At 34.0% G+C, this 72089-nt stretch overlaps 6 protein-coding genes and 1 pseudogene across 11 annotated transcripts; 2 read left to right on the forward strand and 5 right to left on the reverse strand.

Moving 5' to 3' along the window:
• Positions 1 to 4003: 4003 nt before the first annotated feature.
• LOC130961516 (pentatricopeptide repeat-containing protein At2g17525, mitochondrial-like) lies at positions 4004 to 6192 on the reverse strand (annotated as a pseudogene).
• A 505-nt stretch (positions 6193 to 6697) lies between these two features.
• LOC130961514 (disease resistance protein TAO1-like) lies at positions 6698 to 17984 on the reverse strand. 5 transcript variants are annotated; one of them, XR_009079590.1, is made up of 11 exons: positions 17312 to 17984; positions 15639 to 16680; positions 14787 to 15244; positions 13377 to 14481; positions 12854 to 13132; positions 11709 to 12506; positions 10761 to 11222; positions 10233 to 10324; positions 7332 to 7612; positions 7105 to 7234; positions 6698 to 6809 (listed from the first exon to the last, which is right to left on the reverse strand). XR_009079590.1 is itself a non-coding variant. In XM_057887447.1 (9 exons), exons 1-8 carry the CDS (start codon positions 17764 to 17766, stop codon positions 10280 to 10282), a joined length of 4644 nt encoding a protein of 1547 aa, XP_057743430.1. In that variant the 5' UTR covers positions 17767 to 17984; the 3' UTR covers positions 7889 to 9929; positions 10233 to 10279. The 5 variants fall into 5 exon arrangements, 2 of the variants coding, with proteins under 2 accessions (XP_057743429.1, XP_057743430.1); XR_009079589.1 differs by lacking the exon at positions 6698 to 6809 and having other exon boundaries at positions 6986 to 7234; XR_009079588.1 differs by lacking the exons at positions 6698 to 6809; positions 7105 to 7234; positions 7332 to 7612 and adding an exon at positions 7889 to 9929 and having other exon boundaries at positions 10213 to 10324.
• Positions 17985 to 27918: 9934 nt separating this feature from the next.
• LOC130961517 (disease resistance protein Roq1-like) lies at positions 27919 to 29433 on the reverse strand. The gene has a single exon (XM_057887448.1). It carries the CDS (start codon positions 28976 to 28978, stop codon positions 28106 to 28108), a length of 873 nt encoding a protein of 290 aa, XP_057743431.1. The 5' UTR covers positions 28979 to 29433; the 3' UTR covers positions 27919 to 28105.
• On the reverse strand, positions 28982 to 31743 carry LOC130963258 (disease resistance protein Roq1-like). Its single transcript, XM_057889391.1, has 3 exons — positions 31648 to 31743; positions 30241 to 31259; positions 28982 to 29150 (listed from the first exon to the last, which is right to left on the reverse strand). Exons 1-3 carry the CDS (start codon positions 31741 to 31743, stop codon positions 28982 to 28984), a joined length of 1284 nt encoding a protein of 427 aa, XP_057745374.1.
• A 139-nt stretch (positions 31744 to 31882) lies between these two features.
• On the forward strand, positions 31883 to 33714 carry LOC130961449 (scopoletin glucosyltransferase-like). Its single transcript, XM_057887349.1, has one exon. The coding sequence runs from the start codon at positions 32156 to 32158 to the stop codon at positions 33605 to 33607; it is 1452 nt and encodes a 483-aa protein (XP_057743332.1). The 5' UTR covers positions 31883 to 32155; the 3' UTR covers positions 33608 to 33714.
• A 2255-nt stretch (positions 33715 to 35969) lies between these two features.
• LOC130962287 (disease resistance protein Roq1-like) lies at positions 35970 to 44279 on the reverse strand. 2 transcript variants are annotated; one of them, XM_057888486.1, is made up of 8 exons: positions 43665 to 44279; positions 41966 to 43028; positions 41210 to 41667; positions 39803 to 40904; positions 39280 to 39558; positions 38107 to 38931; positions 37043 to 37546; positions 35970 to 36888 (listed from the first exon to the last, which is right to left on the reverse strand). In XM_057888486.1, exons 1-8 carry the CDS (start codon positions 44084 to 44086, stop codon positions 36829 to 36831), a joined length of 4713 nt encoding a protein of 1570 aa, XP_057744469.1. In that variant the 5' UTR covers positions 44087 to 44279; the 3' UTR covers positions 35970 to 36828. The 2 variants fall into 2 exon arrangements, with proteins under 2 accessions (XP_057744469.1, XP_057744467.1); XM_057888484.1 differs by having other exon boundaries at positions 43647 to 44279.
• A 20091-nt stretch (positions 44280 to 64370) lies between these two features.
• LOC130963259 (uncharacterized) lies at positions 64371 to 65291 on the forward strand. The gene is made up of 2 exons (XM_057889392.1): positions 64371 to 64604; positions 64740 to 65291. Exons 1-2 carry the CDS (start codon positions 64371 to 64373, stop codon positions 65289 to 65291), a joined length of 786 nt encoding a protein of 261 aa, XP_057745375.1.
• Positions 65292 to 72089: the final 6798 nt, after the last annotated feature.

The raw sequence follows: 72089 nt of genomic DNA on the forward strand, positions 1-72089 counted from the left end.
TTTATTTATAAATTTTATTTTTTTGCTGATTTGGAAATAGTAGTTGATTTGGCAAGAATTGAGTGGTTGATTCTAAAGTTATGCCAAGTAAGCAATATTGCTGACATGGCATTAATAGGAGGAAAGAAAAGTTCAAAAGTAATGTGGTGCATGCTTATGTATCTACTTTTATATATTAAGAATAGAAGCATAATATTTGAGTATTAACTTTTCAAGATTGGGCATATTTGAAAAGTCAGGAGTTTGTGTCAAGTGTTGAGAATGACTAAGATTGAGTATTTTTAGCTGCTTCATCATCTGCAAGAATTTAAAGGTGAAAAAATTAAAGAACCTGAAAAATATAGATGTAAACATGTGATATTTCATTTAAATTATTCTTACAAATTTGTAAACAGGTGTGCTTTTCTTTTCTTTTTAGATAAAATAAGAATTCCATAAAGGTGAGAAAAAACAGACAAAAAAAATGGTGGTGGATTAGATTTCTCCTATAGAAAAGCAAAAACACAAAACAAAGACCTTTATAAAAAAAGAAAGCAAAGCTGTCCAATCTCTCAACATGTCCAAAATGATCATGAGTTTTACTCCAAATAAATGCTAAGCATTGTTTTTTTCTCTTGTTTTTGAAGTTTTTTGATTGATGTTTTTTCAACTACAAAATGTAAATGAAACTCAAATAGCTTTGGAACGTTGAAAGCAAGTCCCTCAATAGCTTTTGCTCCCTATAGATTATAGGAACCAAAAAGTAAAATTATATTAACGGTAGCTTAAAGAGCATTAAATAATTTATAAAACTCAAATAACAGAAACTACAAACAGGTGGACTGATCAAGATTCAGGACCTTGTTTGTAAATATATTTGAAAAGGGTGAAACAGATATTTTCACCATATATCACTGTTACATGAATTTAAAAAACATACTTGAAATTCTTACCATGTCTTTTGATAATACATTAAGCACTTCCTCTGGATTCCACAACCTACTCCGTTTCTTAGGTTTTGTTGGCAAACTCTTGCGAATAATTTCTCTTCCCATGTCTCGCAGCAAACCATGCATGCCAAGTTTCCTCTTAGTGTTCACAGTAATAAGGCATCTTTTCATAAGAACATTTATTTCAATTTCAGCAAAATGCCCACAACCATTTAGTATATTAATTACATCATTTGTGTCCATTCCAATAAAGAAAAATGCTACATCAAGAAATATTTCTCTATACCTATCATCACTTAGACCATCAAAACTTATCGTAATTAAGCTTCTTCTGTACATCGTTGTTTGGAATAGTTGAGTTTCTTCAAAACACTCCTCCATTCATATACTTTCCTAATAAACAAATGGGACCCAATCACCTCAAGAGCCAGTGGCAATCTCTCACAATATGAAACAACTTCCTTAGCAAATAAAGCAAACTCTTCTTTCAGACATGGTTCTTTGAATGCATGCCAGCTAAAAATTTCAATGGATTCTTTGTCATTCAACAAACAGTTCCTTCATGTCTAGCATATGAGTAACATGTTCAACAATGTTCTTGATATCGTCGCTTTCATTCCTGCACGGTAGGCACTAGAGATTATACACACAGTAAATAAGATTTACAATTTTCTCAAATTGTTATAGTTTCTAGTTACTTTGTAGGTATAATGTTGCTTAAAGTAAATAAATACATGCAAATTAGATAAAATTAAGTTGAATTATATACAAGTAAGAATCTCGTATGCTTTTACATAGGAATGAATTAAAGAAAATGAATTTTAGTATGCATTTGCTAAATTTAGATTTTAAACGTTGCACAAAAAATTTACATCTTTAAGCAACTTTTGAAGATAGGAGGGGAATAGAAAAATGCTCAAAATACCAAGTGATCCGTTAGCTATAACCAAGATCAATCACATCTTTATACAAATATTTATATGTAAATTTAATGACTAATTATGTATATATAGCATTTTGGTAAAGATAATCTTAGACACTATATAAATAATTATAGATTTACGATGTATATTTTTGTGATTAAATTTTTATTATTTCAAAAAATATTTTTCTATTCATATTCATAATTATGTATTTTAATTTATTTTATAATATTTATTAATCGCTACTGTTATTTATTTGAGTCCGCGGGTCTCATTCTCATTATATAGAAAGCATCAAACATAATTTAAACGCAGAATAGTAAAATGCTATAAAGATCAGAGATCTGCAGTGTCTCCTTTATAGTCCTTATTATGCAGAATTTAATCTTCATTGGGTGGAAAAGTTTAGACTATTAATCAGAGATGGCTTGAGCAAGATTTATTTTATTCTCCCATTAAAGCGCTACTTAATAGCATCCTAAAATAGTAGCAGTTAATTTGGTGCAAAATAGTAGCAACACTCCAAGATAAACTTAAAGGTAGTAACTGATAGCATACATAGAGTATAGGAGTCAAATAGAAAACATATATTAATCAGGTCCATGAAGTGCAATTTTGCTTTAAAAGCTCTATCAAATTCAGCCTGCAAGATAACATGGACATAAATAAATTTTATATTTCAAAATAATGTTTATAGATACTTAGACTATTAGCACTTACTTTTTCATCTCCACCATGAACAGTGAAATTTGCATCTGCTACCATATTATCACCAGAAACAATACCTTCACCTTGTTGCTCTCTGGTTTGGTCAACTTGTTAAGCATATATGAGATAAACTGGTCTTCTTCATTGTGAATCCTAACCCAGCAACAACAATCTGCACTTTGTCACCAGCTTCAAGGTTTGATATTACTTTCTGCCATTCCTCATCTCTAAGTGAAGCCAGTATATCTCCATCGTAGACATAAGAGATGGTCTTCGTGTGATTTATGATAAACAGATTTTCGACAATAGGGCCTTGTGATGGTACATTGTTTGGGGAAGAAGAATAGACTATTCATAACAACATTGTCTTTAACTTCCACCCATTCACTTGAGGGACATGGAAAGTTACAAAAGAATCTTCACCAACTAATGTTAACCAATCAGGATTCCTATTGCCAGGAAGAAAACAATCTCGAGTTACTCTAGCACTAAATTTCTGCATAGAAGAGTGCTGCCAGCAACTTTTGTGATTTGTAGCCATCAAGTAGCCATTAATGATGATTCTAATGGTGTGAGATTTCATCCAATGACTCACTTTTTTTTGCTGGTTACATGCTGGCCAGAATTTAATAAAGTTGTTGGCCCCTAGACTTTTCCTTTTGGATAATGGAAACATTCTTTAGTTTTGGAATTTTAAGTGTTATGCCTAAATCTCATACAGTTTAGTTTTAATCAGGTGAACAAGTTGATAGAATAAATAGAGAGACAAACCTACAAATATTCTCTCTAAGTACCTCTGTGACTGAACAATTCATTCCCTTTTGGATTAAAATTGAATTCAAGAAATTTTCTGATTCAATGATGTCACCTTCACTAAAACAACCATGTATTGATGAGGTACTCCCTCTTGAGATATTTGATGCACCTGATGTTACTACAATTTCATTGCATTTTGTGACATTAAAAGTATTATGGATCTAGATAAAAATGCATCTCGATAACATCAAAACCAATAAACAAAAAATGCTATTGATTGCATAAAAAATGATGCAATAATTTTAAACCACTAGAGGAAAGATCTTTTTTTGAATTATCTTTTTTTAAAAGATCTTATGAAAAAGTAAAAGTAATTTTATGTTTGGATATCTCATACAAAAAGATCTTTTTATTTATCAATTATATTTGGGTATAACAATATAAAAGTACTTTTTTGTTTATTTATTACATGAAAAACATCTTTTTTTTAAAAGAAAAAAGATCTTTTAAAAAAAGATGTAAATTATAGCTTCTCAAAAAAGATCTTTTTTTAATTTTTCTAGTGCTTTTACTTTTACTACTAAAAATTTGCCAAACACGCTAAAAAATAAAAAAAGATCTTTTTTTTTTCATTAAAAAAAGATATTTTTTATCAGAATAATGGCGTCCAAACAAGCACAAATAGTACTATAGTAGGTCATGTACGTTGATCATATTCTTATTCTTGAAATAATTTTCTTGGCTTAGATTCAATAGCAGTGAATTCCAAATAAAATAGTTAGGAATGATGCCTTTTTCTACCATTTCTAGGAAGAGTTGCAAGGCTTTCTGAAGATCACCCTTCTTACATGTAACATTAATCAAAGGACCATAAGTTTCTGCATTGGTTTCACACTCTCTTGCAGTGATATCTTCCATGAACTTCAATGCACTTTCAACTTTTTCTTGTCTGCAAAAACCTGCAATGATTGCATTAAATGTAGATGGAACTGGAAAGCAGTTATTGGCAGTCATTTCATTCATAAGCTCAACCGCTTCTCGGATGCAACCGTCTTCAGATAATCTGCGAACTAGGCAATCATAAACTAGAATACTTGGAACTCCACCTTCATCAATCATCTGATCATAGACCCTCTTTGCATCCTCAATACTCCCCTGCTTACAATGTTTGAAAATCGTCATGCTTCTGTCAACAGCTCTTGGAAACATCTTTCCTAACTTTGTTAGAAATTCAACTGCTTCATCAAAACGGTTCTGCTTGAATAGACCATATATTATGCTATTATAAGGACTAATGTGCCCTCTAGAGCCTTCTTTGCTTTCCTCCATCAGCTCCAAAATTGAAAAACCTTCATTGATTCTTCCTTTTGAACACAACCCTCTAATTATCGTGTCGAATGTAGCAAAGTTCCATTTGATCCCATCTATTTTCATGTCATTAAAAAGATCCAAGGCCAAATCTAACATCCCAGAATAACAAAAACCAGATATGAGTATGTTATAAGTGTCTACATTTGGAAGACACCCTCTACTCTCCATTTGCTTCAGGAAATGAATCCCAAGTTTTGCTTTCCCTACTCCACAAAACCCCTTTATCAAGGTGTTATAAGCCACAACATCAAGTGAAGCCCCCATGCACTCAACTCTGTCCAAAACCTCAGCAGCCTCCGTTAAACGGCCGGCCTTGCAAAGACCTTCCACAACCTTAGTCACGGAGACAATATCAGGAACAAAATCCATGGCAAAGCTCTTCTCCAGCATCACTAAAGCCTGAACTAAATTCTCCTCTTTGCAATACCCGGATATTAAAATGTTAAACGTGACATCATTCGGTTCCACCATCTCATACATCAAGCTTCTAGCCCTCCCAACTTTTCCATTTCTACAAAGTGCATGAAGCAAGGTGTTGTAAATCAGTGTTTGGTGTGACCCCTCTACTAGACTTTATCATTTGCAAGAGCTTAAAGCCCTCACCAATCCTATTGGTCAAGCAGAGCCCTTTCATCAAGATCCCAAAAGTATAATCATCCCCGACTACCCCGACTCCATCATACTCTTCCTATAAAACTCCCTAGCTATGTCAATGTCCTCCTTCACAAGGACATCAAGAATGGAGTTGTATATCTTCAAGGAAGGGCTGCTATGAAACTTGTACACCAAGTCCAGGACCTTGATGACTGCACGAGTCATGCTGGCACGGCCGAACCCCCGGACAATTGTGACGAAGATTTCATTGCCAGGAGGGGTGCCGATTGAGTCAGACATTTCGTCGAGCAGTTGCTTAACATTGTCGAAACGGCGGAAAGTACATAGCTTATGGATCAAGGCACGGTATGTGGATTGAGAGTGGGTGAAGTTGGGTAGTGAGGAGGCCCATCTGAAAGTTTCAATGGCCTTGGAAGCGGATTTCTGTTCAAGAATTAGGTGGCAGACATGGTCCTGTGATGGGGTAGCAGGAGCAGAAGCAGAAGAAGTTGATGAAAGTGAACGAATTTGGAAGGTGAGAAAACGCATGAGAGTGAAAGATTTGGATAATATAGAATTTTGCAATGCGTTGTAGAGCTTTGGGGGCGGCATTATTTGAAAGGGCCAACAAAATTTACAAAAGGTTTTACCTTTCAAGTAAATGAATCTGTTTCTGGAAATGGGTTATGTAAAGATAGTAACTTTGATTTGATTATAATGGTTTTAACTTGGTCCATGAAAATCCCATTTACGCAATGGCCTAAAGTGTTAGATCCAAGATTGTACGATGTTGTAATGAACTAATTACCATAGTTGTCAGAATCAAATCGATGATTGAATCGGTTAAATTATTGGTTGATCGAATCGGTCATATTATTGGTTTATTGGTTTAACCACTAATCACTGGTTGAACCAATAAAATCAATCCTACATAAATAAAAAATATAAAATAATCAATCAACAACTATTAAACCTAAATTAATATAAAATACATGACAACAATCAATTATCAATTTCTAAAAATACCTAATAGAAAAATTTCAATTAGCATTAAACTTACATTAAAACAATTAAATAAGAATAACAATCAAATATTAAACCTAGGGGTACGCGGATCGAATATGGCCGAAAATTCGATCCGATCTGCACAATTCCCATCGGATCGCATCGGATATGATATCCGCATTTTTTTAGTGTCGGATCGAATATCGGATATATCCGCATAATTGAACCTTTTCTTTTTAATCATATTTCTATGTAAAAAATTCAATAAAAATATTTCTTTCACACCTTTTAAACTTATTTATTCCTAAATAACAAAAATAAAATAATACAATATATAAATAATAATTACTAACTAAAACATACAAATAAGTAAATATAATACCAAACATATATATATTTATTTATTTTAATTATTAATGTGCGGATCTGCAGATCGGATCGTATCCACAATTTTCGGATCGAATGCGGATATTTACCGCGAATCTGCAGATACTATCCGATACATAAACCCCCCTAATTAAACCTACATTAAAACAATATCAATCAAGTATTAAACCTACATTAAAACAGCAATAATCAAGCATTAAAATAGCAACAATCAACGACAACAATCAAGTATTCTATACAAAATTCAATTAGCATCAAATTTCTATTTTAAACTTGCATTAACACAACAGCAACAATTTATACACAAATTCCAATTGCTTTCAAATTTGTTATCAAGTGTCATTCTATACAAATACAAATTCCAACTAACATCTCTTTATCTATTCTACACTCTACACTACATTGAAAAAAAAAATAAAATAAAAACTCACCTCTGCAGAAGTCCAGAAACATAACCAAAGCTTAGTGTTCCAATAAAATGTAGTATTTCGATCACAGAACAAAAGCCAGAAGAGGCACAAGGCAGAGATGGTCAAAATCAGCAAAAGATAACCATTGCAGCTGCATTAAAACAAAATCAGCAGTAAAATCATCCAAATGGCCAAATCATTAAAAATTAATGATTGAATAACTAAAAAAAAATTGAAAAAAAACTCACCTTGATAACACAGAGAAGAGGGAGACAGACAACCGAGCCACGGCCGGCGGCACAGCATAAGCACAACGGGACGCGTGCGGCAAGATAACACAGAGGAAGACGCGTGTGGCGCGGTGGCGCAGAGGAAGATGCGAGCAGCGCGGTGACGGGGCGGCGAGAGGAAAGAAATCAAGCTGAGGTGAAGCGACGACGCAGCAATGAGGAGGCTAAGGCGACGAGGTAGCAAGTCAGCGATGAGGAGGCTGAGGCGACGAGGAGGCAGAGGAGCGGCTCTGCGAAGACTGAGTGAAGTACAACTAATTTAATTAAATATAAAATAAAATTATTAAAAATTTAATATATAATTTAAATATTTAAATTTAATTATTTTTAAGATGATAAAATTTAAAATTTTATAATTTTACTTAATAAATTACTCATTAATTTATTATTAAAAATTCACAAATAATTTTAATCATCAATATTTATAATTAAAAAAAATCGAAATGCTCATGCTCATGCTCGTAAATGACAAAAACATAATGTTTTACCACTAACAGTTATTTTAGTTTCATAAAAATTATAAAAAAATAATAACAGAATAAAAAAAATCAACAACAAAAATTAACAACTCTAGATTAAAAAAATCAGTATAAGCAACTCAGAATTTAAAAAATTCCAGCATAAACAATGGAGTGAAGCATACCATGGCACAATAACATCAACAACCAGAATTAACAAATCAGAAAAATCAGCATAAACAATTCAGAATCAGAATCATAGCATAAACAATTCAGAATCAGAAAAATTCCAACATAAATAATGTAGTGAAGCACTATACCATAGCATTATCAACAACTGAGAATTAGAAAAATCAGCAACCAGCAACTCAAAAATTAGAATAAATAAAATTAACAAAATAACCAAAAATAATTTTTGTGAAGTTTCTAGATGTTATATGCTCTATACGTTCCAGACAGGATCCAACCATTCTTAATTATCTTAATTTTTGTTAAAAATGTATAATTATTTATTTTAAAATTTGTAAAATATTTGTAACTTTATTCAACTTATATTTGAGTTTGTTGGTCTTGTTATCAGATTATTTTGGTCATGTCTCATTTTGGATTGTGACACAATTGGGAAGGTGATGATTTTGTTGACCTGGCTATTTATGCAAATGGAGGCATCGACAATGCTAAAAGCGACCAATTTGATGAAGCCAAACATAGCAGCAATGAGAACATGGACATCAGGATAACAAGGTCAACAAGGAGACAATGGGGCAAACCATTTTGGAACAAAAAAAGTAGAAGTTTGATGAATTTATCTCTCATTCCAATAAAGAGCTAATTAGGAGATATAAATCGTCTATATTTATGGTTTTAGAAACCCATAGTTTGTTCCAAAAAGTGTGGAATTTGGTTTCTGCAACTAAGCTCGCTGTCCACTTCATTGGTTCTTTTTTTCAAGCAATTATTGTTGAATTTGATTCCGTTCCATTGAAGTGGTTATGTCCAACCGGTAATGGAAATCCAATCCCTCAAGTAAGAGAGCATTTATGGCAACATTGAAGTGGTTCCAAGCAGTATCGGTTTCTCATCATGGTTTTTACTTCTTGAAGATGGATCCAGGTCTACTGAATCTGAAGACTTAGGGAGAGAAGCCAATCTTTTCTTCCAACAATTATTCTCATCAATTGAACCGATTGATTTACAAGTCTTGGCAGAGCAGCAACTCCCTCCAATTGGTTGTAGAAATCTTCTTAAAAATGTTTCTAAAGATAAGGTGAGAACAACTATTATGAAAATGGGATCTTTCAAGGCACCAGAAAGAGCCAGATGGGTTCCAATTCCATCATGAGATTAATCAGAGGAACTGGGAGATGCAGCTAAGTGTTAACTATTTAACTGGCTGGATGGCAAATGATGCATTAAAACAGCAGAGGGGCTATATAAGATGGTTAGAGCCTGAGCATCAGGTGCAACATATTTGGTATCACAAGACTTAAGATAGATTATATATCTATCAATTTCTTTTTTTAATTTGTTGTACACCTAAAAAAAGAAATACCAACAGAAAGAGCTGATTAATGTAATTTTAATTTTAAGCAGGTGACATTGTCAACTATAGGTTAAATTATTAGTACTTCAAAGGTTCAAATGTTTTCCATCATATTACCTTTAGTGAGAACTAATTTGGCTCAAGATTCACAATTTGTCAACTAAAATGATTCATTCATATATTATAAGTTTACAGGGACTAATTAGAGCTTTTTCAACCAAGAAGAAAATGTTTTTTTTTTATCTTTTTTTATGTTTTATTTATTTATTTATTTTTTGCTATGGTTTTTGAACTATATACATTATTTATAGAGCCTCGGATCATAATCTAAATATGAATAGTAAAATGCTATACATAGATATGCACAATCTCCTTTATACTCATTTCGTATGTAGAACTCAATCTTCTTAGGTGGAAAAGTTTAGATTATAAATCAGACATGGCTTGAATAAGATCTTTTGATTCCATCATTAAAATGTATTCTACTACTTAATAGCATTCTAAAAGTCATGTGCACCTCTTGTTGCATCCTCTCTGGAGCCAATACTTACATCCCTGTCATCAATTTCACATTACATAAACAGTTTGTGTAAAGTTGGGTACCAGAAAAAGTGAATGACTTACATGAATTATTAACTTGGTGCCTGATAAATTAAAACCATTTAATGATATAGATTTAATAGAAATCAATAAGCATAAAATTTTACTAAAACCTTTAAGAGTATCGTGCATTGAACCATTGTTCGGGGAAAAGTATGTGCAGAAGTTTTTTGAAAAATGATATCTGAGGTTAGAAGGAAAACTTATAATTAGATCTAGGCAACAAATTAAATCTTACCTTTCTTAGCCTACACTTACCCACAGTTTCAACTCAAATTGACAAGTCACACAATACTCTTTGGTGATCATACTCTCTGGAGTTTTCGTTTTCCAAGTGACTTCAAATTTTTCTGAAAAAATATATGAACATTAGTTTTATACACAGATCAGCAGAGAAAATGAACAAAAAGTAAGCATACAAATGGAGAGAAATTAAAAGAGGAAAGAACTAATGTGTGATTGAATATGAAGTTTCAATAATTGCATACTTGCTTTATAGTATAGATGAGTAATAGCACACTATATAAGGTGGCAAAAGGAAGAAATGTGCTTTTACATTTCTAAACAAGAAAGACTTTCTAAATGTTGATAATTTCACAGCACTTAATTTGAAGTTCAAAATAGTAGAACCACTCCTGATAAACTTAAAGATAGTAACATAAAGTATAGGAGTCAAATATAAAACAGATATTAAAAGCTCTATCAAATTCAGCCTGCAACATAATATGGACATAAATTTCATATTTTAAAATAACGTTTCTAGATACCTTGAGAATTAGCACTTACTTTTTCATCTCCACCATGAACAGTGACATTTCCATCTGCTACCATATCATCACCACAAACAATATCAATTGGTTCACCATATATGAGATAAACTACTATCTTCTTCACTATGATTCCTAACCTAGCTACAACAACAATCTGTACTTTGTCTCCAGCTTCAAGGTTTGAAATCACTTTATGCCATTCCTCTTCTCTAAGTGAAGCCAATGTATCTCCATTGTAGAGATAATGAGTGGTCTTTGTGAGATTTATGATAAACAGATTTTTAATAATATGGCCTTCAGATGCTTTGATGCTTGGAGATGAAGAGTAGGAGACACACAACATCATTGTTTTTAACTTGCATCCATTCACATGAGGGACATCGAAAATTACAGAAGAACCTTCTCCACTGAATGTTAACCAATCAGGATTCTTATTGCCAGGAAGCAGACATTCTCCAGGTACTCTGGCATTAAAATTCTGCATAATCAAAACATACTTTAGTATTCGAAGTTTAAGTATTAGTTGTAATTTTCATGAGTTAACTTTGAATAAGTGAATAATATATATTTGTATGAGCAAAACATCAAAATAGTATCCTAAGGATTTTGATGTTGACAAAATAGGCTACAAAATAACAAAAGAAAAAGTTTCTTGTGGCATCGAAAATCTTTGAGTTACAATTCTGGTGGTGGTTTACTCATTTATAATTAGACCTGTAAATTCATGGACCTTAAAAGGTGATCCAATGGTTATAGAAAATAATTTAATATATGGCTGAGCTTTAGCATGTATGAATTTCAATGGTCAGCATTTCCAACAATATTTTGAAATACCTAAAAAAATTTTAAAAAAGCAAAGAAATTATAAACTATTTTGATGATATACAACCATTTTAGCATATTTCTATCTCAAGAGTTACAAAAACAAAGAAAAGAAAATGATAGAACAAAGATATAGACAAACCTGCAAAATATTCTCTCTGAGTACCTTTGTGACAGAACAATTCATTCCCATTTGGATTAAAATTGAATTCAAGGAATTTTCTGATTCAGTAACATCACCTTCACTGCAACAACCAACTGATGATGCACATGATGATACTATCATTTCATTGCAGTTTGTGACATTACAAGTATCTGAAACTACATCTCCCGTTATTTGGAGTTGTGAGCTACACTCCATCCTAACATTCTGAACCTGTGGAAGCTCTCTGATAATGGAGGATAGGCCTTGAGAATTTCTATTTGGGACTATTAAGGAAACAAGATTTGACAAGTCCAGAAGTGTTTGCACTTGGCGTGAGAAATTATTTGTTGGAGAGGTCCAAGACCAAATGATTGAAGGAAACACATTGCGCGATAATCCTTCAAAGTCACACAAAGAAATATACACAATGCTCTTTAATCTTAGTAGTGCATGAGGCACTTGTGTTATGGCAGTTTTATCTGCCATCAAAGTTGTTAATGATTCCATTTGTTCTATGTCTTCTTCTAACTTATCAATCAATGAACATCCTGATAGAATGAGAGTTTTGAGAGATTTCAACTTGTAGATGCTTCTTGGAAGTACACGAAGCCCCGAACACCCTTTCAAATTGATTAGAAGAACTTGCTTGAGATGCTCAATGGTATGAGAAACCGAAGTCAACTTTAGGCAATATTTGAGTATTAACTTTTCAAGATTGGGCATATTTGAAAAGTCAGGAGTTTGTGTCAAGTGTTGAGAATGACTAAGATTGAGAATTTTTAGATTCTTCATCATCTGCAAGAATTCTAAGGAGATGAATTCAAGAACTAAAAAAAAACTAGATTTGAAAATATGAAAATTCACTTGAATTGCTTTTAGAAATTTGTCAATAGGTATATACTTTTTTTTATAAGAATTTCATTAATATGAGAAAACAGAAATACAGAAAAGGTGGGGGAATAGGGTTCCCATATAAAAAAACAAAACACAAAACAAACACCTATAAGAATGCAAAGCTCTCCAATCTTTCAACATGTACAAAAAGATCATGAGCTTTGTTTTTCTCACTTGTTATTGAAGTTTTCTTTGTTTGAGGTTTGCCATATCCAACCACAAAAGTAAATAAAACTCAGAATTTATACCTGACCCTTCTTCCATACTAGGTCGAGTTTGCTATATTTGAAGTCAATGGCAACTAAATTTCCTTGATAAAAGTTCGCAGTTGTATATTCTGGAGGACATTCATGCCAGCACAACCATCGAAGATCTGTTGAAAGGTATTTAAAGTCTCCAACAAGTTGCACATTTGCAAACTGAAGCAATCTCAGTCTCTTCATCTCCTTAAATGCTTCTGTCTTTAACTTAGTTGGATTCAATGACTTTGGCAGGTTCAAAGCAAGTCCCTCAATACCTTTTGTTCCCTACAAATTATAGGAACCAAAAAGTAAAATTGCATTAAGGGTAGCTAAAAGAGCACTAAAAATCTGAAAAGATAGTCAAATAACTAAAACTCCAATCAGGTGGAATGATAAAAATTCAAGAGAATAGAATATAATTGAAGTTCCACTCCCTTGTTTGAAAATATAATTGAAAAGGATGAAACAAAAGTTTTCACAATATATCATTGTTGTTATATGAATTTGAAAACATACTTGAAATTCTTACCATGTCTTTTGATAATACATTAAGCACTTCATCTGGATTCCACAACCTACTGCGTTCCTCAGGTTTCATTGGCAAACTCTCGCGAATAATTTCTCTTCCCATGTCTCGCAGCAAACCATGCATGCCAAGTTTTCCCTTAGTGTCCACAGTAATAAGGCATCGTTCCATAAGAACATTCATTCCAATTTCAGCTGAATGCCCGCAGCCATTTAATATATCAATTACATCATTTTTATCCATTCCAATAAAGAAAAATGCTACATCAAGAAATATTTCTCTATCCCTGTCATCACTCAGACCATCAAAACTTATTTTAAGCTTCTTCTGTACATCATTGTTTGGAATAGTTTTGAGTTTATTCAAAACACTCCTCCATTCATATACTTTCCTATTAAACAGATGTGACCCAATTACCTCAAGAGCCAGTGGCAATCTCTCACAATATGAAACAACTTCATTAGCAAGTGAAGCGAACTCCTCTTTTGGACACGGTTCTTTGAATGCATGCCAGCTAAAAAGTTCAATGGATTCTTTGTCATTTAACTCTTTCATACTATATAACTTGTCAATTCTAAGACAACGTAGAAGATGCTCGTCTCTTGTTGTGATGATTATTATGCTACCGGGACAGAACCATTTACGGCTTGCAGCTAAAGAATTTAGCTGCTCCAATTTGTCCACATCATCAAGTACAAGAAGTATCCTTTTCTGGCCAAGTCTTCTCTCTAATATTGATTTTCCAGATTCAGTGTTTTCAATCTTTATTTTCGTTGTCTTGTAGATAGCAGAAAGAAGTTGTTGTTGTAAATGAAGAATTCCATTATCTTGATCCCAAACTTCTCTTATATTTAGGAGGAAACACCGACCTTCAAACTCACGGAAAATTTTATTATAAACCGCTTTGGCAATGGTTGTTTTACCACTCCCTCCCATGCCCCATATACCAAGTAGTAGAGGATTTTCTTGTTGCTGGTCTTTTAATAGTTGAATCACCTCTTCAACACGAGATTCAACACCTACGGGATGATTAGCAACGAACAATTCCTTCATTTCCAGCATATGAGTAACTTGTTCAACAATGTTCTTAATATCCTCACTTTCATTCCTGCACCGTAGGCACTAGAGATTATACACACAGTAATTGAAGATTTACAACTTTCTCAAGGTGTTTTAGTTTCATTCTAAGTATAACGTTGCTTAAAGTAAATAAACACACGCAAGTTAGACAAAATTAAGTTGAATTATAGCAGTAAGAATTTCATATGCTTTTATATCGGAAGAAATTTTAAAGAAAAAGAATCTTAGTATGCAATTCCTAAATTTAGAATTTGTCCAAACTTTATATATTTAAACACCTGTAGATAGAATAGAGAGATTCTTGCAAAATATGAAGGATATTAATTAATTTACTTGGATTTTCGGATGACAAACCCTGCAATGCACCCAACTTCACGGAGTGCTTTCCTCCAACTCTGCTCCTTGCCTTTTATTTTATCCGGGTATCTTCTCATAAGATTATCAAAAGCTTGTCCAAACTTACCAGTCTGATTTCGCACTTCCGAGGGATCTATATGGTAGAATACTGGCAGCACCTTTTGAGTTTTGTTTTTACAACATATCATGATGTCTTCCAACTCTTGCAAACACCATCTTGAAAATGCATAATTCGGTGACAGAATAATGATCGAAGTTTTAGACTCTCCAATTGCTTTCAGAAGCGAGATTGAGAGATTTTCCCCTCTTGCTAGCCCGTTTTCATCCTTGAAAACATAGATACCCGCATTTTCAAGAGATGCATAAAGATGTGAGATGAACTTTGAGCGAGTTTCTTTACCTCGAAAGCTCAAGAATACATCATATGGCCTTTGCTGCATAAGTTTTTAAATGTGAAAATAAAACACACTGAACTAACTTTTGGACAAGCATTAAATCTATGCAGCATACACTATAAACTGAATTAAAAGTTTTTTATTCCATAGTAGGATACATTCACCTTAATTAAAAGTTTTTTTAAGAATTTATTATATTAAAAAATTTATTTTTATTATTAATGAATTTATTTGGTAAAACGGGTGGCTGATTCCTGGCTGATTTTCAGTATGCACATTACATAATTATTAAAAATAGGGTGGAGAGGTGTGAAATTTCAGGATTAAGGGAGTTGCAATTTTTTTTTCTTTGTTATATTCCAAAAAGAGTTTCAAAAACAAATGGCAACTATAAATCAATTTATGTGCTCATAAACCATAACATCCTTCAAACCTGAGGTTCAATCGATGATTCCTTCATATACATTTCTCTTCCGATGTCTTGTAGCAAACGATTCATGCAAAGCTTGTCCTTGTCAAACCACACAAGACTATGCTCTTCAATCCCTTTAATTGCCCTCGATGCATCGTGATGTCCAGCTCCTTGTAATATCTGACATATATCATTTCGGTCCACTCCAATAAAGAGATGACTCAAATAAGCTAGTTCAAGAAATATTTTCTTTTCTTCAGATCCAACAGAATCTATGTTTTCTTTTAAAACCTGCCATACATCTTGAAAGGGTAATCTTTTGAAGCTGTCCAAAACATTCTCCCACTCTTCTATACTTTTTTCAGATACAGCAGAGCCAACACCCACAAGAGCCAGTGGCAGTCCATCAGAATATTCAATTGCTTTATTAATAAGACCAGAAAAACTTCTTTCAGGAGTGGCTTTGTTGAATGCGCTCCAACTAAAAAGCTCAACACATTCATTGTAGTCCATTTCTTTCACTCTATATATATGATTAACTCCAATCTCATGAAGTCGATCATGTTTAGTTCTTGTCGTGATGATTATTATACTCCCTGGACCAAAAATTTCACGAGTTACTGGCAAAAACCCCAGCTCCAGGTCACTTCTCACATTATCAACTATAAGAAGTACCTTTAAGCAACGAAGTCCTTCGCACCATAACTTTCTTGTTGAGTCAAAGTTATGCGCTTGTGTTTCATCTGGGTCTCTCAAAATGAAATGAAGCCGCCTCCTTGTATAATCCGCCACGCTATCCTGGATGTGTGGGACAAATGTCCTCACCTCGAAATTGTGGCTAATTTGATTGTAGAGGGCTTTGGCAATTGTAGTTTTACCTATTCCCGCCATTCCCCATATTGCTATTATGGGGACACCATCTGCTTTCTGATTGTTTAAGAGTTGAATCAAATCTTGCACACGAGACTCTACTCCCACCAGATGCTTTGCAATGAATAATTTCGTTGAATCTATCAAGGATGTAACACGTCCAACTATATGGCTCTCAACATTTCTGTTTTTCCTGAAAAAAATATAAATATAAAAAATAATCATTAACCGATAATACAAATGATTAGGGATATTAGTTAAGTTAGAAAGTTTGTTAGAAATATTGATAGCTGTCACTATGCTGTTAGGTAGTTATGCCATTGTTAAGTTAGTTAGCAGCACCCTAATCCCTCTATAAATACGAAGTACCCAACTTATATCAATCACTTTTCATCAACAGTCATCGTCAACAACAGATGAAAAATGTTAGGAGCCAACATTTTTTATCAATATTAGCCAATGCTTTGGGCCAACACTTTATTTTTAATTTTTTATACAATTAGAATTTAGGGTTTAGAATTTAGTCTATAATTATTAATTAGTCAAATTTTAACCAAAAAAAAAAATTGTTAGTCACGTGGTATTGCTTGTTTTACTAGTTCTCTCTATCTTTGTTTTCTCTCCCAACTCTCTTCAAACCATCTCTGTCTCTGGAACCTTCACAAACATTGATCAATATGCACATTTATCAGAGGAAGAGGATAAGAATTGAATGACAAAATCACGTTCCACTCTAGTCTCCAACAAGCCAAAGATACTCAAAAGGTCATGGCTGATCAAGAATAAAGATCAGAGCATTAAAAAACATGGGAGAATTTAATTACCAGATATCTGGAAGAAACCTGGGTAAAATGGAAGCAGCTTGTCGAAGGGCGGTCTCATAACTCAACATCCTATTTTCATCACTCGAGATTCCTTGCAGAGTCCGCGACAAAATCTCCCCAAAATAGCCGCTCAGGTTGCATACTTGGGAGGGATCTAAGCAATAGAACACGGGCACAACCTTCTGATCTTTCCTCCGATGACACTCCATTATTTTCACGAGTTCTTGCAAGTGCAAGGTTGATTCAGCATAAGCTATTGTGAAAACTATGATAGAAACTCTGCATCGTTCGATTGCGCCAGATAATAAAAGTTTATTAGTCTTGGGCTCGGTGCGGTCTGCTAAAACATGCAGTCCAACACTTTTGAGTGCATCATAGAGACCTGAAATAAAAGGATGAAGGAACTGCAATCCGGAACTAATGTACGCATCATATTCTTGGTTTTGGGAAGACATAGCAGCGACTGGTTAAAGGTGATGCTCTGACTCAAACATATACAAGCTGAGGCTTAGGAGGCTTATGGAGTTATGGAGGAGGCTGGAAGATGTTTTGTCAGTTCGTAGGAAGTTAGAGAAGAAGTAAACCGGGACCTGATACCTTCTTTGTGAAGCAAATCAAGTCAATGATAGTAGTCACTACTCACTATGACACGGTTCGGACTTGGGAATGCGATCCTGTCTCTGTAACACATTAATATTATATGTAAGCATTATGTATGATTGCATTATTTATTATTAAGGAGTGGTAGTGCCAAGCAACTTTTGTGATTTGTAACTATTAAGTAGGTATCAATGATGATTTTAATGGGGTGAGATTTTATCCAATAGTGTGAGATTGCTCACTTTTCATTTGCTAGTTACATGCTAGCTAGAATTTAATAAAGTTGTTTTTTCCTTTATTATTATTATTAGTACCGGTGTGTTACACATCCAAGTTTTATTGTCACCCAAGTTCAACCAAGTAGACCCAACATCAACAAAAATTACTCTCATTAAAAGAGCATGTATACGCGCTCAAAATCTCCAACGTTATTCTTCGCACTCTAAAATGAAAGACCGTTCTTCTTCTTCATCTTTTTCTTTCCTGATGCTGCGTCTTTTTTTTTTCTTTTCCTTTTTCGTTATTTTTCTCTTTTGTTATCGTCATCACCAACAACACCAACATTTTACTCACTTTTCATTTTTTATTCAATAATAACGATCTGTAATGAACTAATGCGTATTTATTTTTTATTAAGTTTTTAGATGTTATATGCTCTATATGTAACCGGCAAGATTCAACTATTCTTAATTATCTTAACTTTTGTTAATAATGTATAATTATTTATGAAGAAAATCTCATGCCCTAAGCTGTTCAAGCTGTGATGTTGATGGTTTGATGAATCAGAAAGGATTAAGAGAGGGAGAGAGATAGGTTCTTCTCATTATTGGAGAGAATGAAAAATCCCCCTTAGAAAAAATTTGTTGAGTTATTACACCTTATATACTATGTACCTTTTTTTTTTATGTACTCTCACTAAAAAATAATTACAATGGTAAACATATTATTGATAAAGAAATAATCTAGGTAACACCCTCCCGCAAGCTAGAATTGTGTAAATCTAACAATCCTAGCTTGGAAACATTGGCAAGAAAAGGACCCGGTGGCAGAGCTTTGGTAAGAAAATCAGCAAGTTGATCCTTGGAACGAACTGGCATAAGATGAATGAGACCAGACAAATGCTTTTCACGAACAATGTGGCAGTCCACTTCAATGTGTTTAGTTCTTTCATGAAAAATGGGATTATTGGCAATGTGAATGGCTGACTGGTTGTCACAGAATAGAGTGATAGACTTTTGAAGCGGCAAGCCAATGAAATCCATTAAGAAAGATAACCAACTAGCTTCACAAGTGGCAACAGCAAGAGACCTATATTCAGCTTCTGCAGAGGACTTGGCAACTGTGGTTTGCTTTTTACTCTTCCAGCTAATGAGCGAGTTCCCAAGCATGAAGCAATAACCGGAAATGGAGCGACGAGTATCGGCACAGGTAGCCCAGTCAGCATCGGCAAATCCAGTGAGATGCAGATTAGAAGTAGAGGAGAAGAAGAGACCAGTTGCAGGTCGGCCTTTTAAATATCGGAGTACACGAAAAGCAGCCTGTAGGTGAGAAGTTGTTGCACAGTCCAAAAATTGGCTCAAACGTCCCACAGCATAAGAGATATCGGGTCTAGTATTTGTGAGGTAAAGGAGTCGGCCGATGAGCTGTCTGTAAATAGTGTTGTCTGTCAAAATGGTTCCTGATTCCTTTGAAAGTTTCTGACTATAATCAAATGGAGTAGAGAGAGGCTTGCAATCTAGATAACCAAAATCTCTGAGAAGGTCCATGGTGTACTTCCGCTGATAAATGTGAATTCCAGAGTTAGAGCGTGCTACTTCCATTCCCAAGAAGTATTTGAGATCACCAAGATCCTTTATTTTGAATTTGTCATCCAAATCTTGCTTGATGGAATTGATTTCACCAATGTCATTCCCGGTTAAAACCAAGTCATCAACATATACTAGAATAGCAGTGAAGCTTTGAGATTGTTTCTTAATGAAGAGTGAATGATCATCAAAAAACTGCTTATAACCAGCATCCACAAGAGTCTGAGTGAGCTTAATGTTCCATTGCCTGCTTGCTTGCTTAAGCCCATATAGAGATTTTTGCAATTTACAAACCAAACCTGGTTGTGACACAGCCAAACCGGGTGGTATCTTCATATAAACTTCTTTGTCCAAATCTCCATGAAGGAAGGCAGTGTTGACATCCAGCTGTTTCAAATGCCATTTCTTTGCCGCTGCTAATGCTAACATTACTCGTAGGGTAGTCATTTTGACAACTGGACTAAAAGTATCACCATAATCTACTCCTTGCACTTGAGTGAATCCTTTTGCAACTAGCCTCGCTTTGTGCCTTTCTATGGTGCCATCGGGATTGAATTTTACCCGAAAAACCCATTTGCAACCCACAGCCTTCTTGTCTTTTGGGAGTTCAGTGAGACACCAAGTTCTATTCTGATCTAGAGCTATCAATTCATCTTGTATTGCCTTTCTCCAACATTCATGTGCAGCCGCTTCCTCATAAGTGCTAGGTTCTTGATTTGAGGTGATGGCTAGAGAAAGTGACTTATATTTCGGGGTTAGTTTATCATATGACAAGTGTTGTGAGATAGGATATAAAGAGTTAGAGTTGGAAACATTGCTAGAGTGAGCTGTGTGGGTTGTCATACAATGATAGTCCTTCAAATAAGCAGGCGGTTTCTTGACTCTTTCAGACTTTCTAGTAATGCAGTCATGTGTGATGTCAGAGTGTTGTGATGCAGGTGCATTATCAGTGTGTGGTGTGGTAATGGGTGCAATGGTGTGTGAGGAAATTGGTGAGTGCATTGAGCTTGAGAAATGTTCATTTGAATCTATGAGTGTGGTATGTGTGGGTGATTGCAAATGATGTGTGGATGGTGTATCATATTGAAAAAGATCAATGCATTGTGGAGTACGAATGGGCACTACAGAAATGTCAATGCTAGTGGAATGTAAAAATGGAAAATGAGTTTCATAAAAAATTACATTTCTAGATATGAAAATTTCCTTTTATTTTAAATCAATAAGTCGAAAACCCTTTGTTCCTAATTTAAAACCAAGAAAAGCTGTTTTTCTGGCTCTTGGGTCTAATTTTGTTCTTGAATTTGTTAATGTGGAGGCATATGCAAGAGAACCAAATACTCTTAAATATGAAAGGTCAGGTAAGTTGCCATACAAAAGCTTATAAGGACTAGCATTATTCAGGTTAGTGCTGGGCAGCCTATTAATTAGGTGAATGGCGTGAGCAACTGCGTATTGCCAAAAACAACGTGGAATTCCTGATTGAAATAGCAGTGCTCTAGCAACACCTAAAATATGCTGGTGTTTTCTCTCTACAATCCCGTTTTGCTCTGGTGTTTCTACACAAGAAGTTTGGTGTAAAATTCCAGTTGATGCAAAAAAGGATTTTAGAGTGAATTCTGGCCCATTGTCGGTCCTTATACACTTAACTTGTTTTTCAAAATGTACTCTGACGAAATTCACAAAATTAATAACCAATTGTGATGCTTCAGATTTGGTTTTCATAAAAAAAATCCAAGTGAATTTGCTCTTACCATCCACCACAGTCAAAAAATACCTATGTCCTTCATTGGAAGGGACAGAAATAGGACCCCAGATATCCATATGAACTAAATCAAAACAATCTTTTATTTTAGTTGTACTAAGATTAAAAGATAATTTCTTTTGTTTTGCAAAATGACATGAATCACAAGGAAAATTTGAAGCAATACTATCTATAAAAGGATAATGCTTCTTCAGAAAAATCAATTTATGCATGGGTATGTGTCCTAATCTAAGATGCCAAATGTTGTTGTGCTCACTGTGTGAAGGTGTGGTGGGATGAGTAGTAGTTGTAGTTACCGCCAATGAAGCTTGCTTTGTTGGAAGAGGGGGAAAATGAGAGAATTCTGGTTCTCTACTCATTGTATATAACCCTTCTATACACTCACCAATGCCAATCATTTTTGATGTGGATCTATCTTGTATCTCACAACACTTATCATTGATTAACAATTGACAATGTAAGTTTGAAGTTAACTTTGACACAGATATCAATTTAAAATCAAAAGAAGGAATGTATAAAACATTTTTGAGAAAAAAATTTTTAGAAAATGTGATTGTGCCAATGATGGTGCTAACAGTTTTGGTTCCATTTGACAATATCACATTGATTGGATCAATATTTTGAAAACTTGCAAAATCTTTTAAGTCAAAAGTCACATGATCTGTTGCACCGGAATCAATGATCCATAGTGCAGATTTTGGAGTGATAATGCTCATAATTCTCGCATTAAAATGTAATGCAATGGTTTTATCTGGAGTGGAAGTGTGAATGAAATTAGTCAAAATTTGATTTGCATTATGAGGTTGTTGCTGCACACTTTTGTAACAAGGCAAATCTTTGCTCTGGAGTGAATCCAGATCTTGATATTCCAATATTCTCTTGGAGACAATTGAGCTGGAATTGTTTGTCACTGAGTATATCATCATGCCCCTCAGTGATCACGTGATTGATGGTGGTGTTATGTTGCTGCCATTGGTAGAAGTGGGAGGAGTACCCATGCTTCTTATAGCATACATCTTCTGTGTGGCCTTGCTTGTTGCAATGAGAGCAAGCCAATGTGGCTCCACGACCTCTGCAATGGGAGGATCTGTTTGCCATATTTGCCATTTTGAGAAATCAATGAATCACAGAGTAATAGGGATTCAGATCTTCTTCCTTCCAACTCGTTGATCGGAACAGCTATGTTCACCAAGAAAGAATCTTGCGAAATAGCCTCTCATCAAACTCTATTGGATGAGTTTGAAGGAAGAGGTAAGAATGGAGGAAAGAAAATGTCGAAAGAAAAATTAGGGATAGAAAGAGAATGGCAAAATTGGATTCGCAACTTTTTTTTTTGATTCACAGCTTGGTTGCTCTCCACGCTCACCGCACCATGAAAAAAATCTCATGCCCTAAGCTGTTCAAGCTGTGATGTTGATAGTTTGATGAATCAGAAAGGATTAAGAGAGGGAGAGAGATAGGTTCTTCTCATTATTGGAGAGAATGAAAAATCCCCCTTAAAAAAAATTTGTTAAGTTATTACACCTTATATACTATGTACCTTTTTTTTATGTACTCTCACTAAAAAATAATTACAATAGTAAACCTATTATTGATAAAGAAATAATCTAGATAACAATTTATTTTAGAATTTATAAAATATTTATAACTTTTTTATTTAACTTATATATTTGAGTCCATTAGTTTTACTATGAAATTATTTTTCTGAGTATTAATCATAGCTCATTTTGGATTATGACACAATTGAGGAAGGTGATGAATTTGTTGACCTGGCTATTTATGCAAATGGAGGCATCGACAATGCTAAAAGCGACCAATTTGATGAAGCCAAGCATAGCAACAAGGAGACAATGGAGCAAACCATTTTGGAACAAAAAAGGTAGAAGTTTGATGAATTTATCTCTCATTCCAATAAAGAGCTAATTAGGAGATATAAACAGTCTATATTTATGGTTTTAGAAACCCATAGTTTGTTCCAAAAAGTGTGGAATTTGTTTTCTGACAACTGCAACTATGTTCAGGGACGGATCCAAAAATGATATTATGGGGGGCCAATAATACATATAATATTAAAAATTATGTAAAAAAAATAATATAATATAAGATGTATTATAAAAATATACTGATAGAGAATATATTTTAAAATAAAAAAATATGTGTATACTTTTTACTAACGAAGTGGTCGATTCTTCGTCGTATCATAAAATTCACCAATAATAGAATTTGTGTCAAATTTTTTAGTAATTTTCTTTTCAATATAATTAAAAGACAATTAGCAAGAAATTCATCTTTTATTTTGTTTCTAAATTATTTTTCACAATATTCATAGTTAAAAAAATATCTTAATTAAAAAATATCTTAATTGTAACAGTTGAAACAGAGAGAATTAATATTAAATGAATAAAAAAAGATGGCCACAAAAAAAAAGAATTCACTTTATGAGATTTGAAAATTTTTATTTAATTAAAAAATATTAGTAATAATATTTTTTCAAATTTCTTTAATATTATTACTTACTTTTTAAATATTAAAAATTATTAATATTTAAATTAAACTGGACTTTTATTTATACTAGATTAAATACTAAATAATTTTTTTTAAAAAATAAATTATACATAATAACTTATTACTATTAAAAAAAGTTGGGGGCCGAGGCCGCCACTCGCCCCCCTTATGTCCGTCCCTGACTATGCTCTTTGTCCACTTCATTGATTCTTTTTTTCAAGCAATTATTGTTGAATTTGAATCCGTTACATTGAAGTGGTTATGTCCAACCAGTAATGGAAATCCAAGCAAAGCTAGGGTGATTATTGGCTCAGGTTCCAAGCAGTATCGGTTTCCCATCATGGTTTTTACTTCTTGAAGATGGATCCTGATCTTCTGAATCTGAAGATTTAGGAAGAGAGGCCAATCTTTTCTTCCAACAATTATTCTCATCAATTGAACCGATTGATTTACAAGTCTTGGCAGAGCAGCAACTCCCCCAATTGGTTGTAGAAATCTTCTTAAAAATGTTTCTAAAGATAAGGTGAGAATAATTATTATGAAAATGGGATCTTTCAAGGCACCAGATAGAGCCAGATGGGTTCCAATTCCATCATGAGATTAATCAGAGGAACTGGGAGATTCAGCCAAGTGTAATTCAGATATCAGGTAACTATGTAACTGGCTGGATGGCAAATGATGCTTTAAAACAGCAGAGAGGTTATATAAGATGTTAGAGCCTGAGCATCAGGTGCAACATATTTGGTATCACAAGACTTAAGATAGATTATATATCCAGGGACGGATCCATTTATATGGGTGTGGGAGCAAATGCCTCTACTACAATTTAGAATTTTATTAAATAGTATATAATAATAATATTTATTTGTCTTCGCTAAATTATTAACTTTGACCCCATAATAATTTTTTATTCAACTTTCTACACTTGATATTAGATGTCCATTATAATGATCAATTTTTAAATTTAAATAAAATTGGTGTTCTTTCTTAGAAATTGACTAGAAAGAATATTATTTATTCATTTGTGTTTCTTCTTTTAAAATTAACTTTAGTTTTTTTCATAATAACTATATTAATTGAATGAATGTTTTCAACTATGAATATCATCAAGAGCTAATTGTATAAAAGTTGAGTTTTAAATAATTGTTTAACAACATATACAAAAAAAAAGATATTTTAATTATATTGTCAAGGTTTCAAAATATGAAATATGAAAAAATAAATTTTAAATTATATGTTATTATTTAAATTATTATTTTAGTATTTTAATTTGTAATTAGATATTTTGAAACATAATCATATTTTATAATAACAAAATATAATTATAACAATAATTATGCTACGTATACATAAAATAATCACTTGTACAGAATAAATCTTAAAATATAAATTTTGAAATATAAAATACATATTAAAAATAAGTTAAATGATATATGTATTTATACATAAATTTATAGTAGATTATTTAATAACTAATTTTTTATGTAAACATAATATTTTTATTATAAAATTTATTATAATGTTATGTATATTTCGCCCCCACTATCAAAATTTTATGGATCCGTTTATACAATGTGTATAAATGAGTTATAAAATGAACATCATTCATAATATTCAGAATAACCATCCGGATACTAAAGATAATAAACATCTCATGTCATAAAACTGATTTTGAGATTAACCAAGGATTGAACTATTGACCTTTCAGATCTAAAATTCTAATACCATGTCATGATACCACTCATCCTAGAAGCTTACGCTGATGGAAAAATGTAACACTAATGATTATATCTCTAATACTCCCTAAACCTCTGATGAGTTTGGAAAACTCTAATTTAAATTGGTGATGATCAAACATTATTAACAGCAAAATTATTAATCTAATTTTGATTCATATATGTTAATTAATTAATTTTACTGTGCAGGTATAAATTGAGCCGAAAAGAAAAGAAAAATATATCAAGCCCAATTGTATCAAAAATATTCAGCCTTGGTATTAAGACATTGTGATGACGTTGGCTGAAATCATATTTGGGCCAGAAATTGTTACTTAAGCCTAATTGGTTAAATCCATCAGCTTTGGTACAAAAATGGTTTAATATATGTAGCTGAATTTATGATGTGTTAAATGGGTCAGGATGAATTTTGTTGTTACAAGCCCAAAATTAAAATTTCTTGAAGGCAAGCATGATGGGTCCGAAACTAAATTTGAATGAAAGCAAGGTTTGCCTTCAACGGAACCCATTTCAAGCATGTGGTGGAACTCAAATATCATTAAAGTAAAATGAATACTTGCATGGAAACTATGAGAGAGAAAATGATTGATTAGATGGCTAGCCTTAATGAAGGCACGCTATTCAGCAAAGAGGAAAGCAAAAAGCAACTCACTTTTTATTATTTTATTCAAACTAAATTAATTGCTTCTCTTTCTACTCTAACTACTCTCTCATTTTTCTTCTTCCTTCGGTCAATATCTAGGAAACTATGGAAGCTAAGTTAAGCTACCAAAAGGAAGAAAGAGCTACATACATCAAGACCATCATGATGATGGCAAGAAAACATAAAAAATGTAGTGGCTAAGATCTTCAACCATGAATGGAAAGATTTTGTGATGAGATCTTGGCTTCTTCATACCAAAAATGGTAGAAGGAGATTCGACCAGTATGGAGGAGATTCTTGGAGGCATGGCTTGTCCTTGATTCTGCTCAACCACCACAGGAAGTAGTTAGAGTGGCGAAGTGATGGAAGAGGCAGAGATTGGAGCAGATGAAGCCATCATCATCATGAAGCATCAAGGGCCAGAAATCCATCTTGGAGAGCAAGCCAAGGATGGAGCGCTCGGATTGATGAAGAGTAATGACCAAGGAAGAACTAGAGGTATTTGCATGTTGGGTTATCCATGAGTTACCTCTTCTCTCTCTGTGGCCGAATCGGATTTGTTTTTGAAGAAAAAGAAGTTTAAGCTTGGTTTTATTTCAACTGTGAAGGCTTCTTTTCTCTATAAAAGAAGTGAACAGTCACGATTTGATTTAAGGGAAGAAAGTGAGAGTGCAAGGCACAGAAGTCTCATAGCTACCTAAGCTTACAGATTTTCTTCTCCTTCAATGTATTCTGTTTTGTAATTTTTCTGTTTAATTTTGTCATGTTTTGAGTCTCATGGAAAAAAGGCAAACAGTGAGGTTTGTATGAAAAAGTCATAGAGCGGAAAAAGGCAGAGAGTGCAAAATTAAAAGAAAAAGCCATAGATGTCCTTAGAGTTTCTTTGTACATCTATGTTGTGTTTCATGATTCTGTGGGAATCCCCTTGTAAGTTGGGTTAGCACTTTACAATTTGTAATCTAGATGATTATAGTGAAATTCCATCATTGTTGTGATGGAGACTGGATGTAGGCTGCATTGCATTTAGCAGCTGAACCAGGATATATCTGGGTGTAATCTTCTTTCTCTACTACTCCATTTCTGTTTCTACTGCACAGGAGCTAAAACAAAAAATATCTCGTGCCAAGTGATGAGACAAAAATAAAAAGTCTCGTGACTAGGGACGAGACAAAAACAAAAAAGTCTCCTCCAAGACCAGAAAGTGTAATCAAGCAAAAAGGGGGCTAAGATTCAACCTCCCTTCTCTTAGCAACTGAAACCATCACCCTCCATTGTACACATTGTATAAATATTCCATTGGCTCCCCATACTTTCCCTTTTAATTTTAAGCAGGTGACATTGTCAACTATAGGTTAAATTATTAGTACTTCAAAGGTTCAAATGTTTTCCATCATATTACCTTTAGTGAGAACTAATTTGGCTCAAGATTCACAATTTGTCAACTAAAATATTTCATTCATATATTATAAGGGTAGCTAAAAGATAGAGCACTAAAAACTTGAAAAGATAGTCAAATAACTAAACTCCAATCAGGTGGAATGATAAAAATTCAAGAGAATGGAATATAATTGAAGTTCCACTCCGTTGTTTGAAAATATAATTAAAAAGGATGAAACAAAAGTTTTCACAATATATCATTGTTGTTATATGAATTTGAAAATATACTTGAAATTCTTACCATGTCCTTTGATAATACATTAAGCACTTCATCTGAATTCCACAATCTACTGCGTTCCTCAGGTTTCATTGGCAAACTCTTGCGAATAATTTCTCTTCCCATGTCTCGCAGCAAACCATGCATACCAAGTTTTCCCTTAGTGTCCACAGTAATAAGGCAAGGCATCGTTCCATAAGAACATTTATTCCAATTTCAGCTGAATGCCCGCAGCCATTTAATATATCAGTTACATCATTTTTGTCCATTCCAATCAAGAAAAATGCTACATCAAGAAATATTTCTCTATTCCTATCATCACTTAGACCATCAAAACTTATTTTAAGCTTCTTCTGTACATCATTGTTTGGAATAGTTTTGAGTTTATTCAAAACACTCCTCCATTCATATACTTTCCTATTAAACAGATGTGACCCAATTACCTCAAGAGCCAGTGGCAATCTCTCACAATATGAAACAACTTCATTAGCAAGTGAAGCGAACTCTTCTTTTGGACATGGTTCTTTGAATGCATGCCAGCTAAAAAGTTCAATGGATTCTTTGTCATTTAACTCTTTCATACTATATAACTTGTCAATTCTAAGACAACGTAGAAGATGCTCGTCTCTTGTTGTGATGATTATTATGCTACCGGGACAGAACCATTTACGGCTTGCAGCTAAAGAATTTAGCTGCTCCAATTTGTCCACATCATCAAGTACAAGAAGTATCCTTTTCTGGCCAAGTCTTCTCTCTAATATTGATTTTCCAGATTCAGTGTTTTCAATCTTTATTTTCGTTGTCTTGTAGATAGCAGAAAGAAGTTGTTGTTGTAAATGAAGAATTCCATTATCTTGATCCCAAACTTCTCTTATATTTAGGAGGAAACACCGACCTTCAAACTCACGGAAAATTTTATTATAAACCGCTTTGGCAATGGTTGTTTTACCACTCCCTCCCATGCCTCATATACCACGTAGTAGAGGATTTTCTTGTTGCTGGTCTTTTAATAGTTGAATCACCTCTTCAACACGAGATTCAATTCCTACGGGATGATTAGCAACGAACAATTCCTTCATTTCCAGCATATGAGTAACTTGTTCAACAATGTTCTTAATATCCTCACTTTCATTCCTGCACCATAGGCACTAGAGATTATACACACAGTAAGAGAAGATTTACAACTTTCTCAAGGTGTTTTAGTTTCATTGTAAGTATAATGTTGCTTAAAGAAAATAAACACACGCAAGTTAGACAAAATTAAGTTGAATTATAGCAGTAAGAATTTCATATGCTTTTATATCGGAAGAAATTTTAAAGAAAAAGAATCTTAGTATGCAATTCCTAAATTTAGAATTTGTCCAAACTTTATATATTTAAACACCTGTGGATAGAATAGAGAGATTCCTGCAAAATATGAAGGATATTAATTAATTTACTTGGATTTTTGGATGACAAACCCTGCAATGCACCCAACTTCACGGAGTGCTTTCCTCCAACTCTGCTCCTTGCCTTTTATTTTGTCCGGGTTTCTTTTCATAAGATTATCAAAAGCTTGTCCAAACTTACCAGTCTGATTTCGCACTTCCGAGGGATCTATATGGTAGAATACTGGCAGCACCTTTTGAGTTTTGTTTTTACAACATATCATGATGTCTTCCAACTCTTGCAAACACCATCTTGAAAATGCATAATTTGGTGACAGAATAATGATAGAAGTTTTAGACTCTCCAATTGCTTTCAGAAGCGAGATTGAGAGTTTTTCTCCTCTCGCTAGCCCGTTTTCATCCTTGAAAACATAGATACCAGCATTTTCAAGAGATGCATAAAGATGTGAGATGAACTTTGAGCGAGTTTCTTTGCCTCGAAAGCTCAAGAATACATCATATGGCCTTTGCTGCATAAGTTTTTAAATGTGAAAATAAAACACACTGAACTAACTTTCTGACAAGTATTAAATCTATGCAGCATACACTATAAACTGAATTAAAAGTTTTTTATTCCATAGTAGGATACATTCACCTTAATTAAAAGTTTTTTTAACAATTTATTATATTAAAAATTTTATTTTTATTATTAATGAATTTATTGAGTTGCAATTTTTTTCTTTCTTTTGTTATGTTCCCGAATGAGTTTCAAAAACAAATGGCAACTATAAATCAATTTATGTGCTCATAAACCATAACATCCTACAAACCTGAGGCTCAGATCAATCGATGATTACCTCCTTTTCCATTCTCTTCTGATGTCTTGTAGCAAACGATTCTTGCAAAGCTTGTCCTCATCAAACCACACAAGACTATGCTCTTCAAGTCGTTTAATTGCTCTTGGTGCGGCATTACATCCAGCTTCTTGTAATATCTGATTTATATCATTTCGATTGATTCCAATAAAGAGATGTCTCAAATAAGCTAGTTCAAGAAATATTTCCTTTTCTGCATATCCAACAGAATCTATGTTTTCTTTTAAAACCTGCCAGTGCCATACATCTTGAAAGGGTAATCGTTTGAAGCTGTCCAATACATTCTCCCACTCTTCTACACTTTTTTCAGATACAGCAGAGCTAACACACACAAGAGCCAGCGGCAGTCCATCAGAATATTCAATTGCATAATTAATAAGACCAGAAAAACTTCTTTCAGGAGTGGCTTTGTTGAATGCGCTCCAACTAAAAAGCTCAACACATTCGTTGTAGTCCATTTCTTTCACTCTGTATATATGATTAACTCCAATCTCTTGATGTCGATCATGTTTAGTCCTTGTCGTGATGATTATTATACTCCCTGGACCAAAGCATTCACGAGTTACTGGCAAAACCTCCAGCTCTCTTTCACTTCTCACATTATCAAGTATAAGAAGTACCTTTAAGCAACGAACTCCTTCCCACCATAACTTTCTTGTTGAGTCAAAGTTATGCGCTTTTCTTTTAACTTGGTCTCTCAAAAACAAAAGAAGCTCCCTCCTTAGATAATCCTCCTCCCTATCCTGGATGTGTGGGACAAATGTCCTCACCTCGAAATTGTGGCTAATTTGATTGTAGAGGGCTTTGGCAATTGTAGTTTTACCTATTCCCGCCATTCCCCATATTGCTATTATGAGGACACCATCTGCTTTCTGATTGTTTAAGAGTTGAATCAAATCTTGCACACGAGAGTCTACTCCCACCGGATGCTTTGCAATGAATAATTTTGCTGAATCTATATCAAGGATGTAACATGTCCAACTATATGGCTCATAACTTTTCTGTTATTACTGAAAAAATATAAATATAAAGCATAATCATTAACCAATAATACAAATTATTAAGGATAGAGGAATGTTAGAAGAGTGAGAATTTATTGTTTTGGCCATTAGTTAGCTATTAATGTTTAAAATTATAAGATAAAACTAGACATTTTAATTTTTAATAAAAAATTGTTTTAAAAATTTTTAAAAATTATTTTTATTAGAAAAATTAATTTTTGTGTCATTTTAAAAAAATTAATTTATCTTAAATCATAGGTTTTGAGAACATAATTATCTTATAATATAATTTATTAATAACTTATTTGTCCAATACACCCAATTGGGTTATCTGAAAACGACAGCAGGCTTCTAGAAGCAAAGGGGGACCAAGGGCTTCTACGTATACCATGACGTTTATGCCAAAATGGCCCAAATTGGTCAATACAGTGGGTGTGGAAATTGTTACCCACACATTATTCCAGTTTGTCTTATATCGTTTCATATTGATTTATCTTGATATAAAATTTTAACCTTTTTCCCTTTTCTTTCTTTTTTTCAAGTTATAGTTATTATTTAAGAGAGCTTATTTTCAAACCGAAACCAATCATTTCAATCACTTTGGTCTAGTGGCGAAGACTTTGAATAATCTGCAAGCACAAGTCGTAGATAAGAAGTTTCAATTTCTCCGTCATCATTTAAACCGGTAATTATGATTGGTGAAAACCATAGCAATTTTCTAATTCATCTAGAAGCTCGATGAGCAGAAGGACCTCTATAATAATTGCACAAAACTCCATTCCTATTCACTCCTCACACTCAAAACCATAATGGCAATCCCTTCACTTTAACCTTCTTTCTTACTTCTAAATTAAACTCAACAATTTATCTGCGAAATTAAACAATTTTTGCTTAACATGGGTAGTGAAGAGTGTAATTTGCACATATTCTTCTTTCCTTTCTTAGCTCATGGCCACATGATTCCCACCGTTGACATGGCCAAACTCTTTGCTTCAAGAGGAGCCAAAGCCACTATAATCACCACACCAATAAACGAACCTTTCATCTTCAAAACCATAGAAAAAGCTAAGACTCATGGCAAAGGTAGTATCCACATCAAAACCGTCGAGTTTCGCCCCGTTGACTTTGGTTTACCTGAAGGTTGCGATAACGTTGACTTTATTCGTTCATCGGATAAGATTCCTCTGTTCTTTGAAGCCACTAGGTTTCTACAAGAACCATTTGAGCGGTTATTGATTCAGCATAATCCTGATTGTGTTGTCTCTGATATGTTCTATCCATGGACTACTGATTCTGCTGCTAAGTTTGGGATACCTAGGATTATGTTTCATGGAACTAATTTCTTCTTCATGTGTGTTAGTGAATCTACCAGACTCTATGAGCCTCACAAGAATGTTTCTTCCGATTCGGAATACTTTGTCATTCCTAATCTACCGGATGAGATTAAAATGACAAGGATGCAGATGCCGCCTTTCGCTTTGCACAACGAAGGAAAAGGCACGCACCCCATCGCCAAATTGTCGAAGGAAGCAATCGAATCAGAGAAGAAGAGCTATGGAACAGTGGTGAATAGTTTCTACGAACTGGAGAAAGATTATGCAGATCATTTCAGGAATGTTCTTGGAAGAAAAGCATGGCATATTGGACCTTTGTTTCTTATAAACAAGGACGACACTCAAGACAAAGCTCAAAGAAGAAAAGATGCATCTATTGATGAAAACGAGTGTTTGAAGTGGCTTGACACAAAGAAGCCCAATTCAATTGTTTATGTTTGCTTTGGAAGCATTGCGAATTTTCCGGATTCTCAGCTAAGAGACATTGCTATTGGTCTCGAGGCGTCGGGGCAACATTTCATTTGGGTAGTGAAGAAAAGCAAGGAAGATGGAGATGAGTGGCTACCGGAGGGGTTCGAGAAGAGAATGGAAGGAAAGGGACTAATCATAAGAGGTTGGGCGCCACAAGTGTTGATTCTTGAGCACCAAGCAATCGGAGCCTTTGTTACTCATTGTGGTTGGAATTCGACTTTAGAAGCAGTGACTGCTGGGGTGCCAATGGTAACTTGGCCTATTGCGGCAGAGCAGTTTTACAATGAGAAATTGGTGACTGAGATTCTTAAAATCGGAGTGCCCGTTGGCGCGAAAAAATGGTTGAGATTGATAGGGGATACGGTTAAATGGGAGGCAGTGGAGAAAGGTGTGAAGAAAATAATGGTAGGAGAAGAAGCAGAGGAAATGAGGAATAAGGCTAAAGTGTTGTCTCAGTTGGCTAAGAGTGCTGTGGAAAAGGGAGGATCATCGTACTCTGATTTAGATGCACTCATTGTGGAGTTGGCTTCACACAAGCACTGATTTCCCATATTTTAAAAATAGATTACTCGTTTTAATTTAGCAACTTCAGTTGTAATTTTAAATCACAAGGGTTTTTTTTGCCAATGAGTTATAGTTCAAATGGTATATGATATCATATATATATATATATATATATATATATATATATATATATATATTAGTTTAAAAAAATCATATTTTTATGATGAAATAATATCATTTTTATTTATTATTTTAATAACTATGTCATACAAATACTATGTCTTATCATCAATTATATTTTATTTTATATAATCAATTTGTTTATTAAAAAATATTTTTTTATTTTTTATTTGTTTGCATTCTATTTATATGTTTACATATATTTATGTTATTTTCATTCTTTAAATGTTTGGGACATAAATTGATATTTTTTAACCTTTATTTAAAATATTGTTTTAATTTCCTACAATTTTTTACAGTAATATGTTTTGTATTCATTAACCCTTGGAATTCTAATTTCCTACCTCTTGCATTTTTTTTTGTAAATAATTAAAAAAAAATGAATGAATGAGAATGAAAATATATAAAAATATTATATTAAATTTAAGAAATTTTTAATAATTAATATAAGAGATTAAGAAATAAAGAGTAGTAAGAGTCTTAATATGTATAATAAGTTGTAGAATTTGAATGTTTGTAACTGAATTTTTTATAATTATCATTATTATCACATTTTTAATGTATATTTATTACATTTAATTAGTACTTAATGTTTCAATTGAATAATAATAGATAAAAAATTTTTGTTTTAATTTTTTAAAAATATTTTACTAAATAGTGATTGGTTGATTTTAATCTTTTGCCAAATCATTAGAATTGCTGATGTGGCATCATTAGCAAAGAAAAGATGGCTTAAATTCATTACAAAAAAAGTTAGTATCAGTTTTTATATATTATAAATAGATATGTTATTGGATTACTAAATTAAAGATACTAGAATAAAGAAATTGATTTGATGGTGGCTAGCAATTCATTAATACTTTATTCAATTAATACTATAAACTCAGAAAACTGTTCTTAGCAAAGAATGATGAAATTATTCATTAATACTTTATTCAATTATATTATACTCTATTTCATTCTATTCAATTTAAAATTGTTGAAGATGACGATAACGAAGGAGAAAAATAACAAAAAAAAGAAAAGAAGAAGAAGGAGGAGGAAGAGAGTAGGAAAGAAGAACCTACGTGTACGAATTTGAAAAAAGAAAAAGAAGAAGAAAAAGCGGCAACAGAAGCACAAGAAAAAACATGCACGCATGTTGGACTTGGTTGGTAATATAACTTGGATGCAAAGCATTATTATTATTATTATTATTATTATTATTATTATTATTATTATTATTATTATTATTATTAGAGTCATTAGAATTTATTGTTTTTAGTCATTACTTAGTTATTAATTCAATTTCTTTAATCTAGTCATTTAACAACATATTTTATCTGATGAATATTAGAGGATCATCAAAATTTATTATTTTTTACCATCAGTTAACCAATAATATGAATTCTGATGCTAACGGGAGGTTTTGCCAGTAACTAGTGAATACTTTTGTCCTTATTTAATATTTTTTTTGTTGTCTACGATATTTTTTATTTTGTAGAATGAAGACTAATTTATTACGTATCTAAACTCTATTTAAAAATTTAGCACAAAATAATGAGTTATTGCATATATAAGATGGAATTTAAATTTCTGACACTTTTTTAAAAAGACAAGTGAGCTGAACAATCAACCAATTCAGGTTAATTCTCTATTTAATATTTATAATACAAAAACTGATGTAGAGTTATATTTTATGACAAATAGATCATAAATAGATATTAAATAGAATTTTTTAGTCGAAATATTTTAATTGTAAATTCTAAATTCTAAATTCTAAATTTTAAAATTTTTAAATAAAAAAGTGATAATTAAAAAATTAACTAATATTAATTAATCAAAATTTCATTTCCTATATTTATGTAATAAAGTATTAAAAACTCGTTTGAGATTTTTTCAAAAGTTATTTTTTTGAACTTTTGATCTATGAGAAGTAGTAGTATTAATGTCTGGTGTAATTTTTAAAGCCAAATTGTAGTTTTCTAAAAAGTTATTTAAGTGCTTATAGAGAAGTTAAAAAAAATGACTTCTCTTATAATAAAAAAAAATTATTATATTTTTTTAAATAAATACTTTAAAATTAAAAAACTAAATATAAAATAATTTATTCAAAAATTAATTTGTTCAACTACTTGCTCTACAGACCTCAATGATCATGGAGTATCTCTTTCTGATGATCAAGAGGAAGCTTGGGATGGTTTCCTTGAAAGGAAAAATAATTTTTTTCATATCAGCCAATTTCATTCAATTGCTCCACCAAAGATTTTGTTACAGGGAACTCTGTCTATAGTGATGAAATTTATGATACATTTATATTCCATGTCCAAGTCCAGGGAGCAGACAAAACCTCTCGGACAAGAGGTATTTGATGATCATTGCCCTGTTGAGTTGAATCTTAATACTCCATTGGAAATCTCTGAACCTCAAGGTTTAAAGGCATATAATCTACTGAAGAAACATATGTCAAAATGGAAACAGCATTTTGATTTGTATTCAATCTAAGATTTGAAAGAGGTAGTTAACAGGTGATCCTTAATTCTTTTGTCCTTGTCCCCACAGATAAACGCAGATGAGTTTTATCCTCTGAAAGAGATTGTGTTGTATTTGCAGTCTCTTCAAATGCGTTGTATTTGGGTGTTGAAGCAAGTTTGAGGTCAGCTTTCATAATTTTCTTGGTAGAATCAGAAGTCTCCTTTTAATACTTTGTCTAACACATCTAGTGATTCTTAACCTGCCATAGCATGGTTTTAACTTGGCTGTGGAAGATCTTTTATCTCCTCATATACTAGAATGCAATAACATATTTGACTCTTGTAAAGTACATTTTCAAAATTTTGTTGCAGTTTTATGCAGGGGGTCTAGGGAAAAGTTGGATTGGGGCTAACTCGGTTAAACTAACTTGGTTCATGGTTGACAATTTTGTCAACTAAAATGACTCATCCATATAATTAGATTTACAGGGCCTAGATAGAGCTTTATTTAAACCGAGAAAACAAATACAAATTTGCAAGGCGACGGTTTTGAACTATATACATTATATATAGAATAATAAAATGCTATGCAATAGTCCTTGATCATCTAAAAACATCTTCACGCTATTAATGATTGGTATCATCATACTCTTTGAATTTTCGTTTCGTATGTGACTTCAAATTTTTCTGAAAATAAGATATGAACATTAGACAATTAGCAAATGAACAAAAAATAAGCACAAAAAATACCTTTGAGAAATTTTGTTTTTAAAAAATATGGACAGAACTAAATTGTGTTTTTAAAATAACATTTGTAGATATTTAGACAATGAGCACTTACTTTTGAGAAATTCTTGTTTACTCCTTGAAGTAAATCATTTTCTTCATCATCATGAACAATGATATTTCCATCTGCTACCATATTATCACCACAAACAATACCTTCAGCTTGTTGCTCTGCATATATGAGATAAACTGCTGTCTTCTTCACAGTGAATCCTAATCCGGAAGCAACAACAATCTGCACTTTGTCACCAGCTTCAAGGTTCGCTATTACTTTCTGCCATTCATCATCTCTAAGTGAAGCCAGTGTATCTCCATCGTAGAGAAAAGGGGTGGTCTTTGTATGATTTATGATACACAAATTTTTAATGATAGGGCCTTCTAAAGGTACAATGTTTGAGGAAGAAGAATAGATGATACACAACATCACTGACTTTAACTTATGCCCATTCACCTGAGGGATGTCAAAAATTACAAAAGAACCTTCACAACTGAATGTTAACCAATCAGGATTCTTGTTGCCAGGAAGCAAGCAATCTCCAGGTACTCTTGCATTAAACTTCTGTATAATGAAAAACATACTTCAGTATTGGAATTTTAAGTATTAGGTATAAATAGTTTATTTCATGACTTAGTTTGAATTAGGTGAATTATATACATTTGTAACGATTAAGATGCAAAGACAGTACCCTAAATATTTTGACTATGACAACATGGACTGCAAAAGAACAAAAGTTGTTCAATAAAAATTTACACCTGCTTAGATTATTTTGTCAAACACCCATAATATTTTGGAGAACCACAAGGGACTTTAATTCTTTAGAAATCCATTTTATCAGGGTCAAAATCTTTCGGGTACATATTTTGGCAGTACACGAAAGAGAGATTTTTCTAATATTATGAGATAAAATAAAGATACAAGAAGATATCATTTTTATTTTGTTAAAAAAAATGAATGAGATAAAATAATTTAATTCTGAGTTTTAGGATGGACCATATCATATATTAGCATTTTCTAATATTTTGGGATACCTTCTAAAACATTTTAAAAAAGATAGAGATGTTAAACTATTTTGATGATAGAACCAAAGGGTAAATTGGTAGAAAAAGATAGAAACAAACCTGAAAAATATTTTCCCTAAGTAACTCTGTGACTGAACAACTCATTCCCATTTGAATTAAAATTGAATTCAAGGAATTTTCTGATTCAATAATGTCACCTTCACTGCAGTAACCAATTAATGATGAGCTACTCCCTTTTGAGATATTTGATGCACTTGATGTTACTTTCATTTCATTGCAGTTTGTGACATCAAAAGTATTAGAAACTACATCTCCAATAATTTGAAGTTGTGAGCCACATTCCAGCCTAACATTCTGGACCTGTGGAAGCTCTCTGATGATGGATGATAGACCTTGAGAGTTGCTATTTGGTACTATTAAGGAAACAAGATTTGACAAGTCCAAAAATGTTTGCACTTGGGGTGAGAAGTTATTTGTTGGAGAGGTCCATGACCAAATGATTGAAGGAAACACATTGCGCGATAATCCTTTAAAGTCGCACAAAGAAATATACACAATACTCTTTAATCTTAGTAGTGCATGAGGCACTTGTGTTATGGCAGTTTTATCTGCCATCAAAGTTGTCAATGATTCCATTTGTTCTATGTCTTCTTCTAACTTATCAATCGATGAACATCCTGAAAGAATGAGAGTTTTGAGAGATTTCAACTTGTAGATGCTTCTTGGAAGTACACGAAGCCCTGAACACCCTTTCAAATTGATTAGAAGAACTTGCTTGAGATGTTCAATGGTATGAGAAACCGAAGTCAACTTTGGGCAATATTTGAGTATTAACTTTTCAAGATTGGGCATATTTGAAAAGTCAGGAGTTTGTGTCAAGTGTTGAGAATGACTAAGATTGAGAATTTTTAGATTCCTCATCATCTGCAAGAATTTTAAGGAGATGAATTCAAGAACTAAACAAAAAACTAGATATGAATATATGAAAATTCACTTGAATTGTTTTTAGAAATTTGTTAATAGGTACATACTTTTTTTTATAAGAATTTCATTAATTTGAGAAGACAGAAATACAGAAAAGGTGGGGGAATAGGGTTCCCATATAAAAAGACAAAACACAAAACAAACACCTATAAAAATGCAAAGCTCTCCAATCTTTTAACATGTCTAAAAAGATCATGAGCTTTGTTTTTCTCACTTGTTCATGAAGTTTTCTTTGTTAGAGGTTTGCTATGTCCAACCACAAAAGTAAATAAAACTCAGAATTTATACCTGACCCTTCTTCCATACAAGGTCGAGTTTGCTATATTTGAAGTCAATAGCAACTAAATTTCCTTGATCAAAGTTTGCAGTTGTATATTCTGAAGGACATTCATGCCAGCACAACCATCGAAGATCTGTTGAAAGGTATTTAAAGTCTCCAACAAGTTGCACATTTGCAAACTGAAGCAATCTCAGTCTCTTCATCTCCTTAAATGCTTCTGTCTTTAACTGAGTTGGATTCAATGACTTTGGCAGGTTCAAAGCAAGTCCCTCAATAGCTTTTGTTCCCTATAAATTATATGAACCAAAAGGTAAAATTGGATTAAGGGTAGCTAAAAGAGCACTAAAAATTTGAAAAGATAGTCAAATAACTAAAACTCCAATCAGGTGGAATGATAAAAATTCAAGAGAATAGAATATAATTGAAGTTCCACTCACTTGTTTGAAAATATAATTAAAAAGGATGAAACAAAAGTTTTCACAATATATAATTGTTGTTATATGAATTTGAAAACATACTTGAAATTCTTACCATGTCTTTTGATAATACATTAAGCACTTCATCTGGATTCCACAACCTACTACGTTCCTCAGGTTTCATTGGCAAACTCTTGCGAATAATTTCTCTTCCCATGTCTCGCAGCAAACCATGCATGCCAAGTTTTCCCTTGGTGTCCACAGTAATAAGGCATCGTTCCATAAGAACATTTATTCCAATTTCAGCTGAATGCCCGCAGCCATTTATTATATGAATTACATCATTTTTGTCCATTCCAATAAAGAAAAATGCTACATCAAGAAATATTTCTCTATCCCTATCATCACTTAGACCATCAAAACTTATTTTAAGCTTCTTCTGTACATCATTGTTTGGAATAGTTTTGAGTTTATTCAAAACACTCCTCCATTCATATACTTTCCTATTAAACAGATGTGACCCAATTACCTCAAGAGCCAGTGGCAATCTCTCACAATATAAAACAACTTCATTAGCAAGTGAAGCAAACTCTTCTTTTGGACATGGTTCTTTGAATGCATGCCAGCTAAAAAGTTCAATGGATTCTTTCTCATTTAACTCTTTCATACTATATAACTTATCAACTCTAAGACAACGAAGAAGATGTTCATCTCTTGTTGTGATGATTATTGTGCTCCGAGGACAGAACCATTTATGACTTGCAGCTAAGGAATTTAGCTGCTCCAATTTGTCCACATCAAGTACAAGAAGTATCCTTTTCTGGCCAAGTCTTCTCTCTAATATTGATTTTCCAGATTCAGTGTTTTCAATCTTTATTTTCGTTGTCTTGTAGATAGCAGAAAGAAGTTGTTGTTGTAAATGAAGAATTCCATTATCTTGATCCCAAACTTCTCTTATATTTAGGAGGAAACACCGACCTTCAAACTCACGGAAAATTTTATTATAAACCGCTTTGGCAATGGTTGTTTTACCACTCCCTCCCATGCCCCATATACCAAGTAGTAGAGGATTTTCTTGTTGCTGGTCTTTTAATAGTTGAATCACCTCTTCAACACGAGATTCAACACCTACGGGATGATTAGCAACGAACAATTCCTTCATTTCCAGCATATGAGTAACTTGTTCAACAATGTTCTTAATATCCTCACTTTCATTCCTGCACCGTAGGCACTAGAGATTATACACACAGTAATTGAAGATTTACAACTTTCTCAAGGTGTTTTAGTTTCATTCTAAGTATAATGTTGCTTAAAGTAAATAAACACACGCAAGTTAGACAAAATTAAGTTGAATTATATCAGTAAGAATTTCATATGCTTTTATATCGGAAGAAATTTTAAAGAAAAAGAATCTTAGTATGCAATTCCTAAATTTAGAATTTGTGCAAACTTTATATATTTAAACACCTGTAGATAGAATAGAGAGATTCTTGCAAAATATGAAGGATATTAATTAATTTACTTGGATTTTCGGATGACAAACCCTACAATGCACCCAACTTCACGGAGTGCTTTCCTCCAACTCTGCTCCTTGCCTTTTATTTTATCCGGGTATCTTCTCATAAGATTATCAAAAGCTTGTCCAAACTTACCAGTCTGATTTCGCACTTCCGAGGGATCTATATGGTAGAATACTGGCAGCACCTTTTGAGTTTTGTTTTTACAACATATCATGATGTCTTCCAACTCTTGCAAACACCATCTTGAAAATGCATAATTTGGTGACAGAATAATGATAGAAGTTTTAGACTCTCCAATTGCTTTCAGAAGCGAGATTGAGAGTTTTTCCCCTCTTGCTAGCCCGTTTTCATCCTTGAAAACATAGATACCAGCATTTTCAAGAGATGCATAAAGATGTGAGATGAACTTTGAGCGAGTTTCTTTGCCTCGAAAGCTCAAGAATACATCATATGGCCTTTGCTGCATAAGTTTTTAAATGTGAAAATAAAACACACTGAACTAACTTTCAGACAAGTATTAAATCTATGCAGCATACACTATAAACTGAATTAAAAGTTTTTTATTCCATAGTAGGATACATTCACCTTAATTAAAAGTTTTTTAACAATTTATTATATTAAAAAAATTATTTTTATTATTAATGAATTTATTGAGTTGCAATTTTTTTCTTTCTTTGTTATGTTCCAAAAAGAATTTCAAAAACAAATGGCAACTATAAACCAATTTATGTGCTCATAAACCATAACATCCTACAAACCTGAGGCTTAATCGATGATTCCTTCATATACATTTCTCTTCCGATGCCTTGTAGCAAACGATTCATGCAAAGCTTGTCCTCGTCAAACCACACAAGACTATGCTCTTCAATCCCTTTAATTGCTCTCGATGCATCGGGATGTCCAGCTCCTTGTAATATCTGACATATATCATTTCGGTCCACTCCAATTAAGAGATGACTCAAATAGGCTAGTTCAAGAAATATTTCCTTTTCTTCAGATCCAACAGAATCTATGTTTTCTTTTAAAACCTGCCATACATCTTGAAAGGGGAATCTTTTGAAGCTGTCCAATACATTCTCCCACTCTTGTATACTTTTTTCAGATACAGCAGAGCCAACACACACAAGAGCCAGTGGCAGTCCATCAGAATATTCAATTGCATAATTAATAAGACGAGACAAACTTCTTTCAGGAGTGGCTTTGTTGAATGCGCTCCAACTAAAAAGCTCAACACATTCGTTGTAGTCCATTTCTTTCACTCTATATATATGATTAACTCCAATCTCGTGAAGTCGATCATGTTTAGTCCTTGTTGTGATGATTATTATACTCCCAGGACCAAAGCATTCAGTAGTTACTGGCAAAACCTCCAGCTCTCTTTCACTTCTCACATTATCAAGTATAAGAAGTACCTTTAAGCAACGAAGTCCTTCCCTCCATATATTTGTTGTTGAGTCGAAGTTTTGCGCTTTTGTTTTAACTTGGTCTTTCAAAAACAAAAGAAGCCTCTCTTCTATAAATTTGGAAGCCAACCATATTGGATAATCCCCCTTCACATCCTGGATGTCTGGGAAAAATTTCTTCACCTCGAAATTGTGGCTAATTTGATTGTAGAGGGCTTTGGCAATTGTAGTTTTACCTATTCCCGCCATTCCCCATATTGCTATTATGAGGACACCATCTGCTTTCTTATTGTTTAAGAGTTGAATCAAATCTTGCACACGAGACTCTACTCCCACTGGATGCTCAATGAATAATTTCGTTGAATCTATCAAGGATGTAACATGTCCAACTATATGGCTCATAACTTCTCTGTCATTCCTGAAAAAAATATAAATATAAAGCATAATCATTAACAAATAATACAAATGATTAGGGATATTAGTTAAGTTAGAAAGTTTGTTAGAAATATTGATAGCTGTCACTATGCTGTTAGGTAGTTATGTCATTGTTAAGTTAGTTAGCAGAACCCTAATCCCTCTATAAATACTAATTACCCAACTTGTATCAATCACTTTTCATCATCATCATCATCGTCAAAATCAGATGAAAAATGTTAGGGGTCAACACTTTTTATCAATATTAACCAACACTTTTTTTTATAAAATTAGAATTTAGGGTTTAGAATTTAGTCTAAAATTAGACAAATATTAGCAAAAAATAATAAATTTTGTTACTCATGTAGCATTGCTCGATTACTCTTTCTCTCTATCTTTGTTTTCTCTCCCAAGTCTCAACTCTCTCTTCGAACCCTCTCACTCTCTGGTACCTTCACAAACATTGTTCAATATGCACATTTATCGGAGGAACAGGATAAGAATTGAATGACAAAATCACGTTCCACTCCAGTCTCCAACAAGCCAAAGATACTCAAAAGGTCATGGCTGATCAAGAATAAAGATCAAAGCATTAAAAAACAGCATGGGAGTATTTAATTACCCCATTTCCGGAAGAAACCTGGGTGAAATGAAAGCAGCTTGTCGAAGCGCGGTCGCATAACTCAACATCATGTTTTCATCCGTTCCTTGCAGAGTATAAGACAAAATCTCCCCAAAATCACCGCTCAGATTGCATACTTGGGAGGGATCTAAGCAATAGAACACGGGCACAACATTCTGATCTTTCCTCCGATGACACTCCATTATTTTCACGAGTTCTTGCAAGTACAAGGTTGATTCAGCATAATCTATTGTGAAAACTATGATAGAAGCTCTGCATCGTTCGATTGCGCCATATATATTAGTCTTGGGCTCGGTGCGGTCTTTTAAAACATGCAGTCCAACATTTTTGAGTTCATCATAGAGATCTGAAATAAAAGGATGAAAGAACTGCAATCCGGAACTAATGTACGCATCATATTCTTGGTTTTGGGAAGACATAGCAGCGATTGATTAAAAGTGATGCTCTGACTCAAGTCATATACAAGCTAAGGCTTAGGCTTATGGAGGAGGCTGGAAGATCTTTTGTCAGTTCGTAGGAAGTTAGAGAAGTAAACAGGGACTTGATAGTTGATACCTTCTTTGTGAAGCAAATCAAGTGAATGATAGTAGTCGGCGGTCACTACTCACTATGACACGGTTGGGACTTAGGAATGCGATGCTGTATATAACAACACTAATATTATAGGAAACGTTTCACATGCGTCAATTACTTTATTGGTAGGGGTGGCAACGGGGCGGGTAGGGGCGGGTTTTTGCTCTATCCGACCCCGCCCCGCTCAACAAAAACCCGCATCGAACCCGTCTCACTTCTATCCGCGGGTAGTAAAATGTTAAACCCTAACTCGTCTCTACGGGTACCCGCCCCGTCCCTACCCGCCCCAATAATTATTAAATTCAAAAAATAAAATAAAATTTTAAAAATTATATAACCATTATTTACGTTCATAACATAAATTAAAGTAAAATTTAAATATGATACAATATTATTAATCATTTTACTAATTATTTTATATATATTACATATATTATATATTAAAAATATATATTTATATATCTATTATATATACAGAGACGGGTAGGGGCGGGTTTAACCTAAACCCGACCCCGCCCCGCCCGCCCAAGAACCCGCTCCGAACGGGTAGGGGTGGGGTGGGTACCCGCAGGTTCGGATAGTGTTGCCACCCCTATTTATTGGCCTACCGGTATCACATGTACGGTTCGATTGTTTGTCATTATTTTGTCGTCTCGTGGTGTGTGTTTGGAAATACCAGAAATATTCCTGTTTTGCAAGTTAAAATTACTTAAAGGGTTAGACTGCAGCAACATATATGTGGTTATTAGAGGATGACTCCGTCAACAGCTTGTTTTAGCTAAGTGTAGCCAATAAAGGTGAAAGTGACTTGAGCTAAATAGGTTGGGGTGGATGGGCCATTTGTTCTTTTAGATTTTTACCAAATTCTGTAGAAAATAAAAGTGAATAATGGACAAACTTTAAATATTTTCCACCACTATGTACTCGTGTTAAGAGAACAGACAACATAAAGTTAAAAATGACTTGGGATAAAATATGGCCTGTAATCTCTTATATATATGTGTATTTTTAAGATTGATAATAATGATTGATGAATTAATATTAAAATTATACATACTGTTGTAAAATAAATAAAAGATATAAAATAGAGATGTATAAATAGAAGACTCTATTAATAATATAATTAGCTCAATAATTATTATATATATATAATAATATTATATGTTGTATTGTGTATATATATACAAAGATAAGAAAAAGTATTAAAAATAAAGAGAGAGATATTTGCATTTGATACTATCTCAATATAATAAAGATGGTCAATATTGCTATTAATATTATATGTAAAGAGTAATAGAAAATAGAATTTAAAATACTTATAAAATAAAAGAAGAGGAAGAATTGTAATAGTAATATAAGGAGAAGGGTATTTGATTGCAACATAAAAGATGGTTGATTTATTTGTATGAAAAAGAAGGAAGAATAATATTTTGTTATATTGTTATTGTTGTTTCCAGATGGATGCAATGCATCCCTATTTATACACATAAAATATTGTTATAAAATAACTAAATAAATAAATAAATAAGGAAGAAGTAACCAACATAAAGTAAAGAAATATGATTAGATAACAATATTAACCACAATTACTATCTCAATATAAAAGATATGATACTTATATATTTACATATATGTATTAATGTATGAAAGAAAGAAAGAGAGGAAGAATTTTGTATATAGACAATATAAAGAGAGAGAGAGAATTCTTATTGCTTGTGTGTGTAAAAGTTTCAGCCTATGTCTCTATTTATACATGTGCAAGGCTTTACTTTTTCAAATTAGATTAAATACAATCACCCTTGATAAACTAAGTCTCATAGAAAATGGTCATCCACATCATTCATCCTTATCACAACAATCCTTATCACAACACTCCCCCTTGGATGACCATTTAGGATTATTGTCTCGTTAAAACCTTACTAAAGAAAACCCAATGGGAAAAAAAACTTTAGTGAAGGAAAAAGAGTACAATATCCTTTGTGATGGGGACTGCCTCATTAAAAACCTTGTCAAGAAAAACCCAGTGGGAAAAAACCTGACCAAGGAAAAAAGAGTACAGTCTCCCCCTCTTGCCGACATCATTAATGTCATGAAATCGGCGCATCCCAATCTCATATACCAATCTTTCAAAAGAGGATTTTGGGAGTGACTTTGTGAACAAATCTGCCAGATTATCACTTGAACGGATCTGTTGGACATCAATTGTCCCTTGATTTTGAAGGTCATGAGTGAAGAAGAATTTGGGAGAAATATGCTTTGTTCTATCACCTTTGATGTATCCACCCTTAAGTTGAGCAATGCATGCTGTATTATCTTCAAACAGGACAGTTGGAGCTATCTTATGATCAATCAGTCCACATGATGACAGAATATATTGAATCAAACTCCTCAGCCAAAAACACTCGCGACTAGCTTCATGAATTGCCAGTATTTCAGCATGATTAGAGGATGTTGCAGCAATTGTCTGTTTCATGGACCTCCATGATATAACTGTACCACCATATGTGAACAGGTATCCTGTTTGAGATCTCCCTTTATGTGGATCAGACAGGTATCCGGCATCTGCATAGCCAACTAATTATGACTTGGATCCATAGGGATAAAACAATCCCATATCAACCGTTCCATGGAGATATCGAAAAATTTGTTTGATTCCACTCCAATGTCTTCTAGTTGGAGAGGAACTATATCTTGCTAGTAAATTCACCGCGAATGATATGTCAGGTCGCGTATTATTAGCAAGATACATTAGCGCTCCAATGGCACTAAGATATGGTACTTCAGGACCAAGGATATCTTCATTTTCTTCCTTACAACGGAATTGATCCTTCTCCACATCCAAAGATCTTACGATCATTGGGGTACTCAAGGGATGTGACTTATCCATATAAAATCTCTTCAAGATCTTTTCTGTGTATGTTGTTTGATAAATAAAGATCCCACTTTTTATATGCTCGATCTGCAGGCCGAGACAAAATTTAGTCTTTCCAAGATCTTTCATCTCAAACTCTTCTTTTAGAATTTTTATAATTGTTGGAATCTCTTCAGGAGTACCAATGATATTTAAATCATCAACGTACACAGCAATAATAATAAATCCAGATGCAGTTTTCTTTATGAAAACACAGGGGCAGATATCATCATTCTTGAATCCGTTTTTGGCCAGATACTCAGTAAGACGATTATACCACATTCGTCCAGATTGCTTTAGACCATATAAAGATCTTTGCAATTTGACTGAGTATAACCCTTGCGAATATTCATTAGATGGTTTAGATATCTTTAGTCCTTCAGGGACTTTCATATAGATATTCCGATCTAATGAGCCGTATAAATAGGCTGTTACCGCATCCATTAAATGCATATGCAGTTTATGATATGCACATAAACTGACCAAATAACGCAATGTTATCGCATCCACTACAGGGAAATACGTTTCTTCATAATCTATACCGGGCCTTTGTGAAAAACCTTGTGCCACAAGTCGGGCTTTATAGCGCACAACTTCATTTTTCTCATTTCGTTTTCTCACAAATACCCATTTGTATCCAACAGGTTTTACATCTTCTGGTGTACGGACTACAGGTCCAAAGACTTCACGTTTTGCAAGTGAGTCTAATTCAGCCTTCATGGCTGCTTCCCATTTTGGCCAATCATTTCTTTGTCGACATTCTTCAACTGATCTTGGCTCAAGATCCTTACTTTCATGCATGATATTTAATGCCACATTATATGCAAATATTTCATTGACAATTGTCTTATTTCGGTCCCATTTCTCTCCTGTAAAGACATAATTTATCGAGATCTCGTCATTTTCACAATTTTCAGGTACCTGAACGTCTTCTGGCGTTATATCAGAATTTTGGACAACTACAGGTGTCTTTACTATGTCTTTTTCAACAGGAATCGTATTTACCTCTTTTCTCTTTCGAGGATTTTTGTCTTTGGAACCGACAGGCCTGCCACGCTTCTGGCGTGTATTTGCTTCCGTGGCTATTTGCCCTACTGGGACATCAATTCGAATTGGGGCATTTTCCGCCCTGCCACGCTTCTGGCGTGAATTTGCTTCAGTGGCTACTTGTCCTACTGGGACGTCAATTCGAATTGAGGCATTTTCCGCTGGTATGTAAGATTTGGTTATCCTCTTTGTATCGAAAAATGCATCAGGCAATTCATTTGCTATTCTTTGCAAATGTATAATCTTTTGAACTTCTAGTTCACATTGCCCTGATCGAGGATCTAAATGCATCAACGATGATGCGTTCCAATTAAGTTCCTTTTCAGGAAGCTTACTTTCTCCCCCTAATGTTGGAAATTTTGATTCATCAAAATGACAATCCACAAACCTGGCTTTAAATACATCTCCAGTTTGTATCTCAAGATACCTCACTATAGAGGGAGAATCATATCCAACATATATTCCCAATTTTCTTTGGGGTCCCATTTTGGTGCGATTAGGTGGTGCAATGGGAACATATATTGCACACCCAAATATTCTTAAATGGGAGACATTTGGCTGCTGGCCAAAAGCTAATTGCATAGGAGAGAACCGATGGTAACTCGTTGGCCTCAAACGAATAAGTGCTGCGGCATGTAAAATAGCATGCCCCTAAACCGAAGTTGGGAGATTTGTTCTCATAAGTAAGGGTCTAGCAATCAATTGGAGGCGTTTAATAAGTGATTCTGCTAACCCATTTTGTGTGTGAACATAAGCTACTGGATGTTCAACACTTATTCCATTAGCCATACAATAAGCATCAAATGCTTGGGAAGTAAATTCACCAGCATTATCAAGACGAATTGTTTTGATTGGATTTTCTGGAAATTGTGCTTTTAATCGAATAATTTGAGCCAGTAATCTCGCAAACGCCAGGTTGCGAGAAGATAATAAGCACACATGTGACCATCTCGAAGATGCGTCTATTAGGACCATAAAATATCTAAAAGATCCACATGGTGGATGAATAGGTCCACATATATCACCTTGAATCCTTTCTAGGAATTCAGGGGACTCAAATCCAATCTTTACTGGTGATGGCTTTAAAATTAACTTTCCCTGAGAACATGCAGCACAACAAAATTCACTAGATTTAAGAATCTTCTGGTTCTTTAGTGAATGTCCATGAGAGTTTTTAATAATTCTCCTCATCATGGTTAACCCAATCTATTATGCCAAGTTATAAATTCATTTGGGCTATTAAACTTCTGGTTTACAGTGGCATGTGATTCAATTGCACTAATCTTGGTATAATACAACCCAGATGAAAGTGAGGATAATTTTTCTAATATAACTTTCTTATTTGAATCATGAGTTGTGATATATAAATACTCATGATTTCCCTCATTCATCGTCTCAACATGATATCCATTTCGGCGAATATCTTTGAAACTCAACAAGTTCCTCAGAGACTTGGTAGATAATAGTGCATTATTTATTATAAATTTTGTTCCTCCAGCAAACAAGATTATAGCTCTTCCGGAGCCTTCTATCACATTACCTGAGCCAATAATAGTATTAACATACTCTTCTTTTGGCACAAGATGGGTAAAATATATATCACTTTTAAGAATAGTGTGCGAACTTGCACTATCCGCAAGGCAAATATCTTCAGAATATATCCTTGCCATTTTTCTTCAAAAACAAATAATAATAATAAAATGAGTAAAAGTACATGCACAATAAAATTATTCACATGAATACTTAACAAACACATACATATATCAAATTATTCCATCATTGATCAAATAGCCAATATCTTCTTCAGAATCCTTAAAGAAATTAGATACATCATAATGAGTGGTGGAATTTTCATCATTTGAAACAAAATTTGTTTCCTTTTCTTTGTCATCCCTTTTCAAAGATGCTTGATAAAGATCAACTAGGTGCCTTGGGGTACGACAGGTACGTGACCAATGGCCCTTTCCACCACAACGGAAGCATTAATCCTCAATTGATATACTTTGCCCATTATTTCTTTCTTTATCCCACTTCTGGTGAGATATTTTCTTGTGAACATAATTCATTTTCCTTCCATAATTTTTCTTGTCATCAAAATCTTGCCATTTACCTCTTCTGGGGTTATAATTTGCCGCATTTACTTCAGGAAATGGGGCGGCGCCAACTGGACGCGCTTCATGATTTATCAAAAGTAACTCATTGTTGCATTCAGCAACAAGAAAGCAAGAAATTAATTCAAAATACTTTTTAATTTCTTTTTCTCGATACTGCTGCTGCAGGAGCACATTCGAGACATGGAAGGTCGAGAAAATTTTCTCTAACATATCGGGCTTGAGGAAGTATCACATGATTGTACCTTTCTTCAAGGTCTTTCCACAGATCTGCAAGATCTTTTAATGTGGGATATTCATTTTTCAATCATACTTCAAGATGACGACGAAAGAGAATTATGGCTTTGGCTATATCCTTCTGGGATGTATTATTTTCAGCCTTAATGGTATCTCCAAGATCCATTGAATCAAGATAGATTTTAACATCTAGTATCCATGATAAATAATTATTTACAGATATATCAAAAGTATTATATTCAAGATGAAAGAGATTCACATAATAAAAATTTGTTACCTGAAGTCTTCCTAAAATTTTGTTAGAGCTTCGTGCTGATAACGTGTTATAAAATAACTAAATAAATAAATAAATAAGGAAGAAGTAACCAACATAAAGTAAAGAAATATGATTAGATAACAATATTAACCACAATTACTATCTCAATATAAAAGATATGATACTTATATATTTACATATATGTATTAATGTATGAAAGAAAGAAAGAGAGGAAGAATTTTGTATATAGACAATATAAAGAGAGAGAGAGAATTCTTATTGCTTGTGTGTGTAAAAGTTTCAGCCTATGTCTCTATTTATACATGTGCAAGGCTTTACTTTTTCAAATTAGATTAAATACAATCACCCTTGGTAAACTAAGTCTCATAGAAAATGGTCATCCACATCATTCATCCTTATCACAACAATCCTTATCACAACAAATATCACCCTTTTTCAACCTTTATTAAATACATTCTCTCTTGAGAATGTGAGCTTCACATGGAGAAATGGGCATCCACGTCCATGCTTATCACAACACTCCCCCTTGGATGACCATTTTAGGATTATTGCCTCGTTAAAACCTTACTAAAGAAAAACCCATTGGGAAAAAACCTTAGTGAAGGAAAAAGAGTACAATATCCTTTAATGATGGGGCTGCCTCATTAAAAACCTTGTCAAGAAAAACCCAATGGGAAAAAACCTGACCAAGAAAAAAAGAGTACAGTCTCCCCCTCTTGTCGACATCAGTTGATGTCACGAAATCGGCGCATCCCAATCTCATGTACCAATCTTTCAAAGGAAGATTTTGGGAGTGACTTTGTGAACAAATCTGCCAGATTGTCACTTGAGCGGATCTGTTGGACATCAATTGTCCCTTGATTTTGAAGATCATGAGTGAAGAAGAATTTGGGAGAAATATGCTTTGTTCTATCGCCTTTAATGTATCCGCCTTTAAGTTGAGCAATGCATGCTGTATTATCTTCAAACAGGACAGTTGGAGCTATCTTATGATCAATCAATCCACATGATGACATAATATATTGAATCAAACTCCTCAGCCAAAAACACTCGCGACTAGCTTCATGAATCGCCAGTATTTCAGCATGATTAGAGGATGTTGCAGCAATTGTCTGTTTCGTGGACCTCCAAGATATAGCTGTACCACCATATGTGAACAGGTATCCTGTTTGAGATCTCCCTTTATGAGGATCAGACAAGTATCCGGCATCTGCATAGCCAACTAGTTGTGACTTGGATCCATAGGGATAAAACAATCCCATATCAACCGTTCCATGAAGATATCGAAAAATTTGTTTGATTCCACTCCAATGTCTTCTGGTTGGAGAGGAACTATACCTTGCTAGTAAATTCACCGCGAATGATATGTCAGGTCGCGTATTATTAGCAAGATACATTAGCGCTCCAATGGCACTAAGATATGGTACTTCAGGACCAAGGATATCTTCATTTTCTTCTTTAGGACGGAATTGATCCTTTTTTACATCCAAAGATCTTACGATCATTGGTGTACTTAATGGATGTGACTTATCCATATAAAATCTTTTCAAGATCTTTTCTGTGTATGTTGTTTGATGAATAAAGATCCCACCTTTTATATGCTCGATCTGCAGGCCGAGACAAAACTTAGTCTTTCCAAGATCTTTCATCTCAAACTCTTCTTTTAGAGTTTTTATAATTGTTGGAATATCTTCAGGAGTCCCAATGATATTTAAATCATCAACGTACACAGCAATTATAATGAACCCAGATGTAGTTTTCTTTATGAAAACACATGGGCAGATATCATCATTCTTGAAACCGTTTTTGGCCAGATACTCAGTAAGACGATTATACCACATTCGTCCAGATTGCTTTAGACCATATAAAGATCTTTGCAATTTGACTGAGTATAACCCTTGCGAATATTCACTGGATGGTTTAGATATCTTTAGTCCTTCAGGGACTTTCATATAGATATCCCGATCTAATGAGCCGTACAAATAGGCTGTTACCACATCCATTAAATGCATATGCAGTTTATGATATGCAGATAAACTGACCAAATAACGCAATGTTATCGCATCCACTACAGGGGAATACGTTTCTTCATAATCTATACCGGGCCTTTGTGAAAAACCTTGTGCCACAAGTCGGGCTTTGTAGCGCACAACTTCATTTTTCTCATTTCGTTTTCTCACAAATACCCACTTATATCCAACAGGTTTTACATCTTCAGGTGTACGGACTACAGGTCCAAAGACTTCACGTTTTGCAAGTGAGTCTAATTCAGCCTTCATGGCTGCTTCCCATTTTGGCCAATCATTTCTTTGTCGATATTCTTCGACTGATCTTGGCTCAAGATCCTTATTTTCATGCATGATATCTAATGCCACATTATATGCAAATATTTCATTGACAATTGTCTTATTTCGGTCCCATTTCTCTCCTGTAAAGACATAATTTATTGAGATCTCATCATTTTCACAATTTTCAGGTACCTGAACGTCGTCTGGCGTTATATCAGAATTTTGGACAACTGCTGGTGTCTTTACTATGTCTTTTTCAACAGGAATCGTATTTACCTCTTTTCTCTTTCGAGGATTTTTATCTTTGGAACCGACAGGCCTGCCACGCTTCTGGCGTGTATTTGCTTCCGTGGCTATTTGTCCTACTGGAACATCAATTCAAATTGGGGCATTTTCCGCCCTGCCACGCTTCTGGCGTGAATTTGCTTCAGTGGCTACTTGTCCTACTGGGACGTCAATTCGAATTGAGGCATTTTCCGCTGGTATATAAGATTTGGTTATCCTCTTTGTATCGGAAAATGCATCAGGCAATTCATTTGCTATTCTTTGCAAATGTATAATCTTTTGAACTTCTAGTTCACATTGCCCTGATCGAGGATCTAAATGCATCAACGATGATGCATTCCAATTAAGTTCCTTTTCAGGAAGCTTATTCTCTCCCCCTAATGTTGGAAATTTTGATTCATCAAAATGACAATCCGCAAACCGGGCTTTAAACACATCACCAGTTTGTATCTCAAGATACCTCACTATAGAGGGAGAATCATATCCAACATATATCCCCAATTTTCTTTGGGGTCCCATTTTGGTGCGATTAGGTGGTGCAATGGGAACATATATTGCACATCCAAATATTCTTAAATGGGAAACATTTGGCTGCTGGCCAAAAGCTAATTGCATAGGAGAGAATTGATGATAACTCGTTGGCCTCAAACGAATAAGTGCTGCGGCATGTAAAATAGCATGCCCCCAAACCGAGGTTGGGAGATTTGTTCTCATAAGCAATGGTCTAGCAATTAATTGGAGGCGCTTAATAAGTGATTCTGCTAACCCATTTTGTGTGTGAACATAAGCTACTGGATGTTCAACACTTATTCCATTAGCCATACAATAAGCATCAAAAGCTTGGGAAGTAAATTCACCAGCATTATCAAGACGAATTGCTTTAATTGGATTTTCTGGAAATTGTGCTTTTAATCGAATAATTTGAGCCAGTAATCTCGCAAACGCCAGGTTGCGAGAAGATAATAAGCACACATGTGACCATCTCGAAGATGCGTCTATCAGGACCATAAAATATCTAAAAGATCCACATGGTGGATGAATAGGTCCACATATATCACCTTGAATCCTTTCTAGGAATTCAGGGGACTCAAATCCAATCTTTACTGGTGATGGCCTTAAAATTAACTTTCCCTGAGAACATGCAGCACAACAAAATTCACTAGTTTTAAGAATCTTCTGGTTCTTTAGTGAATGTCCATGAGAGTTTTCAATAATTCTCCTCATCATGGTTGTTCCCGGATGACCCAATCGGTCGTGCCAAGTTATGAACTCATTTGAGTTAGTAAACTTCTGGTTTACAATGGCATGTGATTCAATTGCACTAATCTTGGTATAATACAACCCAGATGAAAGAGAGGGTAATTTTTCTAATATAACTTTCTTATTTGAATCATGAGTTGTGATACATAAATACTCATGATTTCCCTCATTCATCGTCTCAACATGATATCCATTTCGGCGAATATCTTTGAAACTCAACAAGTTCCTCAGAGACTTGGTAGATAATAGTGCATTATTTATTATAAATTTTGTTCCTCCAGGAAACAAAATTATAGCTCTTCCGGAGCCTTCTATCACATTGCCCGAGCCAATAATAGTATTAACATATTCCTCTTTTGGCACAAGATGGGTAAAATATATATCACTTTTGAGAATAGTGTGCGAACTTGCACTATCCGCAAGGCATACATCTTCATTACATATCCTTGCCATTCTTCAAAAACAAATAATAATAAAATGAGTAGCATGCACAGTTAAATTGAATACTTGATCAGAATTATTTTTCTAAGAAATACTGTACATAAAATAATGTCATATACCAAAATTTTATTTTAAAATTTGACACATTTAATAATTTCAAAATTCATAAACATTAATATTTCATTATTTATGTACATCACATTTGAAATTTAAATACATAGAAAATAAAACTTAACTATAAGTTCTTTACATTATTTATTTACATAGATACTTCACAATCCACATATTAAACTATTCCATCATTAATCAAATGACCAATATTTCCTTCAGGATCCTCAAAGAAATCAGATACATCATAATGAGTGGTGGAGTTCTCAGCATCATTTGAAACAAAATTTGTTTCCTTTCCTTTGTCGTTCTTTTTCAAAGATGCCTGGTAAAGATCGACTAGGTGCCTTGGGGTACGACAGGTACGTGACCAATGGCCCTTTCCACCACAGCGGAAACACTTCTCCTCGGTTGATTTATTCTGCCCGATATTCCTTTGTTTGTCCCACTTCTGGTGAGATCCTCTCTTTTGAACATAATTCTTTTTCCTTCCATAATTTTTCTTGTTATTAAAAGCTTGCCATTTACCTCTTCTGGGGTAATGATTTGCCGCATTTACTTCAGGAAATGGGGCGGCGCCAGCTGGGCGCGCTTCATGATTTTTAATAACAACTCATTGTTGCGTTCGGCAACAAGAAGGCAAGAAATTAACTCAGAATATTTTTTAAACCCTTTCTCTCGATACTGCTGCTGCAGGAGCACATTCGAGGCATGGAAGGTTGAGAAAGTTTTCTCCAACATATCATGATCAGTTATTTTTTCCCCACACAATTTCATTCGTGAGGTGATTCGAAACATTGCAGAATTATATTCATTTATAGATTTAAAATCTTGTAAACGCAAATGCGTCCATTCATACCGGGCTTGAGGAAGTATCACCGTTTTCTGATGATTGTACCTTTCTTCAAGGTCTTTCCAAAGATCTGCAGGATCTTTTAATGTGAGATATTCATTTTTCAATCCTTCGTCAAGATGACGACGGAGAAAAATCATGGCTTTAGCTTTATCCTTCTGGGATGCATTATTGTCAACCTTAATGGTATCTCCAAGATCCATTGAATCAAGATGGATTTCAGCATCCAATATCCATGATAAATAATTGTTTCCAGATATATCAAGAGCATTGAATTCAAGATGAGAGAGTTTCGACATAATGAAAATATTACCTGAGTCTTCCTAAAGATTTGATCAGAGTCTCGTGCTGATAACGTGTTGTAAAATAAATAAAAGATATAAAATAGAGATGTATAAATAGAAGACTCTATTAATAATATAATTAGCTCAATAATTATTATATATATATAATAATATTATATGTTGTATTGTGTATATATATACAAAGATAAGAAAAAGTATTAAAAATAAAGAGAGAGATATTTGCATTTGATACTATCTCAATATAATAAAGATGGTCAATATTGCTATTAATATTATATGTAAAGAGTAATAGAAAATAGAATTTAAAATACTTATAAAATAAAAGAAGAGGAAGAATTGTAATAGTAATATAAGGAGAAGGGTATTTGATTGCAACGATGGTTGATTTATTTGTATGAAAAAGAAGGAAGAATAATATTTTGTTATATTGTTATTGTTGTTTCCAGATGGATGCAATGCATCCCTATTTATACACATAAAATATCACCCTTTTTCAACCTTTATTAAATACATTCTCTCTTGAGAATGTGAGCTTCACATGGAGAAATGGGCATCCACGTCCATGCTTATCACAACACATACTATTATTTTTAATAAAATTTCCAAGACATTATATATACAATAATGGAGTTGTACTGAGTTAATTTATTTCAAATCATATTTATAATATAGAAAAGGTTTTAAATAATACTAATATGTTTTAAAAAAGTTATAATATGTACAGTAAAACAAACTCAATTTAATTTTAAAATCTTATATTTTCATTAAAAGGTATAAATAATATTGAGTATGAAAAAAAAGACTAAAATCTTATATTTTTATAACTCATTTTTCAATTTATCCTTAACGTTTTTGTCAATTTATACCATGTCATTTTCTTTAAATAAAGTATTTTTATTAAGATAAATTTGTGAAACAAAATAATTTGTGAAATATATAAGATAAATTAAGTCGATAGGGGAAAAAGAATAAAAATTTAGTTGTAGTGGATAGGTTGAAACTATAGACGTTTTAAATAAAAAGACGTTAAAGTAGATTAAATTCAAATATGAATTATATTATAATTTATTATATATAATAAATCAGTTACAAATATAATAAATACTACTTCTAATATTTTATGATTTTAAAATATATAATTAAATTATTATACCAAATTATCAATAACACAAAATTTATTTATTTATGACATACGTATTTTAAAATTTTTCTTTTATTTGAGTTTTTGTTGTATTAAATTATTTTTAAATTGTAATTTTTGGAGCATGATTAATATTTTACTGAGGAAATAAAAATTAAGAAAGGAAAAGATCTTACAACTAGAAAGATAATAAAAAATCAACCCAAATTTATTTTATTTAATATTTATTAATTCTAACAACAATTAATAAATATTAAATAGGATTAATCTCTACATACAAGTGTTTTGTGCTTATAAGCTTTACAAGCCTAAAGAGAACGAAACACCCTAAACGCGCTGCTTATGTTACGTGCTTCCTTAACAGAATTTTAAATCAATCCAAATCAATTAACGCGTGAATATATAACTTCCATTTTTTAAAAGATTTTGTTTCCTTTTTTGAGTTTCTTGCCAAATTTGTTCGATCTCCTTCGTGCGTTCTCTCTTTGCCTTCGATTTATTTTTTCGATTTTCATGGTTTCTGAATCAAGCTTTGAAATTGTTTTGAAGATAATGGAACTTCAGAAATACACTCAAACGATTAAAGAAATACACCTAAACGGTTACAGAAATAAATAAAACGATTACAGAAATACACCCAAAGGATTTAAGAAATACACCCAATATCAGGGGGGAGACAGTATATTTCTTTTTGAAATCTTTTAATGTTTTGCTGGTTAAGGATGAAGCACATGGCAGAGACAATCTAGAAAAAAACTTAGAAGAACAGTAAAACAGTACCTTGAATAATGTTTCTTCGTTTTTCTTGGTGATTTTTTATGGAGATTTGTATTTTTTTCTTCTTGATTTCTTCTACTCTTTCCGAGGAGTTGGAACGTTTCTTCAGAATCGTAGTTTGTTTCGAATGTCGGTTGAATCTTGACGGTTTGCGTTTTGATCGAGGAAGAAGAGGAAGAATACAACATAATGAACGTAGATTAAGGCGCGTGCGTTGGACACTCGAATTTAAAAGAGTGGTGCACATATTTTTTTTTTATTTGGACAAACTTGTATAGCTTGTAAGCCAAAAAGGCTTGTATGTGTAGTAGGCCTCTATTAAATAACACACATTTTGACTGTTTAAACTGATTTTTTATTGTCTCCTAAATTATTGTTTTTGAATTATCTCATCAGTCACCTATGTTTAATCCTTCATAAATATTTTTTAAAAGTCTATTATAATTACTAATGTATCAATAGACATTAACGTATCTATTGATATACATTTCTATCTTTTAAATTTATATAAAAATAATAAAAATTAAATTAGTTGAGATAGTAAATATTTTATAATTTAACAAAAATCTTGAAAATAACATTTTTTATAAATTATATATAACAAAAGATATTTTTAAAAAATTGGATATCAAACTTTCTTGTATTTCTATTATATATGGTATAGATAAATATAGAAGTATAGATATAAATACAGATAACAGTGATCTTAATTGAAATATTCCCTAGACAACTTACTAGAATAAATCAGTTAAAGAAGCGTCTAATACTTTGGTCCATTTTACACAAGGCACCTATTTAAATAAAGATGTTAAAAATATGTTTTTATGAAGAGTCTTGTATTAAAAGTGTGTTTTGTTTGTTTGGCCACACTTTAAAAAAATAATACTTTTATAGCATATTAAATCAAATTCTATAATGATAAAAAAGATGTATCTCATATAAAGACAATTGTAAAATTTTTAAGATAATATCCACTTTTACACAAACCTAAGCAATTAACACTATCCAGTATCCACTCCTATCTAGCTGAAACACGAGTCGTTCATAAGCCACGCTGACAACCATATTATCAAAGGGCAAAGACAACATTTCAAATCTCCCTTTTTGGGTTAAGAAAACAGTAGGTGTAGCCGTGTAGTTCTCACCGTATTTAGTATTTTTGCATCCTTATACAAAAATTTTTTATCTACATCACAGTGTTAAATATATTTAATTCATTATCTGAACCATAAATAATTATGATATATCAGAGGTACATGTGAAAATCTTCTAATATTATACGTAGGCATTGGAAAATGCTACTTATCTAAGGATGACAATATGTATCCTACCTGCGGGTATTTAACCCAATCCCATCCGATCAGGTAGGGTTGCCAATTCGATCTACAACAAATAGGATAAGGTGCGATGGGGTTGAGTCTCAATCAAATCTCGTGTGGATCAGGTAAGATACAGGTTGAGTCTCAACCCTATTGACCTACCCACACTTTATACATCTATGTATTATATACTTATATAAAAATATGTTTTAAGTGAATGTTGAACTAAAGACTTCTCACTAAATGTAAAATATTTTTAACCACTAAAAAAATTCATTAATTGATACTATAATATTTTTTACATAAAAATTAATTTTATTTTAAATTATCATCAAGTTATATAATAATGTGGTATCTTTTTTGTAACTCGCGTGTCACGGCCCAAAATAAGCCATGACCGGCACTCAGGAAAATAGTTTCCTAGCAAGCTTAACCGACTCAAATATAAGTTGAATACGAAAGTTATAAATATTTTACAAGTTCTAAAATAAATAATTGGACATCTTTAACAAAATTAAAATAATTAAGAGTGGTTGGATCCTGCCTGTGACATATGGAGCATATACATCTAGGAACTCGACAAAGAATAGGTACTCATTGCAGATCGTTATTCTTGAATAGAAAGTCTCACATAGTCAAGTATTTGTTCCTGAAAAATATTTTTAGAAAAATAGGGTGAATTTTGCAACTCAGTGACTAGACAATACATCTATAATCGACATGAGACCATATAAACATTATTATCAAAGTAATTTTAATTGAAAAATAATGGTTGATAATAATAAGTGAATCAATAAGGGAGTTCTCATACAGAAATCAAATAAAAATCCACACTTGGGCGACTCCACCTCGATCCTCTAGTGTGTCCGTACGGAATAACAGATCTAACGTGTGGCCTAAAAGTTAGGCTAGCAACGCCCTGTTAGCTGAGATTTGAGCCAGATGCATCTAGGTTAATGTTATAACCGCCGTTAACTATAGTTTTCTAATATGAGCCTCCTAAACAAATTCAAAACATATAATTTCATATACAACCAATCTTAGATCTTTCAAATATATACAGTATCAAATCAAATCAAATAATAATTTCTCATTAAAAATCATTTTCAATCATATGAAATGTCGAATATACTTTACAAATTCAAAGTATATAAGTATCAACAATACTTCAATGTTCCAGAAACACATATTCAAAAAAATCGAACATTCTAAAATAATACAAAACTTCATCAAACATGTATACAATCTCATGTGTAGATAGAAAATCTGAATTTCACAAAAATAAACTTTTAGTTATAATAAATCCATTATTAAAATCAAATTCAAATCCTTTGTTGGTAACTTGTAAGTATAGTCATAAATTCAAGTAGCATATATCAAAATAATTATAGATGTAAAACCAAATAGTTATAAACGTAAAGCCTACTCACAGCTTGATCCCAAGGGACTGAAGAGACCAAACCCGAAGTAACAAACTAAAGGATATGAAAGAGCGTAAAAATTTGGATGGAGGCAGCGGCAGCTCCAATAGGCAAGCAGAACAATGAACAGGGGCACAAACAGAATAGAAGCGACGATGGCTAAAGGTAGAGCAACGACGACAACATCAACAACTGTGGTAAAATAATAGCAGAAACAAAACAGAACAAGCAACACTAAGCAGGCTAGAATGATGGTGAAATAGAACTAACAGAGGTGTGAAACGTTTCCTACGACATTTTCAAGGGCAAGGATAGTGGCGAAACCAGTGGAGGAAGAATGGAGGATAGAGCACGGTCGGGCAGGATAGCAGCTTTTCGACGAGCTCTCCTCCGGCAGTGACACAGCAGCTTAGCGACGAGCTTATTCACTAACGACGGCAACCACCGCAACAACCCCAACAACGACGGAAATGGCACTTCTATCTCTCTCTGGCCATCACATACTCTCTCTCCCACTCCTTTAGCCCCTCTCAAGCATGGTGACGGCGGTGGCAGTGACTCCCACCGGCGCCGCCTCTCTCTTCTGCTCTTCTTTTCCTTCCTCCATTACTCTCCCTTCCCTTCCTCTTTCTCTCTTTTTGTTGTCTTCTATCCGTGGGGTGGGGGTGTATGTGATAGAATGAGTGTTAGTGGGTTTAACAAAGATATCTTTTCTCTGCTGTGAGTAACAAAGAGGTTTTCTATCATTTGATCTTGGCCATGAGAGGTGGCTACGTCCGGGGGGGGGGGGGACACTCTCGTTCCCATGAGCCTTCAAGTCCACGAGATAGAGACCCTACAAAGCAATACAAGAAGAATGTTAGAATGGGGGAAGAGGATATGGATTTCACTGGTACTGTATCTTTAGCGCCAAGGGAAGAGGAATGGATGATGGAGGAAGAAGAAAGACAACAACAGAATGCTACAGTTGATAGGAGATCCTTTAGTCAAGCTGTAAAAGGAGGAAAGACACCAATGCTTATGGTAGAAGAAAGAAGATCAGACGCTGTGGTTAACGAGACACAAGGTGACAAGAAGAAAAGATCAGTAGAGAATGAGACAAGAAACTGGATCAATGACAAGCAACAGGATAGGAACCTGAAATTACAGTAGAGAAGATAAATGAAATCTACAACTTTGTTATCAATGATGCAGCAATGAAAAACTTAAGGCATCCTTGGTGGGACACTCTCGTTGTCAAGCTCTTGGGTAGAAAAATATCATTGGCAGCCCTAAATAGAAGGTTAGAAACTATGTGGGGGAAAAAATAGAAGCATTGAAGTTATAGATTTGGGAAATAATTTTTTTATTGTTAAATTCTTTTCTCAAGAAGACCTGGATTTTGCTCTAACTGGGGGTCCATGGAGAATTCATGACCATTATCTCACTATGAGGTTCTGGAAACCAAACTTTATCCCGCTCCAAGCTACCATTGAGGCTGTTACAGCCTGGGTCAGATTACCCGGATTGGCTATAGAGTATTACGAGGATGAAATACTGAAACGAATTGGGAATATCTTGGGAAGAACCTTAAAGGTTGACTCTAACACAGCAGAAAAGTGTAAAGGCAAGTTTGCAAGGTTGTGTGTGGAGCTTGATTTAGCTGAGCCTCTTGTTTCTCAATATTCCATTAATGGAATAAAACACTACGTAGAGTATGAAGGCATCTATAACATTTGTTTTGCTTGCGGAATGGTGGGACATGAGAAAACTCAATGTCCTAAGTTAAATTATGTGGTGGCGGCACCAGTGCCGGATAAAGAAGCGACAGTTGAAGGAGACAACAGTGGCATGGAGGCTAGCAAGGAAGGAAGCAGAACAGACAAGGGCAATAATGGCACTTCCATAAAGGACAAGGACAATAATGGACCCTGGATGGTGGTACAGAAACTGGTACGGGGCAAAGGAAAAAAACCTGATGCTGGTACAAGTAGTGGGGTGAATGGAGAATCAGAAGGGAAGGAAAAGCAGAATGTGACAGGTACAAGGTTTACAGTTTTAGGAGAACAAATCCCAGAGGAAACAGCCTCTATTGATAAGATGCCAAAGAGAGTTCCTCCACAAAAGACAAAGCAAGTTCTCCAACCTGAATCCATAACAAAGAACACTGCTACTCCCCCAACCCAAGCCCATAATGATGAAAAAAGATCCAACAAAATAAAGCCCACAACCGTTTCTCAGAGTTCTCTAGCCCAAAACAAAAAAAATCAAAATGCCCCCCAAAGTCCCAACCCATCTCTGAAAAGACCCAACAAATCTCCACCCCAACCCATGTTACAACTAGCCCTGAACCCTTATGTATAACCATCTCGAACCAACACATAGAACACCAACAGCCCAACTCCTCAAATCACCTTATGCTTTCCCCCCAACAGCAACACCTACCCCATGACCAATATGATGAAGGAACCACCATTCCGGAAACAGTTGAGATGGAAGAGGATATTGAGGAGACTCCTGAACCTAAACCACCAGACCTACACTCTATAGAGTCTAACATTATGGCTGAAGCGGCTATGCTCTATGAAAGAAACATCAACCAATATGGTAAGAAAGAAGAGGATTTGCTTATGGAGGAAGGAGACATAGGAAGAGAGGAAGAAGATGATAGTGATGGAGAAATGAAAGAAGGAAAGGAGGGAGAGGCAGCCCTCAGAGACGATGAGATGCTCTTGGAGCATTGAGGTTTGTTTCTCGTTTTGGTTTTTTGGCTGTTCTTATGATAATATTTAGCTGGAATTGTAGAGGCGCTGCGAGTGATGCTTTTACTCGCACGCTTAAAGAATATGTCAGACTATATAGTCCGGATATTGTTATTTTGTTACAAACAAGGTGTAGTAGAAATCATACGAGAAGGGTGGTTAATAGAAATGGCTTCATTTATAGCCATATTGAAGAAGTCCAAGGGTTTAGTGGTGGTATTTGGATCCTTTGGAAGGACCCAGACATCTCAGTTGTTATTAAAAACTCTACCAAGCAGTATGTCCACATGAAAGTCTCAACTAATAATTCTAGATCCTTGTTCATGACGGCTGTGTATGCAAGCCCAAATGAAATAATTAGGAGGCAGGCATGGGGGGAGATAAAATCCATGGCTGGTAACTTAAATGGGGAATGGTTGCTTGTAGGGGACTTTAATGAAATAGCCTGCCCTACTAAAAAAAAGGGAGGTGGCCGAACTAATCGGCGAGAATGTGAGCTTTTTAAAAACTGGATTAGCAATTGCTGCCTCATTGATCTGGGTTATATTGGCTCAAAATACACATGGAGAGGCCCACAATGGATAGGCTTGGAAAGAGTTTATAAACGAATGGATAGAGCACTCTCAAATGGAGGTTGGAGAATCATATTTGAAGGAGCCAGGGTGGAGGTGCTGCCAAGAACCAACTCGGATCATCATCCTCTATTGATAACAACAGAACCTCCCCTCCCAACAAATAAAAATAGGCCGTTTCGCTATGAAGCAATGTGGAAGATGCATCCGAATTTTGATGAAGTCATTAAGGATCATTGGAGTCAGGGGGAACCTTTTTCCATTGCGTTGGTTTCCCTAACTGAAAAGCTGAAATAATGGAATTCTGAAGTATTCGGGCATGTGGGTAGACAAAAGAGAAGACTTTTAAACAGGATTGGTGGTATTCAGAGAGCAAGTGACTATGCCACCAACTCTTTTCTGTAGAATCTGGAGAAGAGGTTGAGGGAAAATTTGGAAGAGATTCTAAACAGAGAAGAGGTCATGTGGCTGCAAAAGTCCAGAGAAAAATGGCTAGTCGAAGGGGATCGGAACACAAAATACTACCACACCAGAACGATTATTAGAAGAAGGAGAAAAAAGGTGTTGAAACTCAGAAATCATGCAGGAAAATGGGTGGAAGATGCTAAAGACCTGGAAAGGATGGCAATTAATTATTTCAAAAGGCTTTACATAGAAGAGGACGATAATCAGAGTGATATTAGCCTTGTTAATAACTACCCATCCCTCAACCCATCCATAAAGGAAGGAATTGATAACATCCCTATAGAGCCAAAGATTAAAAGAGCAATTTTTAATATAGGATCCTTGAAGGCGCCTGGAGAGGATGGATTTCTAGCTCTCTTCTTCAAAGAAAACTGGAGCACCATGAAAGATAGTATTGTGGATTATATCATATTAATGTGGGAGGAGCCAGAGAGGATAAGGGAACAGAACGGAACTCTAATTTCCCTTATTCCAAAGGTATCAAACCCATAATTCATGACCCAATTTAGACCAGTTGCTTTGTGCAATGTGGTTTACAAGGGCCTCTCCAAGCTCATAGTTGAAAGACTAAAACCCATCCTCAAAAATCGTATTGCTCCTCACCAATCAAGCTTTGTGCCGGGAAGAAAAATACATGATAATATTATCATTGCCAAAGAATTGATTCATGCTATGAAAAGAATGAAAAAGGGCCAGGTTTCATGGCTATCAAATTTGATTTTGAAAAAGCCTATGATAGGCTAAGGTGGTCCTTTATTGAAGAGTGTCTGAAGAGCTTTCGGGTGCCAGATAAACTTCTAAATATCACTATGAGGTGCATTGAATCGGTTTCCTACAACCTACTATGGAATGGAGATAAAACAGAAGATTTTAAACCTATGAGGGGATTGAGACAAGGGGACCCTCTTTCCCCCTATATTTTTGTCATTGCAATGGACAGACTCTCCCAACTAATAGAGGCGTCGCTGGAAACAGAGGAGTGGAAAGCTATCAGAGTAGGCAGATCTAGACCTACGATTTTACATTTACTATTTGCTGACGATTTGATGGTGTTTGCTCAAGTACAACCGGAACAAATTCGGATAATAATTCAGAAGATGACAAAATTTTGCTCGGCATTCGGGTTAAAGATAAATGCAGCTAAAACTTCGATGGTTTTCTCTAGGAATGTGGTAGAAGGGGACAGAACAGCAATAAAGAAAATTTGCCAATATCAAGAAAACGACTGCCTCGAAAAATATCTCGGAGCAATGATCACTAATCACCGGAAAGGAAAGAAGAAATTTAAAACGGTGATTGATAAGGTTAAAGGAAAATTAAAAGGGTGGAAGTCTCAATGTTTATCCTTTGCAGGAAGAATTACTCTGGCCAAAAGTGTGCTGAGCCCGCTAGCAAACTATGATATGCAGCACACAAGAGTTCCTACAGGAATCTGCAAAGAACTAAAAAAAGTCCAGAGAAATTTCACATGGGGAGATAATCAGATCCAACGTCGAATGCACCATATTGGATGGGATACTATGTGTCTCACCAAACAAGAGGGTGGCTTGGGTTTAAAAAAGCTTGTCACTATGAATGATGCGTTCTTAATGAAGCTTGTGTGGAGAATCTTCACGGAACCAGAAGCGCTGTGGATTAGAGTCATTACTCAAAATAATGGCCAATATAACTTATGAGGTAATTAGGTGAAGAACAACAGCTCCCCTTTATGGAAAGATCTTGCAAAGGTATGGGGCCAGTTAAATGACCACTGTCAGTGGTTGATAGGAGATGGAACTAAAATCAATTTTTGGAAGGACAATTGGGTTGAGGGAACAAAGCAACTCCAATCTGAGACCATTTAATACATACCCGAGGAGCTAAAAAATAGAAATCTGAATTTTTTCCTAAACAATCAAGGAGAATGGGATCAACTGCTTTTGGCTAATACTCTTCCAAGAGATATCATTCAGAAAATCACACAACAAGACCCCCCCTCAGCGGAGAAAGGTTTAGACAAGTTGAGATGGAAACACAAAGCAGATGAAGAACTCACAGTAGCCTCAGCCTACAAACACCTCTCTAATCAGCAACAGCGACCAAGCAGAATGTGGAAAGCTATATGGGAATGGAAAGGACCGAAAAGGATCAAAACCTTCATGTGGCAGTTGAGCCACAACAGGTTATTAACAGCCAAAAGACGTGCAAGGATCATGGGAACCCTCCCCTTTTGCCACCTTTGTCCACAAGTGGAGGAGACGGCCTTACATGTTCTAAGAGACTGCCCAAGCACAGCCAGAATATGGTCAAATGCACTACAACCTAATGCCCTATCAGTGTTTTTCACAACACAACTAGAAACCTAGATAGATTTCAATCTCAACTATGACTTAGGTCAGAACCTGGGACTAGAGTGGAAAGACTTTTTCATGACCACAACTTGGTGGGTCTGGAGATGGAGAAACCAAGAACTTGTTAACAGACCATTTCAAAGACCAACCAATGCAATTAGTGTGATTAAAGACTATGAAAAAAAAATTAGAAATACTTTCAACAGTTATAGCATGCTCCATAACAACCAAATCACTATACATGTCAAATGGCATACACCACCACAAGGATGGGTCAAATTCAATATAGATGCATCAATTACAGAAGGAGATGACATAGCTTGGTGTAGGGGATTAATCAGAACAAGCATGGGAGAATGGGTAAGTGGTTTTGTTGCTAACATGAATACCTGTAGTATAACAGAGGCAGAGCTCTCGGCCATTCTTCAAGAGATGCGATTGGCTTGGGATTTGGGCATGCGTCGAGTGATCTTCGAATCAAATTCTCTGGAGGCAATTGAAGGAATTGAGAGAGCACGAACTAGAGGAGTTAGCTTCAGTCCAATCATTCAAGAGATCATCAATTTTGAACAAAAACCTTGGGAGATTCGTTTCAACCACTATTACAGGTAAGCTAATCAAACGGCTAATTGGCTTGCCCAAAGGAGACTCCAATGCCAAGTTGACTTCCAATTTCTAAATCTTCCTCCCAAAGGGCTAAAAGATGTTTTGCTTAATGATGATAATGAGGTTCCTGTAACCCGCCATGTGATGCCTTAGTTTCTTTTCTTTTTTTTGGGCCGTTGGCCCCAATTTTTACCGAAAAAAAAAATTAATTTTTTATTGTCTCCTAAATATTATTGTTTTTAAATTATCTCATCAGTCACCTATGTTTAATCCTTCATAAATATTTTTCGAAAGTCTATTATAATTACTAATGTATCAATAGACATTAACGTATCTATTGATATACATTTCTATCTTTTAAATTTATATAAAAATAATAAAAATTAAATTAGTTGAGATAGTAAATATTTTATAATTTAACAAAAATCTTGAAAATAACATTTTTTATAAATTATATATAACAAAAGATATTTTAAAAAAAAAATTGGATATCAAACTTTCTTGTATTTCTATTATATATGGTATAGATAAATATAGAAGTATAGATATAAATACAGATAACAGTGATCTTAATTGAAATATTCCCTAGACAACTTACTAGAATAAATCAGTTAAAGAAGCGCCTAATACCTTTGGTCCAATTTACACAAGGCACCTATTTAAATGAAGATGTTAAAAACATGTTTTTATGAATAGTCTTGTATTAAAAGTGTGTTTTGTTTGTTTGGCCACACTTTAAAAAAAAATAATACTTTTATAGCATATTAAATCAAATTCTATAATGATAAAAAAAGATGCATCTCATATAAAGACAACGGTAAAATTTTTAAGATAATATCCACTTTTACACAAACCTAAGCAATTAACACTATCCAGTATCCACTCCTATCTACATGAAACACGAGTTATTCATAAGCCACACTGACAACCATATTATCAAAGGGCAGAGACAACATTTCAAATTTCCCTTTTTGGGTTAAGGAAACAGTAGGTGTAGCCGTGTAGTTCTCACCGTATTCGGTATTTTTGCATCTTTATACAAAAATTTTTTATCTACATCACAGTGTTACATATATTTAATTCATTATCTGAACCATAAATAATTATGATATATCAGGGATACATGTGAAAACCTTCTAATATTATACATAGGCATTGGAAAATGCTACTTATCTAAGGATGACAATGTGTATCCTACCTGCGGGTATTTAACCCAATCCCATCCGATCAGATAGGGTTGCCAATTCGATCTACAACGGGTAGGATAAGGTGCGATGGGGGTTGAGTCTCAAGCAAATCTCGTGTGGATCAGGTAGGATACGGGTTGAGTCTCAACCCTACTGACCAACCCACACTTTATACATCTATGTATTATATACTTATATAAAAATATGTTTTAAGTGAATGTTGAACTAAAGACTTCTCACTAAATGTAAAAGATTTTAAACCACTAAAAAAATTCATTAATTGATAATATAATATTTTTTTACATAAAAATCAATTTTATTTTAAATTATCATCAAGTTATATAATAATGTGGTATCTTTTTTGTAACTCGCATGTCACGGCCCAAAATAAGCCATGATCGGCGCTCAGGAAAATAGTTTCCTAGCAAGCTTAACCGACTCAAATATAAGTTGAATACGAAAGTTATAAATATTTTACAAGTTCTAAAATAAATAATTGGACATCTTTAACAAAATTAAAATAATTTGGATCCTGCCTGTGACATATGGAGCATATACATCTAGGAGCTCGACAAAGAATAGGTACTCATTGCAGATCGTTATTCTTGAATAGAAAGTCTCACATAGTCAAGTATTTGTTCCTGAAAAATATTTTTAGAAAAACGGGATAAATTTTGCAACTCAGTGACTAGACAATACATCTATAATCGACATGAGACCATATAAACATTATTATCAAAGTAATTTTAATTGGAAAATAATGGTTGATAATAATAAGTGAATCAATAAGGGAGTTCTCATACAGAAATCAAATAAAAATCCACACTTGGGCGACTCCACCTCTATCCTCTAGTGTGTCCGTACGGAATAACAGATCCAATGTGTGGCCTACACGTTAGGCTAGCAACGCCCTGTTAGCTGATATCTGAGCCAGATGCATCTAGGTTAATGTTATAACCGCCGTTAACTATAGTTTTCTAATATGAGCCTCCCAAACAAATTCAAAACATATAATTTCATATACAACCAATCTTAGATCTTTCAAATATATACAGTATCAAATCAAATCAAATAATAATTTCTCATTAAAAATCATTTTCAATCATATGAAATGTCGAATATACTTTACAAATTCAAAGTATATAAGTATCAACAATACTTCAATGTTCCAGAAACACATATTCAAAAAAATCGAACATTCTAAAATAATACAAAACTTCATCAAACATGTATACAATCTCATGTGTAGATTGAAAATCTGAATTTCACAAAAATAAACTTTTAGTTTTAATAAATCCATTATTAAAATCAAATTCAAATCCTTTGTTGGTAACTTGTAAGTATAGTCATAAATTCAAGTAGCATATATCAAAATAATTATAGATGTAAAACCAAATAGTTATAAACGTAAAGCCTACTCACAGCTTGATCCCAAGGGACTGAAGAGACCAAACCCAAAGTAACAAACTAAAGGATATGAAAGAGCGTAAAAATTTGGACGGAGGCAGCGGCAGCTCCAATAGGCAAGCAGAACAATGAATAGGGGCACAAATAGAATAGAAGCGATGATGGCTAAAGGTAGAGCAACGACGACAACATCAACAACTGTGGTAAAATAATAGCAGAAACAAAACAGAACAAGCAACACTAACCAGGCTAGAATGATGGTGAAACAGAACTAACAGAGGTGTGAAACGTTTCCTACGACATTTTCAAGGGCAAGGATAGTGGCGAAACCAGTGGAAGAAGAATGGAGGATAGAGCACGGCCGGGCAGGATAGCAGCTTTTCGACGAGCTCTCCTCCGGCAGTGACACAGCGGCTTAGCGACGAGCTTATTCACTAACGACGGCAACCACCGCAATAGCCCCAACAACGACGAAAATGGCACTTCTATCTCTCTCTGGCCATCACATCCTCTCTCTCCCACTCCTTTGGCCCCTCTCAAGCATGGTGACGTTGGTGGCAGTGACTCCCACCGGCGCCGCCTCTCTCTTCCGCTCTTCTTTTCCTTCCTCCATTACTCTCCCTTCCCTTCCTCTTTCTCTCTTTTTGTTGTCTTCTATCCGTGGGGTGGGGGTGTATATGATAGAGTGAGTGTTAGTAGGTGTAATTTGGGAATTAGAGTTTGGGTTTGATAAAATAAATAAGGGTAGTGTAGGAATTTTGATAAAATTGGAGGGTTGGATAGTAAAAAAAAATCAAATGTAAACTATTTTTAAAAAAAATTTCAGGACATTACATTCTACCCCCCTTATAAAATTTTTTGCCCCCAAAAATTGATATAGTATGCAAAATATTATGTGGTTTTAACACTTTACCAAACATGAGAAAGAAATATAATGGAATGCAAAAGTTACAGAGTAGGTTTGTGTTAAAACAACACGGTTGACATTCATCTACTCTTGTTCCCTTGACTCAAATATACATAGCACTTTTCAATTTGTTCATCACTCCCAAAGTACATCCGAACGTTAAACATTGGGACTAACCTTTCAACTTGTATCAAAATCTCCTTAACTTCCTCCTCATAACACTCCTACTTCATAATCTTCTTATGACGTCGCACACTTACAAGTTTCACCTTCAGAGCCTACAAGCTGTGTCCTAAACACTAACGTATCGCTTGCTATATCTAGGAATCGCACGTGACACTGAAACAAGCTCAAGTTTACTAAAAAAGATACAAAACTTACGAAGAGAAAAGTAAACATCATAGATGGTGTTTGCAAGAACTTGGAAGGTTGTATAAGATCGCAATTAAGTTGTACAAAAGCAATGAAGTGTTCCAGAAAGAAAGTCAATCGCATCCTAACAAGAAAATCTGAATCAAGGAACTTTGATAGAAGCAATAAAAGAAGGATGGAGTATTAAATCGAAACAAATTCAAGCTGAATAAAAAGAGTACCTAGCTCACAAGAGATGACCACTAAAGTCGATGGCAATGTTCACGAAGGTTTAAGAGAATGATTAGGAACACAATCAAGCAGGATATCCATCAATAATTGATACAACTAAGAGAGAATCATTTCCAATCTCAGAGGAAAAGATATGAAATGAACATTTCAAAAGAAATGATAAAAGTATAAATGCTATCACGTCAAATAAATTCAAGTTGAAACAAAAGGTGCAGTATTTATGAATTGAGTATTAATAAGGATCAGGGGC

The sequence above is a fragment of the Arachis stenosperma genome, chromosome 2 (assembly GCF_014773155.1).
Source record: "Arachis stenosperma cultivar V10309 chromosome 2, arast.V10309.gnm1.PFL2, whole genome shotgun sequence".
NCBI classification, from domain to species: Eukaryota; Viridiplantae; Streptophyta; class Magnoliopsida; order Fabales; family Fabaceae; genus Arachis; species Arachis stenosperma.

Excerpts from the sequence above, each read along its gene's own strand:
- LOC130962287 (XM_057888484.1), bottom strand. The coding sequence starts at position 44,086 with ATGTCTTCCCAAAACCAAGAATATGATGCGTACATTAGTTCCGGATTG. Across the intron at positions 39,559-39,802 it reads ATGTATTATCAAAAGACATG|GGAACAAAAGCTATTGAGGG; the intron begins GTAAGAATTTCA and ends TATAATTTATAG. Across the intron at positions 38,932-39,279 it reads TTGTATGGAAGAAGGGTCAG|ATGATGAGGAATCTAAAAAT; the intron begins GTATAAATTCTG and ends AAATTCTTGCAG.
- LOC130963259 (XM_057889392.1), top strand. The coding sequence starts at position 64,371 with ATGGATAGAGCACTCTCAAATGGAGGTTGGAGAATCATATTTGAAGGA. Across the intron at positions 64,605-64,739 it reads AACCTTTTTCCATTGCGTTG|AATCTGGAGAAGAGGTTGAG; the intron begins GTTTCCCTAACT and ends TCTTTTCTGTAG.
- LOC130963258 (XM_057889391.1), bottom strand. The coding sequence starts at position 31,743 with ATGAAACGATATAAGACAAACTGGAATAATGTGTGGGTAACAATTTCC. Across the intron at positions 31,260-31,647 it reads ATTTTGGCATAAACGTCATG|AAAAGTTATGAGCCATATAG; the intron begins GTATACGTAGAA and ends CAGTAATAACAG. Across the intron at positions 29,151-30,240 it reads AGAAGAGAATGGAAAAGGAG|GAATGAAAGTGAGGATATTA; the intron begins GTAATCATCGAT and ends CCTATGGTGCAG.
- LOC130961449 (XM_057887349.1), top strand. The coding sequence starts at position 32,156 with ATGGGTAGTGAAGAGTGTAATTTGCACATATTCTTCTTTCCTTTCTTA.
- LOC130961517 (XM_057887448.1), bottom strand. The coding sequence starts at position 28,978 with ATGGGAGGGAGTGGTAAAACAACCATTGCCAAAGCGGTTTATAATAAA.
- LOC130961514 (XM_057887446.1), bottom strand. The coding sequence starts at position 17,766 with ATGTCTTCCCAAAACCAAGAATATGATGCGTACATTAGTTCCGGATTG. Across the intron at positions 14,482-14,786 it reads TTTGTCATCCGAAAATCCAA|GAATGAAAGTGAGGATATTA; the intron begins GTAAATTAATTA and ends CCTACGGTGCAG. Across the intron at positions 12,507-12,853 it reads TAGTATGGAAGAAGGGTCAG|ATGATGAAGAATCTAAAAAT; the intron begins GTATAAATTCTG and ends GAATTCTTGCAG.